The sequence below is a fragment of the Procambarus clarkii genome, chromosome 8 (genome assembly GCF_040958095.1).
Source record: "Procambarus clarkii isolate CNS0578487 chromosome 8, FALCON_Pclarkii_2.0, whole genome shotgun sequence".
NCBI lineage: Eukaryota > Metazoa > Arthropoda > Malacostraca > Decapoda > Cambaridae > Procambarus > Procambarus clarkii.
Window position 1 is genome coordinate 15,684,512 of NC_091157.1, and position 64,915 is coordinate 15,749,426.

A 64,915-nucleotide genomic window follows, 5' to 3' on the forward strand; every position below is an offset into this window, starting at 1 on the left:
ATCTTTATATTTACCTTAATTGAATCTTCTGATTGTTGTCTCTGTCACAAATCAGAAGACACAATTAACAATTTACTACAAAAACAAGAAAACGGCCAACTTACTCACGAAGAACTCTCCAGAAACTAAACAGAACGCCTTGAAAGAAACCAACGTCGTCTATGCCTTCACATGCTCACTTGGGGACTGACAGCCCCAAAGTTCTTATTATATAGGCAAGACAACAACGTCTCTTTCTTGGCGATTAACAATGCACAAACAACAGGGCTCCATCAAGGAGCAAATACCCTCCTCGCACAACCAGAGAAATCTTAACAAGAAACTCAGATATTATCGAGAGATACAACCTCACCTAAAAAAATTGGCAATGTAAAATTATCTTTGAAAATGTAAGAAGTGTCTTGCGAAAAGCTTCTAGTCGTCAGACCATTAATAAAATGTGAAATGAACTTTGGAGAGTTAATTGTTCAACTACCCTCAACAGCGAAGAAAACCATAAGAAATATTGAGAAGATTCGTGTTAGAATCATTAATCTTATCCTTTCTTATCCTTTCTTTCTTATCTTCTTTCTTCTATTCCCCCGCCCCTCATCTCAGTATCCTCTGAGACCCTGTTATCCACCTCACAGGTCCTTACACCCATGGAACAGCCTCCCCCACCAGCAGAACACTCACCAAGGAGGCGATTTGAGAGGGGACAGAAGAAAGTGAGCCTCAAAGCGATGTACACTAACATAGATGGAATTACAAATAAAGCAAATGAGCTTGGAGAACTGGTACTAGAGGAAAACCCAGACATAATAGCCCTCACAGAAACAAAGATCACGAAAACGATAACAAACGCAGTGTTCCCACAGGACTATTATGTTATGAGGAAAGAGAGGGAAGGAAGAGGTGGGGGTGGTGTAGCTCTGCTGATAAGAAAAGGCTGGGATTTTGAGGAGATGGATATTCAGGGCTCTGAAGGTTTCAGTGACTACATAGCAGGTACAGTAACAAATGGAGGGAAAAAAGTTATAGTCGTAGTCATATATAATCCACCACCAAATGACAGAAGACCTAGACAGGAATATGATAGAAACAACATGGCCACCATTAACATAATAGAAAGAGCAGCTTCTGTTGCTAGCAGGAATGGATCTGGACTACTAATTATGGGATACTTCAACCATGGGAAGATAGATTGGAAGAACAGAGACCCGCATGGATGACCAGAAACATGGAGAGCTAAGCTGCTGGACGTGGCAACAAGAAACTTTCTAAGCCAGCACATCAAAGAACCAACAAGAATGAGAGGAGAAGATGAACCAGCAATGCTTGATTTGATATTTACCCTAAATGAGTGGGATATAAGGGAAGTTAAGATGGAAGCGCCCTTGGGAATGAGTGACCACAGTGTATTGAACTTTGAGTACCTGGTAGAGCTAGGACTTATCTCCCCCCAAAAAGAACTAGGAATCAAAAGGCTGGCATACCGAAAGGGGAATTATGAACAGATGAGAAGTTTCCTAAGTTAAATACCTTGGGACACAGACCTCAGAGATAAGTCTGTACAGGATATGATGGACTATGTTACCCAAAAGTGTCAGAGGCAGTAAACAGGTTCATTCCGGCCCAAAGGGAAAAATCCGAGAAGCAACAGAAGAATCCATGGTATAATAGGGCATGTATGGAAGCGAAGAAACTGAACAAAAGGGCGTGGAGGAACTTCCGGAATAACAGAACACCAGAAAGCAGAGAGAGATACCAGAGAACCAGGAATGAGTACGTTAGGGTGAGAAGAGAAGCAGAGAAAAGTTTTGAAAATGATATAGCAAACAAAGCCAAGACCGAACCAAAGCTACTCCACAGTCACATCAGAAGGAAAACAACAGTGAAAGAACAGGTATTGAAACTTCGAACAGGCGAGGACAGGTATACAGAGATTGACAGAGAGGTGTGAGAAGAACTCAACAAGAGGTTCCAGGAGGTCTTCACAATAGAACAAGGTGAGGTCACTGAGCTAGGAGAAAGGGAGATAAACCAGGCGGCCTTGGAAGAGTTCGAAATTACGAGAGAGGAGGTCAAGAGACACCTGCTGGATCTGAATGTTAGAAAGGCTGTTGGTCCAGATGGGATCTCACCATGGGTACTGAAAGAGTGTGCAGAGGCACTTTGCTTGCCACTCTCCATAGTGTATGGTAAGTCACTGGAGACGGGAGACCTACCAGAAATATGGAAGACGGCAAATGTGGTCCCAATATACAAAAAGGGCGACAGGCAAGAGGCACTGAACTACTGGCCAGTGTCCTGGACTTGTATACCATGGAAGGTGATGGAGAAGATCGTGAGAAAAAACCTGGTAACACATCTGGAGAGAAGGGACTTCGTGACAAATCGCCAACATGGGTTCAGGGAGGGTGAATATTGCCTTACAGGCTTGATAGAATTTTACGATCAGGTGACAAGGATTAAGCAAGAAAGAGAGGGCTGGGCGGACTGCATTTTCTTGGATTGTCGGAAAGCCTTTGACACAGTACTGCATAAGAGGCTGGTACATAAGCTGGAGAGACAGGCAGGTGTAGCTGGTAAGGTGCTCCAGTGGATAAGGGAGTATCTAAGCAATAGGAAGCAGAGAGTTACGGTGAGGGGTGAGACCTCCGATTGGCGTGAAGTCACCAGTGGAGTCCCACAGGGCTCTGTACTCGGTCTTATCTTGTTTCTGATATATGTAAATGATCTCCCGGAGGGTATCGATTCATTTCTCTCAATGTTTGCGGACGATGCTAAAATTATGAGAAGGATTAAAACAGAAGAGGACTGTTTGAGGCTTCAAGAAGACCTAGACAAGCTGAAGGAATGGTCGAACAAATGGTTGTTAGAGTTTAACCCAACCAAATGTAATGTCATGAAGATAGGTGTAGGGAGCAGGAGGCCAGATACAAGGTATCATCTGGGAGAGGAAATTCTTCAGGAGTCAGAGAAGGAAAAAGACTTGGAGGTTGATATCACGCCTGACCTGTCTCCTGCAGCACATATCAAGCGGATAACATCAGCGGCATATGCCAGGTTGGCCAACATACGAACGGCATTCAGAAACTTGTGTAAAGAATCATTCAGAACTTTGTATACCACATATGTCAGGCCAATCCTGGAGTATGCAGCCCCAGTATGGAGTCCATATCTAGTCAAGGATAAAACTAAACTGGAAAAGGTTCAAAGGTTTGCCACCAGACTAGTACCCGAGCTGAGAGGTATGAGCTACGAGGAGAGACTACGGGAATTAAACCTAACTTCGCTGGAAGACAGAAGAGTTAGGGGGGACATGATCACCACGTTCAAGATTCTGAAGGGAATTGATAGGGTAGATAAAGACAGTCTATTTAACACAAGGGGAACACGCACAAGGGAACACAGGTGGAAACTGAGTGCCCAAATGAGCCACAGAGATATTAGAAAGAACTTTTTTAGTGTCAGAGTGGTTGACAAATGGAATGCATTAGGAAGTGATGTGGTGGAGGCTGACTCCATACACAGTTTCAAGTGTAGATATGATAGAGCCCGATAGGCTCAGGAATCTGTACACCTGTTGATTGACGGTTGAGAGGCGGGACCAAAGAGCCAGAGCTCAACCCCCGCTAACACAACTAGGTGAGAACTAGGTGAGTACACATACACACACATACACATACACACACACACATACACACACACACATACACACACACACACACACACACACACACACACACACACACACACACACACACACACACACACACACACACACACACACACACACACACACACACACATATATATATATATATATATATATATATATATATATATATATATATATATATATATATATATATATATGTGTGTGTGTGAGTGTGTATTCACCTAGTTGTGTTTGCGGGGTTTGAGCTTTGCTCTTTCGGCCCGCCTCTCAACTGTCAATCAACTGTTTACTAACTACTTTTTTTTCCCCCACACCACACACACACACCCCAGGAAGCAGCCCGTGACAGCTGACTAACTCCCAGGTACCTATTTACTTCTAGGTATCAGGGGCATTCAGGGTGAAAGAAACTTTGCCCATTTGTTTCTGCCTAGTGCGGGAATCGAACCCGCGCCACATAATTACGAATCCTGGTGCCAGATTCACGAAAGCACTTACGCAAGCACTTACGAACGTGTACATCTTTCCGCAATCTTTGACGACTTTGGTTACATTAAACAGTTTACAAACATGAGAACTTCCCAATTAACTGATGTTATTGTTATAAACATCCTCCTGGTGCTTCAGAGCTCATTAACTGCTTAATAATTGGAAACAAAGCCGCCAGAGATTAAGAAAAGATGGACAAGTTCGTAAGTGCTTTCGTGAATCTGGCCCCTGAGCGCTATCCACCAGGCTATGAGGCCCCTAGAAAATATTTGTGTGTGTGTGTGTGTGTGTGTGTGTGTGTGTGTGTGTGTGTGTGTGTGTGTGTGTGTGTTTGTGTGTGTGTGTGTGTGTGTGTGTGTAATTACCTAAGTGTAATTACCTAAGTGTAGTTACAGGATGAGAGCTACGCTCGTGGTGTCCAGTCTTCCCAGCACTCTTTGTCATATAACACTCTAAAACTACTGACGATCTTTGCCTCCACCACCTTCTCACTTAACTTGTTCCAACCGTCTACCACTCTGTTTGCGAAGGTGAATTTTCTTATATTTCTTCGGCATCTGTGTTTAGCTAGTTTAAATCTATGACCTCTTGTTCTTGAAGTTCCAGGTCTCAGGAAGTCTTCCCTGTCGATTTTATCAATTCCTGTTACTATTTTGTACGTAGTGATCATATCACGTGTGTGTGTGTGTGTGTGTGTGTGTGTACTCACCTAGTTGTACTCACCTAGTTGTGTTTGCGGGGGTTGAGCTCTGGCTCTTTGGTCCCGCCTCTCAACCGTCAATCAACAGGTGTACAGATTCCTGAGCCTATCGGGCTCTGTCATATCTACACTTGAAACTGTGTATGGAGTCAGCCTCCACCACATCACCCCCTAATGCATTCCATTTGTCAACCACTCTGACACTAAAAAAGTTCTTTCTAATATCTCTGTGGCTCATTTGGGCACTCAGTTTCCACCTGTGTCCCCTTGTGCGTGTTCCCCTTGTGTTAAATAGACTGTCTTTATCTACCCTATCAATCCCCTTCAGAATCTTGAATGTGGTGATCATGTCCCCCCTAACTCTTCTGTCTTCCAGCGAAGTGAGGTTTAATTCCCGTAGTCTCTCCTCGTAGCTCATACCTCTCAGCTCGGGTACTAGTCTGGTGGCAAACCTTTGAACCTTTTCCAGTTTAGTCTTATCCTTGACTAGATATGGACTCCATGCTGGGGCTGCATACTCCAGGATTGGCCTGACATATGTGGTATACAAAGTTCTGAATGATTCTTTACACAAGTTTCTGAATGCCGTTCGTATGTTGGCCAGCCTGGCATATGCCGCTGATGTTATCCGCTTGATATGTGCTGCAGGAGACAGGTCTGGCGTGATATCAACCCCCAAGTCTTTTTCCTTCTCTGACTCCTGAAGAATTTCCTCTCCCAGATGATACCTTGTATCTGGCCTCCTGCTCCCTACACCTATCTTCATTACATTACATTTGGTTGGGTTAAACTCTAACAACCATTTGTTCGACCATTCCTTCAGCTTGTCTAGGTCTTCTTGAAGCCTCAAACAGTCCTCTTCTGTTTTAATCCTTCTCATAATTTTAGCATCGTCTGCAAACATTGAGAGAAATGAATCGATACCCTCCGGGAGATCATTTACATATATCAGAAACAAGATAGGACCGAGTACAGAGCCCTGTGGGACTCCACTGGTGACTTCACGCCAATCGGAGGTCTCACCCCTCACCGTAACTCTCTGCTTCCTATTGCTTAGATACTCCCTTATCCACTGGAGCACCTTACCAGCTACACCTGCCTGTCTCTCCAGCTTATGTACCAGCCTCTTATGCGGTACTGTGTCAAAGGCTTTCCGACAATCCAAGAAAATGCAGTCCGCCCAGCCCTCTCTTTCTTGCTTAATCTGTGTGTGTGTGTGTGTGTGTGTGTGTGTGTGTGTGTGTGTGTGTGTGTGTGTGTGTGTGTGTGTGTGTGTGTGTGTGTGTGTGTGTGTGAGTGTGTGTGTGTGTGTAGGAATAGTCTACACAAGTTTACAATACATTATTTACCTAAGAGAATGTCAAAATAAAAATATAAAAATAATATTTTAAATATAAAGTGTATATTCAAGAATTACAGACCCATGTAAACACTAACTTTATCAATGATCTTGAAACAATCACAGCTTTCAAATTCAGAATAAGAAACTATTTTCATAATACCTTACACAGACCGTAGCAACACTGGCTGGACTAATCAGCCATCTAGAGGTTTTCTTGAGATGATTTCGGGGCTTAGCGTCCCCGCGGCCCGGTTCTCGACCAGGCCTCTATTTTGTTACAAACCCACCAGGAAGCAGCCCGTAGCAGCTGTCTAACTCCCAGGTACTTATTTACTGCTAGGTAACAGGAGCATCAGAGTGAAAGAAACATTTTGCCTATTTGTCTCCGCCTCCACCGGGGATCGGGACTCGGAACCTCAGGACTACGAATCCGAAGCGCTGTCCACTCAGATTTCAGGCGTCAGGTGAACATCACACTAAATCAAACTTAATATTTTGGCTTAAAGTAAGCCATATTTACCTTACAGTTTGAAAGATAATATAAATTGGAAAAAAGAAGTATAGCTACTACTGGAACAGTGACAAATATTTCCAAACTTTGCATAATATTTGTAGGTCGGTGAGAATATCTATCTCAAGACAAATATAAACTAGCCATTCATATACATTCTACAAAAAATGTTCGCACATTTAGTGCCATAGATCTCTGGGAATAAACTGTTAGCAGGTCTTGTTGAGTGCTCAGCATCTAGAACTGTATGCTAAGCTTCAGTAGGTCTTGTTGATTTCTCAGCATTTAGTACTGTACACTATGCTTCATTAGATCTTGTTGAGTGTTCAGCGATTAATACTCTATGCTTAGCTTCAATAAGGCTTGTTGAATGCTCAGCATCTATTATTATAAGCTAAGATTCTATAAGTCTTCATGAGGTATTGTAACAACTGTTTCTACCCTTGTAACGGTTGCTAATAATTTGTAACCTAAAGCTGTAATAACTGTATTTTATAACGCGATGAGAACTGCAGAGTCTCCCCTCACAGCGGAAACTGCTCATAGGAACACAGGTGATGTTCACAACTTAAGATCTATATCTCAGACATTAATTAAGGAAAGTATGAAAATACTCAGGTGACCAGTGTAAAGTAATCTTTAATGACGCAGATTAAATAACTCTAAGTTAGACTGACATCCTATTCCTTAGGAGACAATAGAATATATGCACTACCAATTGTGTGGGGAACTCAGACAGACATTATCTTTCCACTGCTCTCCTGAGCCGATGTTGTGGCCCCCTTGAAGGATCAACACACCCCTCCTGGTACTCCCAGTTCACACGCTGAAAAATGTTTTGCTCCTGCATCCTTCAAGGTGAAGTCTGGGGCTCCACCCCTAAAGGCACCTTGCCCTCAGAAGCTCCACCCCTTCCTAGGTCTAAAAGCAATCGTCTGAACTTGACCTAGAGTCTGGCACCTTCAACTTATAATAAGCTAAGTTTGGCCCTGGAGGACTCACTTGTCCAATGACAGTCCAGGTAGGCCTGCCTGTGGCACCTCACCAATGAGCAACCATCAATACTCCAGAGGTGGAGTCTTCCCACCAGCCTAGTGACCTGGATGTGACCCGTCTGTCATATATCCCGAGAGCAGAGGACTCCCATCCTCATGCGGAACAACTTCCCTCTTCTCCGTTGTAACCACAGAGAAAGGGAAGACCTGTGACCTATATTTTATGGATCCAGGTGGTTGTAACCTGAATGCCGCCAGCAGTCTAGACAAGGGACACAAGAAGTAATATTTATGGCTCCAATATCCACTAGCTGAGATCTGAGACGGACCAGGGAATGTAAGGAGGAGGAGAAGGGATGATCAGAGGGAAGAGGGAAGGAAGAGAGGGGACAGGCCAAATGTATACGCTCAGCATCAAGAACTGTACGCTAAGCTTCAGTAGGTCTTGTTGAGTGCTGTGCATCAAGAACTGAACGCAACGCTTCAGTGGGTCTTCAGTGCTCAACATCTTGAATTGTACTTTAGCATCCAGTTGGTCTTGTTGAATACTAAGCATCTAATATTGTATGCAAAGCTTTAGCAGGTCTCGTTGAGAGCTCTACATCTAGTATTGTATGATAAGCTTCCTTAGGTCTTATCGAGTACTCATCATTTAGTACTATACGCTAGGCTTCAGCAGGTCTTGTTGAGCACTGAGCATCGTATTGTACGCATAGCTTCAGTTCGTCTTGTTGAGTGCTCAGCATCTATTATTGTACCCTGGGCTTCACTAGACTTGTTGGGAACTCAACATCAGTAGTAGGATTGAAGCATCATATCGACCTCTTTTATGGTGGGCCCCGAGAAATAGAAGCATCATCAGTTCTTTTGGGTGAGAGGAAAATATAAGCATCAGCGACCTCTTTTTTTCGGGGGGGGGGGGGGGGGGGTGTCAGAAGATCAACAACTTAGCAACTTATTTCTTTTGGCCCCACTTGAAAATAGACAGCTTAGCACAAACTTTTTGTTTACCCTGGAAAATAGACCTCCGTAGCAGTAACTTTTGGTCTTGTTAAGGAAAATAGACACTGTAGCAGTAACTTTTGGTCTTGTTAAGGAAAATAGACACTGTAGCAGTAACTTTAGGTCTTGTTAAGGAAAATAGACACTATAGTAGTAACTTTTGGTCTTGTTAAGGAAAATAGACACTGTAGCAGTAACTTTTGGTCTTGTTAAGGAAAATAGACACTGTAGCAGTAACTTTAGGTCTTGTTAAGGAAAATAGACACTGTAGCAGTAACTTTAGGTCTTGTTAAGGAAAATAGACACTGTAGCAGTAACTTTAGGTCTTGTTAAGGAAAATAGACACTGTAGCAGTAACTTTAGGTCTTGTTAAGGAAAATAGACCCCCTAACGTTTGTTTTTTGTGTCCGGTTTAAGACTGAAATTTTTCAGGGTATAGTTTACGACCAAAATTTTTCAGAGACCAGTTTAAGTCCGAATATTTTCAGACTCCAGTTTAAGACCAATTTTTTTCAGTCTGGTTTAAGACCGATTTTTTTTAGAGTTTTAATCTTCACTATGGTTTTAAAGATCTTGTTATCTTGAGGTTATCTTGAGATGATTTCGGGGCTTTAGTGTCCCCGCGGCCCGGTCCTAGACCAGGCCTCCACCCCCAGGAAGCAGCCCGTGACAGCTGACTAACTCCCAGGTACCTTTTTACTGCTAGGTAACATGGGCATTCAGGGTGAAAGAAACTTTGTCCATTTGTTTCTGCCTCGTGCGGGAATCGAACCCGCGCCACAGAATTACGAGTCCTGCGCGCTATCCACCAGGCTACGAGGCCCCCAGTTCTTATCAATAAAAATAAACTCTTCTGACTTAAGCAGATATTTTTAAAAAGTTCATCTGACGTTAGTTCTTGGACCCACCTCTATTTATTTTTCAGTTTTACTTACACCTGCGGTCTTATAAAAAACTAATTGTAAAAATAAACTCTATGGACTTAGGTTCCCATTTAAAAAAAAGTAATTCAAAGTATCAGCAGTTAGTTCTTGGACCTGGCTCAATACTTTTATTAGTGTATTGAGTTTGTATCTCAAACTATATCATGTATATATCATATATGTTTGTATTAGTGTATTGAGTTTGTATTGTATCAGTTTCGCTACTAGTAGCCCAATTTTAGCCCAATATAAAGCAGCCATATATCAAATGTAGTAAGAAAAAGAAAATACAGTTACCGAGTTCTAGCTCCCGTCCTCCACCTTAGTGGACTCCCATGAATTCGCTACTATCAATCCAATTTCCCTGAAATTTAAAACCGCTGTATTTCTGACGTAATAAAATAGATTGAAGCAATTACCGAGCTCCAGGTCGTGTTCTCCACCTTACTTTACTCAGCTCCAGGTCGTGTTCTCCACCTTACTTTACTCAGCTCCAGGTCGTGTTCTCCACCTTACTTTACTCAGCTCCAGGTCGTGTTCTCCGCCTTACTTTACTCATACAACTCCGTTATTAACCGATCAACTTCCCTGAAATTTAATGCCACTGTATTTCTTATATAGTAAAACACAGCAATTTAGTTACCAAGCTCCAGCTCCTGTCCACCACCTTAATTCTCTCTCTCACAACTCCGCTATTATCCGATCAAATTCCTCGAGATTTAAAACATAATTATTTCAAACTGATTTACTTATCAGTAAATCAGATCAAGACAATAACCAAGCTCCAACTCTTGTCCCCTGCCTTACTTTACTCATGTAACTTCGTTAGTACATAACCAATTCTCCTGAAATTTAAAACCGCTGTATTTCGGACGTAGTAAAATAAATCAAAGCAATTACCAAGATCCAGCTTTTGTCCTCCGCCCTAGTTCATTCGTACAACTCTGCTATTAAACAATCAATTCCCCTCAAATTTAAAACAGCTGTATTTCAGACGTAGTAAAATTCAGCAATTTAGTTACCCAGCTCCAGTTCCTGTCCTCACCCTAGTTCGCTCTCAAAGGTTTGTTAATATCAGTTCAATTCCCGCAAAATTTTAAACAAACGTATTTCAGCCCATGTAAACTAAATTAATGCAATTACTGAGCTCCACCTCCTTTCCTCCGCCATAGTTCAACGTTCATCAAACTTAATTATTCCAGAACCTCAGACTCGCTCCAGCCTATCACCTTATCCCAGAACATCAGACTCGCTCCAGCCTATCACCTTATCCCAGAACATGAGACTCGCTCCAGCCTATCACCTTATCCCAGAACATGAGACTCGCTCCAGCCTATCACCTTATCCCAGAACATGAGATTCGCTCCAGCCTATCACCTTATCAAAGTACACAACCTCTCTTTCAATACTCTTGTTTAGTGGTCTGTGTAAATCAACACTCAACAGCATATTCTCTGCAAGTTCGATTCATATTTTTCACCTGTTTCTCAATGTTCTTCGCATTCTCTTTCATGTTCTTTACAAATTCCCCTCAATGCTTCAGTGGGTCTTGTTGAGTGCTCAGCCTCTAGAACTGTACCTTCGCGTCCAGTTCGTCTTGATGAATACTTAGCATCTAGTACTGTACGCAAAGCTTTAGCAGGTCTCGTTGAGTGCTCTGCATCTAGTATTGTACGATAAACTACAGTAGGTCTTGTTGAGTGCTCATCATCCAATACTATAAGCTAGGCATCAGTAGGTCTTGTTGAGTGCTCAGCATCGTATTGTATGCTAATACTCATTAGGTGTTTTTGAATGCTCAGCATATCTAATACTGTACGCTAACCTTTAGTAGGTCTTGTTAATTGCTCAGGATCTAGTATTGTACGATAAGCTTCAGTAGGACTTGAGTTGTGGGAACCGACCTGTGAGATTTATATTTATTTAATTTATATGAATTTATATTTACGTTAATTTATATACTTCGATAGCAATTTGTATAATGATAAGTGGACTGTATTTCTGCAATAATCTCATAATCTCACAAATCGATCCTCTACACATTAGGGGGGGTTATTAAATTAATATATATGCAGCCAATCAAACTACAGTAACTACATACATTGAAAAGGTTCCTTATCTTATAGTACAGCAGGTTAGTCCACCAGGTATAACTAGGGTGTAGACACCAAATTATCCTCTTTGAGGTAGCTTCCATCACCCAGTAACTGGTGCACAAACTCTTCCTCGTCTTGACCTGTCAAAAGTGCGCTAGCTGTGAAGCCAGAATCCTATATATGACAAGTATTTCAGAGAAAACTGTACATGGAACATGAAGACCTGGCTTAATTACCTTTAGTTTGAGGCTTCCACGTGATCTAACCGGATCACCCTATATCCTGACATTAATGGCCATAAATGAATGATAAACGGGTTTCGGATAGACACTTAACTTGATATGTAGACAGCGTGTTGAAAAATGGTACACCTTTGGTTTCCATAACACTACGTCCAAGTAAATTTAACAGGAGCCGAATTTGCTCCCGTGTGAGCCTCTGGTCTAGTATAAACAATGGCTGTTTAACACTCCATACTATTGACGTTACTGGCCGACATTGTCCAGATATGATAGGAGCTAAATTTGCTCCACACGTCTCGGAGGTGACACAACAATGGCTGCTTAACACTCCATACTATTGACGTTACTGGCCGACATTGTCCAGATATGATAGGAGCTAAATTTGCTCCACACGTCTCGGAGGTGACACAACAATGGCTGCCCTCCTTCCCCACTCTGACGCCTGGCTTACATTGTCCACATTTCAGAAAGTGATAGAAGGGTCACATTTACTCTACTTTAATATTGATAATTAAGTTAATTTATATAAGATGTTTTATGATGGTAAAGTCCAAAGACTAATGTATTTAAGAATAATTCCCACCATAATAGGTGGTGAATTATAATAGTATGTGGTGATGATATCCCGTTTTCTTTAGATGGTAATTCCACTACAAGTTACGTTTTCTATGGGTAACTTGTTTATACAACACAGCTCTTATCTGTCTGTATGATATTATTATTAAATGGTGTCGGATTTTCCGACATAATTCCCCAGGGGCTGCTCACGGGTCGAAGTCCTAATTAGAACAGACGAACACCGATACTCCTCCTTCGAATTATTAGATTAATTTGATGTTAGTAGTTAGTAATCACACATTTGTGTGTCTGTTCGTACAGGACGGATGTCCTGTACTAGAGTTGCAGGGGTTAGAAGTCTAATGCGATTTCATTTCCCTGTCAACTCTTGAAAGGCTAATATTCAAGCCTAATTACATATTATTTAACCCAGAAGACTGGATGTGATCAAGTACTACAGTCAAGTATGATTCAGGGACTGCAGTGAGATCAGTGACATTAGATATAACTTGAAGTTTGTTCAGGTAACTGGTCACTGATATATAAACACTGAGGCCCATGGAATACATCTTGATTAAATAATAAATGTATCAAATCAGTCATCAGATTTATTGGGGTTTAATTTAGTTAATTGATTCAGAGGATTGAATAGCTCATCATTAAAGTAAAGTATGGTTCTGAGACTGCAGTGGGTTCAGTGACATTGGTCGCAGTGACTTGTAGCTGTTTTAGGCTACTGTTCACTGATTTGCCACTGAGGCCTCATGAACTCATCTTCAGCTTTAAATGATGATACTAACATCAACCTCTGTTACTATAGTCAGCTGTAATCTCCTTAGTATAATGCTACTGGAGAAATATAATCAGCTGACAAATTTAGATCTCTACTGGTATTGTTTATCTGCAGGCATAGGTCTCCTCAGGCTTGATACTGGGCCTGAGAGTAATTTACCTCCTGCAGAGTTTAACATGGTTATACTCTGATATTTAGTAGGGCTACCGATGAATCGATGACAATAGTCTGTCCCAACAAGGAGACCGAAGTCGGTGAGGTGATCAGACTTAATATTATCTGCCAATTTTATTCCTCTATTTCTCAGGAATTTGGCTGTTGCTCTCAGACCTTGAACTTGTAGGTCTACTGGTATTTTGTCCACCACAATGGCTTGTACTCGACAGACGTACCTGCCTAAACGTACTGATGGTTGTACCACCTGGTAGACTTGAGGTCCTGCATCTGTTACAAACCCTGAGATGTTGAATGACGTCTGGGCTACAGGCCTTAATTGTAGTTCATCTGCCAGCTTTTTAGTGATATATGTTCTTTGGGATCCTTGGTCAAACAACCCACGAGTATGGACCTTGGCCCTCTTATTCAGGATGGTAATTTGGGCAGTAGGCAAAGTCGTATTACCTTTAGACTTTGCCGAATGGACACTCTTTGTTGGTTGCACCTTGCAGTACTGTACTGTGGTGGGAATGCTATCTTCCACCTTGGGGTTTGGAGACGTTGTTTTGGTGTCTCTGCATAATGCTGCATGGTGCTGACCTTTGTTACACCTATTACAGGTGTGTAATTGGGTATCACAGTCCTTGATGTTATGTTTCCTGAGGCACCTCGTGCAATGTTGCAAATCTTTGAGTCGCTCAACACGGGCGTCACTATCAGGAAAATTAGAGCAGTGGTACATTGAATGTTTCTCATTGCAGAACAAACATGTTCCATAGCTTCCTGTACCCTTTGGTGTCATGTTCTTGGGTGACACAGTAACTATAGGCTTGGAGGGTCCCACTGCATATACGCCCACACTGCCACTGTTCCACTTTGGTGTTGAATTATATTGTCTAGATTGATATGGTTTACTATTATTGGTTTCTGAAGGTTTACTTGGTGGTTTTAATTTGTCATGTGTTCGTAATTGATGAACTACTGACTTTAAACCTTCAGATATTTCATTCATGGATAAGATACTTTTATTGTAATGAGCACTCATTTGTCTCAATATGTCCCTAGGTATTTTCTCCTGGACAATTATTTTCAAGACCCACTCAGCCCCGTTTGCATCTGCTGTCAGGCTGAGGGCATTGATCAATGATTCTACCTCCAGCTTGAAGACTTGGAGTGAATCAGCTGAAGCCTCCGGTGGGGGTAAATGCAACAGCTCATGAACTAAATGTGATGTTCTTACTTCTGGATCAGCATAATTATCCTTGAGGAGTTTTACTGCCAGATCATAGCCATCATTAGTTAATCTCAGATGGGATACTACTGTTTTAGCCTCACCTGATAATTGACCTTGCAAATAAGAGAATTTACTACTCTTTGGTAAAGATTGTTTTGAGTCTACAAGGTCAACGAATTTGTTCCAAAATTCGTCCCAATCTTCCTCATCTTTTCCTGAGAAAGTGGGTAAATTAATTGGAGGGAGTCGAGCTTCTGCTTGACTCGTATTAGATGCAACTGTTGTTGTTGTTGCTGTTGCCTTGTTCTGGGCAATTAATTTGACATAAGGCTGTAACGTGGCCTGAGTGTGATCTTCATAATTCGCAAGATCAACCATAATGTCGTCTATTTCTGTTTCTGATAAATTAGTGTTGGCAAGTTCAGCCACATATGTTGCTATTTGACATTTGATTTGTTCAAATTTACCTGCAGCTGCTTGATAATAGCTTTCCAGGTCAGCATAATCAACTTGAGATTGTTGTGACAAATCGTCACATTTCTTGATCTGTCTTGTTAAGTGGCCTTTAAGACCTGCAAGGGTTCTTTTCATTCTCCCTGCATTATCCATACTGGCTCGTTGGTGAAGCCTTGTGGGACTTGTACTTGGGCTGCTCATAATACTGAACAAGCACTGATGATAGCCTAGGGTAAATTCTGCACTCACCAGGCAATAATCCTACCTCTACTAGAGGTTAGCACTTAAAATTAATACACATTATATATATATACAATCATACACACTAATGATTTGAGTGATAAACCAGTGTCACTGGAAGTACCTTTAGGTTAGCTCTTCAATATCACCCTAGGATGGTAGAGACACTAATTAATCACTCAAAGGTGTAATGATCATAAGTAAATTATTATATATACAACTCAATTCGAGTTGATAAAAATTACACCCAAAATAGGGTCTGGACCATGCATTAATGGTGTTAAGTTGTTGAATATAGTACAACTGACTATGGTAATAATGGGACTAGGATGAACGATAATAGTTCAACTAGTCATATCCTACCCTGTTGTGGGTTGGCAATTAGTAAATATTATACTGTGATCACTAGTGCAATATATATTAAATAATTCTCTATTTTGGAGAAATAATATACACAATTATTGATAATAGCCTCTTAATTAGCCTCTCTGAAACTTCTAATACTATCTAGAAGTATTAAATATTATTAGTGACCTCGCGAAATAAACTCCACAAAATTCGTAGATAATCTCTCGCGAAATGTAACACCACGAAATCCGTGAACAATCTTGCGAGGACACAGCCACTAATTTGGCTGGTTTCTATATTAGCGCTGTCATTTCACGAAATAACACGCCACCAAATTTCTGTGGGTGTGCATGAAACCGCTGACTAAGCTGAACTGGGCTGAGGGAGGCTCCTGAGCTCCCACGAGGCTTCGCCGCTGTCTTTGACTGGCTTTGTTTAAATCACACTGCACTAGTATATTTAATGAATCCACTGGTTAACTGGTTCATCCGGTACTAAGATGACCAAATGTGGGTTCAAAGGATCAAATAATCCGTCATCTGGTTCGAAGATGACCAAATAATGTGGGAACCGACCTGTGAGATTTATATTTATTTAATTTATATGAATTTATATTTACGTTAATTTATATACTTCGATAGCAATTTGTATAATGATAAGTGGACTGTATTTCTGCAATAATCTCATAATCTCACAAATCGATCCTCTACACATTAGGGGGGGTTATTAAATTAATATATATGCAGCCAATCAAACTACAGTAACTACATACATTGAAAAGGTTCCTTATCTTATAGTACAGCAGGTTAGTCCACCAGGTATAACTAGGGTGTAGACACCAAATTATCCTCTTTGAGGTAGCTTCCATCACCCAGTAACTGGTGCACAAACTCTTCCTCGTCTTGACCTGTCAAAAGTGCGCTAGCTGTGAAGCCAGAATCCTATATATGACAAGTATTTCAGAGAAAACTGTACATGGAACATGAAGACCTGGCTTAATTACCTTTAGTTTGAGGCTTCCACGTGATCTAACCGGAACACCCTATATCCTGACATTAATGGCCATAAATGAATGATAAACGGGTTTCGGATAGACACTTAACTTGATATGTAGACAGCGTGTTGAAAAATGGTACACCTTTGGTTTCCATAACACTACGTCCAAGTAAATTTAACAGGAGCCGAATTTGCTCCCGTGTGAGCCTCTGGTCTAGTATAAACAATGGCTGTTTAACACTCCATACTATTGACGTTACTGGCCGACATTGTCCAGATATGATAGGAGCTAAATTTGCTCCACACGTCTCGGAGGTGACACAACAATGGCTGCTTAACACTCCATACTATTGACGTTACTGGCCGACATTGTCCAGATATGATAGGAGCTAAATTTGCTCCACACGTCTCGGAGGTGACAACAATGGCTGCCCTCCTTCCCCACTCTGACGCCTGGCTTACATTGTCCACATTTCAGAAAGTGATAGAAGGGTCACATTTACTCTACTTTAATATTGATAATTAAGTTAATTTATATAAGATGTTTTATGATGGTAAAGTCCAAAGACTAATGTATTTAAGAATAATTCCCACCATAATAGGTGGTGAATTATAATAGTATGTGGTGATGATATCCCGTTTTCTTTAGATGGTAATTCCACTACAAGTTACGTTTTCTATGGGTAACTTGTTTATACAACACAGCTCTTATCTGTCTGTATGATATTATTATTAAATGGTGTCGGATTTTCCGACATGAGTGTTCAGCATCGTAATGTTCATAAAGCTTCAGATGGTCTTGTTGCTTACTCAGCATCTAGTACTGTACTTAGGCTTCAATAGGTGTTTTTAGTACTCATCATCTAGTACTGTACGCCAAGCTTCAGAAGGTCTTGTTGAGTGCTCAGTATCTAGTTCTGTATGCGAAGCTTTAGTATGTCTTGTTGAGTGCTCAGCATCTAGTATTGTAAGCTAAGCTTCAGTAGGACTTGCTTAGTGCTCACCATCTAGTGTTGCACGCTAAGCTTTCCCCTGACCTCCAGAAATCGGGGGAAGCCTCGGGAAATCCTCCGTCACCTGCGGGGCTCGGCTTAGTGAGGAATGTTGGTTTTCCGCCAATTTCTCTTGGCAGAGTCCCCAATTCCTGGCTACGCTGTCATTCGTTGAAGATGGATTATACCTCGGAGGTGGTCCATCTTCGGGAAATATGTGAATTTGGAGTGTATGATATATTCCTAAGTGTTGGATGCTATTTCTTGGACCCGGCTCTAGACGTTTAATACAGTAGTTTCTTTACTAACAACCCAATTTCCCCGATATTTAAAACTGACGTATTTCGGACATAGTAAGAAAATAAAACGGACTTGTTGGAATTCAGCTCCTGTCCTCCGCATTAGTTTACTCGTGTACTTTCATTACGGTCTGCTCAATTTTCCTGAAATTTAAAATCGTCGTATTTCGAGCGTAAGAACAAATGAGAGTTACCGAGTTTCAGCTCCTGTACTCCGCCTCAGTTCACTCGTGTAATTTCGTTATTAACAACCGATTTTTATGAGATTTAAAAATAAGTATTTATGATGTATAAAGAACAAATAAGTTAGTCACCGAACTCCTGCTCTTGTCCTCCGCCTTAGTGTATTTTCGTTATTAACTGTTAAATTTTTCCTAAAATTTAAAATATAGTTATTTCAGAAATATTAAGAACAAATAAGATAGTTACCGAGTTTCAGCTAATGACCATTAGCTGCCTCTCGTTATAAGTCGTAGTTCGTCTCTATAGTTTCGTATAGTTAAACATAATTCCTTGTATATCCTTTATGCATTTTATTCAAGCAGATCAACATTCAAACATTCTCTCCCTTCCCCCTTTTCCCCCCTCTCCTCCCCTCCCACTTCCCTCCAATGACCCCACCTACTGTAGAGTTCCCTCCACGTCTCTCCCCCTCCACCACTCTCACTACCTCCCTCCTCCACTTGCTTCCACCCCCACGTGCGCGCTGCCAGACGTCTAACTCTTGCTCCCCGCCCCTCCACCCATCTTCCCCTATCCCCCCACACTCACTATCCACCTCCTCCTCCTGCCTCCACCTTAAGCACGTCACCTCCGCCTCCACACACCCCCCTAACACCCTCCCCCAGCTCTACCCCACACACCCTAATCTTAATTCTCAGCTTTTACCTGGTAAATTTTAATTAGTTTTCACGTACCTCTCTTTTTTTACTGTGTTATTCTCATTTTACCCATTCTACATCTCACTCTGTAATGTTCTGTTGTTATCTGTTCCTTGCTTTTTGTGGCACCTGCTTGCACCTGTGAACCGTGTAGCGCACCGATAATCATCTTATCCACCTTACTTGTAGTTTTACTTGTATTTTGTCAATACTCAAGTGTATGTGTGCAACTTCCAAATGATGTTCCATGTTGAGATTCTGTCAGGCCCAATAGCCGTTGATACTTTCAGCTCCAATAGAATCCTTTAGACCTCATCACTGGTGAGGTCAAATTCCTCCAAGGTTGCTTTGGTTGCCTCCTCCTCATTTAGTGCAGGGGCTTCTCCTTGTTCTTTTGTGAAGACCTCGTGGAATCTCTTGTTGAGTTCTTCACACACCTTCTTGTCATTCTCTGTGTATCTGTTCTCCCCTTTTCTCAGTTTCATCACTAGTTCCTTCACTGCTGTTTTCCTCCTAATGTGGCTGTGGAGCAGTGTGGTTGGGTCTTGGCTTTACTCGCGATGTCATTTTCATACTGTCTCTCTGCTTCTTTCCTTACTCTGAGATACTCATTTCTGGCCCTCTGGTATCTCTCCCTGCTCTCCGGTGTTCTGTTATTTTTGTAGATTCTCCAAGTTCTTGTACTAAATTGCTTAGCTACCTTACATTCCTGATTGAACCATGGATTATTCTGTTGCTTTTAATATTTTTCCTTATGGTTCGGGATAAACCTGTCTGCAGCTTCCTGGTACTTCTGAGTGATGAAGTTCATCATATCTTTTATAGTCCTTTCTCTGAGTTCTGTTTCTCATGGTATTCCCATTTGGAAGTTCCTTATCTCGTCATATTTTCCTCTTTGATTAGTCGGCCTTTTTCTTTCCAATCCCTTCCTTGTGAAAGGTTATCCCCTACCTCCACCAGATACTCAAATACCAATATGCTGTGGTCACTCATTCCCACTGGGGCTTCAAATTTGACTTCCCATATGTGTGTAACTCGTTCAAGGTGAATATCAGGTCTAGTATAAGATGGCTCATCGTTACCTCTCAGTCTTGTGGGTCCCCTGACATGTTGGCTCAGAAAGGTTCTTATTGTCACGTCCAAGTGTTTTGCTCTCCATGCATCCACCCCTCCATGTGATTCCCCATTCTCTCAGTCTATATTTCTGTGGTTGAAGTCGCCCATGATTAGGAGTCTGGATCCATTCCTGCAGGCTCTCTCAATTATATTAATGGTTGCTATGATGTTTCTATCGAACTCCAGTCTGGGTCTTCCATCATTTAATGGAGGGTTGTAAAGGACTGCTACTATTATCTTAGATCCACCCATTGTCATAGTTCCTGTTAAGTAGTCTCTGAATCCTTCACTCTGAATTCGGGATATCCCTCTTTTCAAAATTCCAGTTGTTCCTTATCAGCAGGGCCACTCCTCCTCCTCCTCTCCCTTCCCTCTCTTTTCTTACCATATAGTAGTTATGTGGGAATACTGCATTTGTTATGATACCTGACAATTTCGTTTTGGAGAGTCTTATTACATCTGGATTTTCTTCCTGTGCCCTTTCGGCCAGTTCACTTGCTTTATTAATAGTCCCATCGATATTTGAGTACATTACCTTGAATGTACTTTTAAGGTAATGTAATTTCCTATATCCATTATCACACACACTCCCAACTGATGTAGGAGGCCGTTCCATAGGCAGGGTAACTTCGGAAGGCTCGTCCTCCGGTGGAGTAGTTACCAGGGGTTTAGGGAAAGTTTGGGTGAGGGATGGAGGGCGTAGATCTTACCTGGGACTGCTTGGGGTAGGAAGAAGGCCAGGTTGGTGCTCGGGGTGAAGGTGGAGGGAGGATTTGGATGGCACTGTGAAGTTGGAAAGGAGGGTTTGAGCTTGGGGTGGGGGGGGGGCTCCTATGGGATGACAGGTGGAGTTTTGTTTTTCTTTCTGGGGTTCCAGAATGGCTGGTTTGGATTTCCCCACTCCCCTCTGGGATTATTGGGTTGGAGGCTGAAGTTCCCTGGCTCCCTTCCCTCTTACTGTGTCTTTTCCTTGCATCTGCTGCCTGCCTTATCTCGTCCCTGGTCATGTCCCTCTGAAGGAATACCTCTCTGTATTTTATTATATTTTATTGTTTGTTCTTCGTTAATAGAATGTTTTAGTAAAACGTATAATTTTTACAGAGAAACAAAGTATCCTTTGTTGCGTGAGGGCATCCTGGAAAGTATCCTTGGTATATAAAGATGTCGCGGAGAGCTCTCTTTAATGCTTGAAGGTGTCTCCGAGAGTTTTCTTTAATGCTTGAAGACGACATGGAGAGTATTATTGTTGCATTAAATGATCTCGGAACGTATTATTGTTGCATAAAGATGTCTTTGAGAGATTCTTTTAATGCACGAAGATGTCTGGAAGAGCATATTTTGATGCTCGAAATTGTCCCTGACATTATCCTTGATGGCTCGAAGAGTATCCTTTGATATGTAAAGATGTCTCAGAGAGTAACTTTAGTTTAGAAATATTATGACGAAAGTTAGCCTTGACTATTTTCTTACTTCACGAAGAATAATGGTAGTTAAGAAACCTTATGAAAGATCCCCTTGACTTTCTTCTCATTGTATGTAGATTATCCATAGTTAAGAAGTGAGGCAAAGACGTTACCAGTGACAATTTACTTAGACGCACGAGGCATAATGATTGTATAGAAAAGTTAAGAAAAGATTGTCTTGGTAATTATGTTATTTCATAAAGAGTGTTACTAATTGAAAAAGTTACGAAGAAGTTGCCCTCGACTATTTTTCGGTTGAATGAAGAGTGACTTTAGAGTAGAAATGTTATGAAAAATGATTCCCTTTGACTATCTTTCAATGACGTGTATCCTTAGTTGAGAAATGATACAGAAAAGTAGTTATAGTACATTTGTTACTGCATGAAAATTAATTATTTCTATATGAACAGTGATAGTTAGAAATATTAAGTTGAAAGAGAAATACATTTACATAATTTACAAATAAGTATGTAAATGAGTAAAACTATTGCAAATTAAACTTACAAATAAATAAATACCTTTTGTTAGAAACTAAATAAATAAATAAATAATTAAATTTGTTGAGAAACAGTAATGCTGTTGATAAAACATAACAATGAACTAGTTACTGCGTAAAGTTGTAACTGAAATAATTGTACATTTTGGTTTAAAGAAATACAGAGAACATGTAAGAGCAAGCGAAGAACATAGAGAACATGCAGAGAACATGAACTGAATTTGCAGAGAACATTGGGAATACATGCTGAGAACATGAAAAACCTAAATAGAACATACAGGGTGCACGAAGATAAGGCAAAGAACGTATGAAGAACATGCGAAGAACGTAGAGAGAACATGTAAAAACTTGCAAGAACGTAAAGGGAACACGAAGAACGTGTTTCAAACATATATCAAGATGTGCAAAGAACATAGAGAACAAGCAGAGAACATGCTCCGAACATAAGAAAACATGCTGTGAACATTCGGAGAACATGCGAAGAGTATGCAAAGTACAATTGGAAAAAATGTAAGAACATGCAAATAACATGTGGAGAACATGAAAAGTACATTCGGATAACATGGAGAGAGCATAGGAAACAAGCGAAGAGTGTGCAAAGAACATATAAGAACATGCAAAGACCAAAGAAAAAATGTTAGAACGCATAACAAAATGTGCAGAGAACTTACTGTAAACATTCCTAGAACATACGAAGAACACAGATAACATGCGGAGAACACAGATAACATGCGGAGAACACAGATAACATGCGGAGAACATTATTTGTCATAGAGAAGTTGTGCACATATACACTTGAGTATTGACAAAATACAGGTAAAACTACAAGTTAGGGTCCTGACAGCTGAGTGGACAGCACGTCGGATTCGTAGTCCTGAGGTTCCGGGTTCGATCCCCGGTGGAGGCGGAAACAAATGGGCAGAGTTTCTTTCACCCTGATTGCCCTGTTACCTAACAGTAAATAGGTACCTGGGAGTTAGACAACTGCTACGGACTGCTTCTTGGAGGTGAGTAACAAAAAGGAGGCCTGGTCAAAGACCGGGCCGCGGGGACGCTAAGCCCCGAAATCATCTTAAGATAACCTCATGAGAGAGGATAAAATGATTAGCGGTGAGATGCTCGGTTCACAAGCTGGTTCACAAGCTGGTTCACAAGAAACATTGTTCCATGGAACAGATAATAACAGAACATAAAATAGATGTAGAACGGGTAAAAATAATAACATAATTATAACTCTTTATAACACAGTAAATAAGAGAGAGAAGTGAAAACAAATTAAAATCCACCCGGTAAAAGCTGAGAATTAAGATTTTGGTGTGTGGGAGGAGCTGGGGGAGGGGAGTGATGGGTGGGTGGAGGCGGGGGTGGCGTGCTTAAGGTGGAGGCAGGTGGAGGAGGTGGATAGTGAACGTGGGGGACAGGGGGAGAGGAGTGGAGGGGCGGGGAGCGAGTGGAGCAGGAGTTAGACGACTTATATTATTATTTAGACGACTGGCAGCGCGCACGTGGGGGTGGAAGCAAGTGGAGGAGGGAGGTAGTGAGAGTGGTGGAGGGGGAGAGACGTGGAGGGAACTCTACAGTAGGTGGGGTCATTGGAGGGAAGTGGGAGGGGAGGAGAGGGAAAAGGGGGAAGGGAGAGAATGTTTGAATGTTGATCTGCTTGCATAAAATGTATAAAAGATATACAAGGAATTATGTTTAAGTGTACGAAACTATAGAGACGAACTAGGACTTATAACAAGAGGCAGCTACTGGCTATTAGCTGAAATTCGGTAACTATCTTATTTGTTCTTAATATGTTTCAGGAAATTTCAGGAAAATTTAACTGTTAATAACGAAATTACACGAGTGAACTGAGGAGGAGTACAGGAGCTGAAACTTGGTAACTCTTAGTTATTCATAATGCATTTGAAATACGATGGGTTTAAATTTTTGGAAAATTGGGCTGACAGTAGCGAAAATACACGAGCGAACTAAAGCGGAGGACAGGAGCTGAAACCCTACAAGCCCGTTTTCTTTTCTTACACCTTTCAAAATACGTCTGTTTTGAATTGGGTTCGTAGTAACGAAACTACTATATAAACGTCTAGAGGCGGGTCCAAGAATTAACATCCAACATTTACAAATACATCATACACTCATATATAACATATCATCAGAAAATGGACCACCTCCGACGTATAATCTGCATTAAAGCGACTGACAGTACAGCGAGGCCGAAACTGTACTGGTATTGGCCGAAAACCACAATTCCTGGCTAAGCTGAGACATCCCCGCCACCAGAGGGTGGTGAGGGGAACTCCGTGACATCCCCGCCACCAGATGGTGGTGAGGGGAACTCTGACATCCCCGCCACCAGAGTGTGGTGAGGGGAACTTCGTGACATCCCCGCCACCAGAGTGTGGTGAGAGGAACTCTGTGACATCCCCGCCACCAGAGTGTGGTGAGGGGAACTCCGTGACATCCCCGCCACCAGAGGGTGGTGAGGGGAACTCCGTGACATCCCCGCCACCAGAGGGTGGTGAGGGGAACTCCGTGACATGCATTAAACTGTAGTAAAACACAGATGCGTTGCCAATGACCTCCACTAAAGGTCCAAGACAGGCTTCTTTTGCCTTTGCATCAAAATATTGATGCAAATGCATCAATATGCCACGATGCTAAGATACTTTCAGAGATCTCCTTTTTAAGACCTTAATACTCATTTGACTCGGCAATAAGACCACTCGTTCACTCTACATTGCACATATCGGAGGTGGAACTGCAACTCCTGCAACACAAAGCAGCAACAAACGCTCCAGTAACTAGCGAACACATCCTCTACCTACAGACAGTCCTCCTGCCTCAACAAAGGCCATCACAGCTCCACCACACACTGTCAACGAAGTCACTATTACCCAAGTGTTTGAGGATTATCATCCTGAAAACTTCAGCCTAGTGTAAACAGCTACCAAGACTTCCCTCTTGGAGTCTTGGTAGATGTTTACGCAACTTGGTAGACTGACTCCATCACCTAAAACATCCCCTACTGGCGCCACAATCTTTCTAATAACGATTGCGGAGTTTCCATGGAGCGTTAACTGGCCGTTTGGGTTGGCGACACTGATTGTTTTTATTATTATTATTTTCTACCACAGATTGATTGATAAAGATTAAGCCACCCAAGAGGTGGCACGGGCATGAATAGCCCGTAAACTCTCTCTCTACCACAGACTTGGCCACACGTTTAAAAGGCGACACTGATTGGCCGTCAAGTGAGGTGTTGCGAGCCCTCCCGGCCCACAGGCGCTCACATTACGTCATCCAGCTCCAGTGATGATTGACTGATATCTTACTTCTCGAGTGACCAAGGTCGGTTCTGAGCCTTCAAATCCTCTCTGCTGTCTCTCTTCATATTTTCTTTGTGTCCATCACCGCCCCCCTCCTCTACTGTGATAACCCCCCTTGCCCATCAGCGTCCCCCCTCCTCTACTGTGATAACCCCCCCTTACCCATCAGCGCCCTCGCCTCTACTGTGATAACCCCCCCCCCCTTACCCATCAGCGCCCCCCCTCCTCTACTGTGATAACCCCCCTTGCCCATCAGCGCCCCCCCTCCTCTACTGTGATAACCCCCCCTGCTCATCAGCGTCCCCCCTCCTCTACTGTGATAACCCCACCTGCTCATCAGCGTCCCCCCTCCTCTACTGTGATAACCCCCCTTGCCCATCACCGCCCCCCTCCTCTACTGTGATAACCCCCCTTGCCCATCAGCGCCCTCCTCCTCTACTGTGATAACCCCCCTTGCCCATCAGCGCCCCCCCCTCCTCTACTGTGATAACCCCCCCTGCTCATCAGCGTCCCCCCTCCTCTACTGTGATAACCCCCCCTGCTCATCAGCGTCCCCCCTCCTCTACTGTGATAACCCCCCTTGCCCATCAGCGTCCCCCCTCCTCTACTGTGATAACCCCCCTTGCCCATCAGCGTCCCCCCTCCTCTACTGTGATAACCCCCCTTACCCATCAGCGCCCTCTCCTCTACTGTGATAACCCCCCCTTGCCCATCAGCGCCCCCCTCCTCTACTGTGATAACCCCCCTTACACATCAGCGCCCTCTCCTCTACTGTGATAACCCCCCTTGCCCATCAGCGCCCTCTCCTCTACGGTGATAACCCCCCTTGCCCATCAGCGCCCCCTCATCCTCTACGGTGATAACCCCCCTTGCCCATCAGCGCCCCCTCATCCTCTACGGTGATAACCCCCCTTGCCCATCAGCGTCCCCTCATCCTCTACGGTGATAACTCTCCTTGCCCATCAGCGCCCTCTCCTCTACTGTGATAACCCCCCTTGCCCATCAGCGCCCTCTCCTCTACGGTGATAACCCCCCTTGCCCATCAGCGCCCCCTCATCCTCTACGGTGATAACCCCCCTTGCCCATCAGCGCCCCCTCATCCTCTACGGTGATAACCCCCCTTGCCCATCAGCGCCCCCTCATCCTCTACGGTGATAACCCCCCTTGCCCATCAGCGCCCCCTCATCCTCTACGGTGATAACCCCCCTTGCCCATTAGCACTCCCTTCCTCTACAGTGATAACCCCCCTTGCCCATCAGCGCCCCCTCCTCCTCTACAGTGATAACCCCCCCTGCCCATCAGTGCCCCCCTCCTCCTCTACAGTGATAACCCCCCTTGCCCATCAGTGCCCCCTCCTCCTCTACAGTGATAACCCCCCTTGCCCATCAGTGCCCCCTCCTCCTCTACAGTGATAACCCCCCTTGCCCATCAGCGCCCCCTCCTCCTCTACGGTGATAACCCCCCTTGCCCATCAGCGCCCCCTCCTCCTCCACTACACCGATAACCTCCCTTGAACGGAGTGAGTAGAGTTGTAGTCAATTAGGATCTATGATTTACACTCATAAGGTGTCGGTTCGACCAGCTTTAATTAGAAAGCGACGGTTTGCGTCTAGTTGCGTCCTTAATAATGGTGGTGCACTCTAATTTGTTTTCAAGGTGTTAACATATTACATTTTCACTGTAAAGTTGAGGAGTTTCTTCTAAAAATGTGTTTCCCTTTTTCCTTACGGGTGGGGGGGGGGGAGGAACATATTATATAGATAGTGATAAAATTTCTTAAAATGAGGAGGTATAATTTTATCTAAATAGATAGATAAAAAAATAAAATTTAGAGGGGGGGGGGCGCGAGCGCATGATTTCTTTATATATTACCTTACGTACATGACAAACAATAAATGTTGTATAAATAGAAAGCAATCTAATACTAAATTTCTCTCTATATCAGTTTTAAGGCTTCCAATCGGGGACAATATAAAAGAGAAGTAATTTTCGTCAGAAAAGAGTACACTTATCAGACATTTTTTCCTTAAGCTACGTTCTTGACATTTAGGCTTCAGTCTATTCTCTCTTTATGCTTTAAGATATCCAAATTAAAGCTTTTCTTTATAATATTGATATCCTGATAAATAAAAATAAGAAACAGAAGAACTTAGACGTTAGAATCTTAAGGAAATGAAAGAGGTAGCCCCGATCAGCGCCCCCCCCCCCCTCTCCTCTACGGTGATAACCCCCCTTGCCCATCAGCGCCCCCCTCTCCTCTACGGTGATAACCCCCCCTTGCCCATCAGCGCCCCCCTCTCCTCTACGGTGATAACCCCCCTTGCCCATCAGCGCCCCCCCCTCTCCTCTACGGTGATAACCCCCCCTTGCCCATCAGCGCCCCCCTCTCCTCTACGGTGATGACCCCCCTTGCCCATCAGCGCCCCCCTCTCCTCTACGGTGATAACCTCCCTTGCCAATCAGCGCCCCCCCCTCTCCTCTACGGTGATAACCCCCCTTGCCCATCAGAGCCCCCCCTCTCCTCTACGGTGATAACCCCCTTGCCCATCAGCGCCCCCCCCTCTCCTCTACGGTGATAACCCCCCTTGCCCATCAGCGCCCCCCTCTCTTCTACGGTGATAACCCCCCTTGCCCATCAGTGCCCCCCTCTCCTCTACGGTGATAACCCCCCTTGCCCATCAGCGCCCCCCTCTCCTCTACGGTGATAACCTCCCTTGCCCATCAGCGCCCCCCCTCTCCTCTACGGTGATAACCCCCCTTGCCCATCAGAGCCCCCCTCTCCTCTACGGTGATAACCCCCTTGCCCATCAGCGCCCCCCCTCTCCTCTACGGTGATAACCCCCCTTGCCCATCAGCGCCCCCCTCTCCTCTACGGTGATAACCCCCCTTGCCCATCAGCGCCCCCCTCTCCTCTACGGTGATAACCCCTCTTGCCCATCAGCGCCCCCCTCTCCTCTACGGTGATAACCCCCTTGCCCATCAGCGCCCCCCCTCTCCTCTACGGTGATAACCCCCCTTGCCCATCAGAGCCCCCCCTCTCCTCTACGGTGATAACCCCCTTGCCCATCAGCGCCACCCTCTCCTCTACGGTGATAACCCCCCTTGCCCATCAGCGCCCCCCTCTCCTCTACGGTGATAACCCCCTTGCCCATCAGCGCCCCCCTCTCCTCTACGGTGATAACCCCCCTTGCCCATCAGCGCCCCCCTCTCCTCTACGGTGATAACCCCCCCCCCCATGCCCTCCACCCCCTGCTTTTCTTTTCCTTGCTGCTACTGCTACATCATCAAATCCCGTCTCGAATACTGCTCAGTACTCACTTCCCCTTCAGAGCACTAGACAATGTTTAAATAGAGGGAGTACAGAGAACATATACGGCATACATAGACGCGATAAACCACCTAATTTATCAAGATCGTCTCAAAGCTCTCCAAATGCACTCACTTGAAAGGAGACAACAGAGATATCAAATAATATACACGTGGAAGATACTGGAGGCCAGGTCCCAAATCTACACAGTAAAATAACAATATACTGGAGTGAATGATATGGATAAAAATGCAGAAGAGAACCAGTGAAGAGCAGGGGTGCCATAGGCACAATCAGAGAACACTGTATAAACTTCAGAGGTCCACGGTTGTTCATCACCCTCCAAGCAAGTATAAGAAATATTGCCAGAACAACTGTGGACATCTTTAAGAGAAAACTAGATTGTTTACTCCAAGGAGTGCCGGACCAACCGGGCTGTGGTTGATAGGTGAGCCTGCGGGGCGCTTCAAGCAACAACCTAGTGGACCAAACTCTCACAAGTCAAGCCTGGCCTCGGGCCGGACTTGGGGAGTATAATAACTCAAAGAACACCATCAAGGAACAATCTCCTTACTGCCGGTATCCTCCGCTTCCGACATGATCCACCTCCCAGACGCTCCACCTCCCAGATGCTCCACCTCCCAGATGCTCCACCTCCCAGATGCTCTACCCCCAAGATGCTCCACCTCCCAGCTGCTCCACCTCCCAGATGCTCCACCCCCCAGATGCTCAACCTCCCAGATGCACCACCTCCCAGATGCTCCACCCCCAGATGCTCCACCTCCCAGATGCTCCACCTCCCAGATGCTCCACCTTCCAGATGCTCAGCCTCCCAGATGCTCCACCTCCCAAATGCTCCACCTTCCAGATGCTCCACCTCCCAGATGCTCTACCTCCCAGATGCTCCACCTTCCAGATGCTCAGCCTCCCAGATGCTCCACCTCCCAGATGCTCCACCTCCCAGATGCACCACCTCCCAAATGCTCAGCCTCCCAGATGCTCCACCTACCAGATGCTCCACCTCCCAGATGCTCCACCCCCTAGATGCTCCACCTTCCAGATGCTCCACCTCCCAGATAGTCAGCCTCCCAGATGCTCAGCCTTCCAGATGCTCAGCCTCCCAGATGCTCCACCTCCAAGATGCTCAGCCTCCCAGATGCTCAGCCTCCCAGATGCTCCACCTCCCAGATTATCCAAATCTCAGATGCTCCACCTCCCAGATGCTCCACCTCCCAGATGCTCCACCTCTCAGATGCTCAGCCTCCCAGATGCTCCATCTCCAAGATGCTCCACCACCCAGATGCTCCACCTTCCAGTACTCAGCCTCCCAGATGCTCCACCTCCCAGATACTCCACCTCCCAGATGCTCCACCTCCCAGATGCTCCACCTTCTAGATGTTCAGCCTCCCAGATGCTCCACCTCCCAGATGCTCCACCTCCTAGATGCTCAGCCTCCCAAATGCTCCACCTCCCAGATGCTCCACCTCCCAGATGCTCCACCTCCAAGATGCTCAGCCTCCTAGGTGCTCCACCTCCTAGATGCTCAGCCTCCTAGATGCTCAGCGGCCAAGATGCTCCAACACCCAGATGGTCCACCTCCCAGATGCTCCACCTCCCAGATGCTCCACCTCCAAGATGCTCAGCCTCCTAGGTGCTCCACCTCCTAGATGCTCAGCCTCCTAGATGCTCAGCGGCCCAGATGATCCAACTCCCAGATGCTCCACCTCCCAGATGCTCCACCTCCTAGATGCTCAGCCTCCCAGATGCTCAGCGGCCCAGATGCTCCAACTCCCAGATTCTCCACTTCCCAGATGCTCCACCTCCTAGATGCTCAGCCTCCCAGATGCTCCACCTCCCAGATGCTCCACCTCCCAGATGTTCAGCCTCCCAAATGCTCCACCTTCCAGATGCTCCAACTCCCAGATGCTCCACCTCCCAGATGCTCCACCCCCAGATGCTCCCCCTTCCAGATGCTCCACCTTCCAGATGCTCAGCCTCCCAGATGCTCCAACTCCCAGGTGTTCAGCCTCCCAAATGCTCCACCTTCCAGATGCTCCACCCCCTAGATGCTCCACCTTCTAAATGCTCAGCCTCCCAGATGCTCCACCTCCCAGATGCTCCACCCCCAGATGCTCCACCTTCCAGATGCTCAGCCTCCCAGATGCTCCACCTCCAAGATGTTCAGCCTACCAAATGCTCCACCTACCAGATGCTCTACCTCCCACATGCTCCACCTCCCAGATGCTCCACCCCCCCAGAGGCTCCACCTACCAGATGCTCCACCCTCAGATGTTCCACCTCCCAGATGCTCCACCCTTCCAGATGCTCCTCCCTCCAGATGCTCCACCTCCCAGGTACTCAGCCTCCCAGATGCTCCACCTCCCAGATGCTCCACCTCCCAGATGCTCAGCCTCCCAGATGCTCCACCTCCCAGATGCTCCACCTCCCAGATGCTCAGCCTCCCAGATGCTCCACCTCCCAGATGCTCCACTCCCAGATGCTCCACCTCCCAGATTCTTTGCCTCCCAAATGCTCCACCTCCCAGATGCTCCACCTCCCAGATGCTCAGCCTCGCAGATGCTCCACCTCCCAGATGCTCCACCTCCCAGATGCAGCACCTCCCAGATGCTCCACCTCCCAGATGCTCCACCTCCCAGATGCTCCACCTCCCAGATGCTCCACCTCCAAGATGCTCCACCTCCCAGATGCTCCACCTCCCAGATGCTCCACCTCCCAGATGCTCCACCTCCCAGATGCTCCACCTCCCAGATGCTCCACCTCCCAGATGCTCCACCTCCTAGATGCTCAGCTTCCCAGATGCTCAGCGGCCCAGATGCTCCAATTCCCATATGCTCCACCTCCTAGATGCTCAGCCTCCCAGATGCTCAGCGGCCCAGATGCTCCACCTCCTAGATGCTCCACCTCCCAGATGCTCAGCCTCCCAGAAGCACCACCTCCCAGATGCTCCACCTCCCAGATGCTCCACCTCCCAGATGCTCCACCTCCCAGATGCTCCACCTCCCAGATGCTCCACCTCCTAAATGCTCAGCCTCCCAGATGCTCAGCGGCCCAGATGCTCCAACTCCCATATGCTCCACCTCCCAGATGCTCCACCTCCCAGATGCTCAGCCTCCCAGATGTTCAGCGGCCCATATGCTCCAACTCCCAGATGCTCCAACTCCCAGATGCTCTACTTCCCAGATGCTCCACCTCCCAGATGCTCCATCTCCCAGATGCTCCACCTCCCAGATGCTCAGCCTCCCAGATGCTCAGCCTCCCAGATGCTCCACCTCCCAGATGCTCAGCTTCCCAGATGCTCCACCTCCCAGATGCTCCACCTCCCAGATGCTCAGCCTCCCAGATGCTCTACCTCCCAGATGCTCCACCTCCCAGATGCTCCACCTCCCAGATGCTCCACCTCCCAGATGCTTTACCTCCCAGATGCTCCACCTCCCAGATGCTCAGCCTCCCAGATGCTCAGCCTCCCAGATGCTCAGCCTCCCAGATGCTCAGCCTCCCAGATGCTCAGCCTCCCAGATGCTCAGCTTCCCAGATGCTCCACCTCCCAGATGCTCCACCTCCCAGATGCTCCACCTCCCTGATGCTTTACCTCCCAGATGCTCCACCTCCCAGATGCTCCACCTCCCAGATGCTGCACCTCCCAGATGCTGCACCTCCCAGATGCTCCACCTCCCAGATGCTCAGCCTCCCAGATGCTCAGCCTCCCAGATGCTCAGCCTCCCAGATGCTCAGCCTCCCAGATGCTCAGCCTCCCAGATGCTCCACCTCCCAGATGCTCAGCCTACCAGATGCTCTACCTCCCAGATGCTCCACCTCCCAGATGCTCCGCCTCCCAGATGCTCTACCTCCCAGATGCTCCACCTCCCAGATGCTGCACCTTCCAGATGCTCCACCTCCCAGATGCTCCACCTCCCAGATGCTCCACCTCCCAGATGCTCAGCCTCTCAGATGCTCCACCTCCCAGATGCTCCAACTCCCAGATGCTCCAAAGCTCGGATGCTCCACCTCCCAGATGCTCCACCTCCCTGATACTCCACCTCCCAGATGCTCCACCTCTCAGATGTTCCACCTCCCAAATGCTCCACCTCCCAGATGCCCAGTCTCCCAGTTGCTCCACCTCCCAGATGCTCCACCTCCCAGATGTTCCACCTCCCAGATGCTCCACCTCCCAGATGCTCCACCTCCCAGATGCTCTACCTCCCAGATGCTCCACCTCCCAGATGCTCCACCTCCCAGATGCTGCACCTCCCAGATGCTCCACCTCCCAGATGCTCCACCTCCCAGATGCTCAGCCTCCCAGATGCTCAGCCTCCCAGATGCTCAGCCTCCCAGATGCTCAGCCTCCCAGATGCTCAGCCTCCCAGATGCTCCACCTCCCATATGCTCAGCCTCCCAGATGCTCTACCTCCCAGATGCTCCACCTCCCAGATGCTCCACCTCCCAGATGCTCTACCTCCCAGATGCTCCACCTCCCAGATGCTCCACCTTCCAGATGCTCCACCTCCCAGATGCTCCACCTCCCAGATGCTCCACCTCCCAGATGCTCAGTCTCCCAGATGCTCAGCCTCCCAGATGCTCCACCTCCCAGATGCTCCAACTCCCAGATGCTCCAAATCTCGGATGCTCCACCTCCCAGATGCTCCACCTCCCTGATACTCCACCTCCCAGATGCTCCACCTCCCAGATGCTCCACCTCTCAGATGTTCCACCTCCTAAATGCTCCTCCTCCCAGATGCTCAGTCTCCCAGTTGCTCAACCTCCCAGATGCTCCACCTCCCAGATGTTCCACCTCCCAGATGCTCCACCTCCCAGATGCTCCACCTCCTAGATGCTCCACCTCCCAGATGCTCCACCTCCCAGATTCTCAGCCTCCCAGATGCTCCACCTCCCACATGCTCCACCTCCCAGATGCTCCACCCCTCAGATGCTCCACCTACCTGATGCTCCACCTCCCAGATGCTCCACCCCCCAGATGTTCCACCTCCCAGATGCTCCACCCCCCCCAGATGCTGATCCTTCCAGATGTTCCGCCTCCCAGATACTCAGCCTCCCAGATGCTCCACCTCCTAGATGCTCAGCCTCCCAGATGCTCAGCCTCTCAGATGCTCAGCCTCCCAGATGCTCCACCTCCCAGATGCTCCAACTCCCAGGGATGCTCCAAATCTCAGATGGTCCACCTCCCAGATGCTCCACCTCCCAGATGCTCCACCTCCTAGATGCTCCACCTCCCAGATGCTCCACCTTTCAGATGTTCCACCTCCCAAATGCTCCACCTCCCAGATGCTCAGCCTCCCAGATGCTCTACCTCCCAGATGCTCCATCTCCCAGATGCTCAGCCTCCCAGATGCTCCACCTCCCAGATGCTCCACCTCCCAGATGCTCCACCTCCCAGATGCTCCACCTCCCAAATGCTCCACCTCCCAGATGCTCAATCTCCCAGATGCTCAGCGTCCCAGATGCTCAGCCCACCCAGATGCTCTACCTCCCAAATGCTCCACCTCCCAGATGCTCCACCTCCCAGATGCTCCACCTCCCAGATGCTTTGCCTCCCAAATGCTCCACCTCCGAGATGCTCCACCTCTCTGATGCTCCACCTCCCAGATGCTCCACCTCCCAGATGCTCCACCTCCCAGATGCTCCACCTCCCAGATGCTCCACCTCCCAGATGCTCCACCTCCGAGATGCTCCACCTCCCAGATGCTCAGTCTCCCAGATGCTCCACCTCCCAGATGCTCCACTCCCAGATGCTCCACCTCCCAGATTCTTTGCCTCCCAAATGCTCCACCTCCCAGATGCTCCACCTCCCAGATGCTCAGCCTCCCAGATGCTCCACCTCCCAGATGCTCCACCTCCCAGATGCTCCACCTCCCAGATGCTCCACCTCCCAGATGCTCCACCTCCCAGATGCTCCACCTCCCAGATGCTCCACCCCCCAGATGCTGAAGCCCTTCCATCTCTACCTGACTCAAAGGCTCACTCCTCCTGCTCGTCCACTTATATATATATAACCATTTACAAATCATTGGCTATCAAGAAATCCTTGACCACTTACATGCTGACGACACTCCCCCCCCCACCCCCACCCTCTCCTGCTTCACAGTCCTCACCAGTACAATCATCCCTGCCCCACCACCCCCTCCCCCCCCTCGTGGTAGGGGTGTGACGTCATGCATCCTCGCCTCACAGTAGGTACACCTAGCAAGATCTCGACATGATATCTGTCTATCCCGGCTGGTCTAGGGACGTCTTGTGGACCACTTGGAACTTGGTCACTTGCCACAAGTACTCTCAGGTGTGGTTTGTCGATAATTTAGTGTGTACTCACATAGATGTACTCACCTAGTTGTGCTTGCAGGGGTTGAGCTTCGGCTCTTTGGCCCGCCTCTCAATTGTCAATCAACTGGTGTGCAGATTCTGTAACCTATTGGGGTCTATTAAATCTACATATGAAACTGTGTATGGAGTCAGCCTCCACCACATCACTGCCTAATGCATTACATTCGTTAACTACTCTGACACTGAAAAAATTCTTTCTAACGTCCCTGTGGCTCATTTGGGCACTAGGTTTCCACCCGTGTCCCCTTGTTCGTGTTCCACTCGTGCTAAATGATTTGTCTGTGTCCACTCTGTCAATTCCTCTGAGAATTTTGATTTTGTAAGTGGTGATCATGTCTCCCCTAACTCTTATGTCTTACAGGGACGTGAGGTTTAGCTCTCGTAATCTTTCCTCGTAGCACATACCTCTCAGTCCCGGGACGAGTCTGGTGGCATACCTCTGAATCTTCTCTAACTTTGTCTTGTGTTTAACTAGGTATGGATTCCAGAAACAGAAACAGAAAGGGACTCTGTACTAAACTTTCTGATTTACCACCTATTACACCCCCTTCAACCTGATTCCACCTATTACACAATTGCATAAAGCAATAAGCATGAAGGCAACTATTGAAAAAGCTATTGGTCCATTTCGAGCAGCTCCTATTTATATACACGTTAAAAACAATTATATACGTCAAACCAACACTTGAAACACTCAAGCAGGTAACTCCGTAGTAATCTAACTCTGTATTACAGGTACAATGTGCGTTGTTGTACGAGCTTGAGTCTCCAGCCTTACGAACAGACCGTAAATACTACATCAATAGCTTTCCGCCAGTCCGGGAAAACACTCTAAACCCATCCATGTCCCGGCCTTGGCTCGTAATCGAAGTACCCGTATTCAAATCTCGGGCGAGACACAAACGGTTAAGAATGTTTCCTTTCATCTGATGCTTCACTTCAGCTAGCAGTAAAGTAGCTACCAGGAGGTTTGGCAAATACTATGGGTGACATTCTTTGAATGGTCAGTAGTTACACCTAGCAAGATCTCGACAAGATATAAGGTACAGGCTTCCTGTCCCATACAACGGTAACTATAGAAACTACATTCAAGGAATCTTAACTGCTCAATTACGTATTGGATAATGTCTAAATAGTCCGTTATGGTTTTTTTCCAAAGTTTCATCGCCAATATTTTACAAGTGATAAGTCTTCTAGAGAATGGCTCTTAACCTTCTTTTAATGGCTTTAGGCCTTAATGGATTACCCAATATGTCCCCAAACCCTCGTCCCCATTGTCGAAGTTACCATCATCATCAGTTCAATTCGGTATCTGAGGAACCACAACCCGTCGGTACAGTGACAGTACTCCCCACAACCCGTCGGTACAGTGACAGTACTCCCCACAACCCGTCGGTACAGTGACAGTACTCCCCACAACCCGTCGGTACAGTGACAGTACTCCCCACAACCCGTCGGTACAGTGACAATACTCCCCACAACCCATCGGTACAGTGACAGTACTCCCCACAACCCGTCGGTACAGTGACAGTACTCCCCACAACCCGTCGGTACAGTGACAGTACTCCTCACAACCCGTCGGTACAGTGACAGTACTCCCCACAACCCGTCGGTACAGTGACAGTACTCCCCACAACCCGTCGGTACAGTGACAGTACTCCCCACAACCCGTCGGTACAGTGACAATACTCCCCACAACCCGTCGGTACAGTGACAGTACTCCCCACAACCCGTCGGTACAGTGACAATACTCCCCACAACCCGTCGGTACAGTGACAGTACTCCCCACAACCCGTCGGTACAGTGACAGTACTCCCCACAACCCGTCGGTACAGTGACAGTACTCCCCACAACCCGTCGGTACAGTGACAGTACTCCCCACAACCCGTCGGTACAGTGACAGTACTCCCCACAACCCGTCGGTACAGTGACAGTACTCCCCACAACCCGTCGGTACAGTGACAGTACTCCCCACAACCCGTCGGTACAGTGACAATACTCCCCACAACCCATCGGTACAGTGACAGTACTCCCCACAACCCGTCGGTACAGTGACAGTACTCCTCACAACCCATCGGTACAGTGACAGTACTCCCCACAACCCGTCGGTACAGTGACAGTACTCCCCACAACCCGTCGGTACAGTGACAGTACTCCCCACAACCCGTCGGTACAGTGACAGTACTCCCCACAACCCGTCGGTACAGTGACAGTACTCCCCACAACCCGTCGGTACAGTGACAGTACTCCCCACAACCCGTCGGTACAGTGACAGTACTCCTCACAACCCATCGATACAGTGACAGTACTCCCCACAACCCATCGATACAGTGACAGTACTCCCCACAACCCGTCAGCTACATCAAGTTAATTACTACACTTTGAGTTCAGTTGTAATAATGCAGAGAATGCTGTTGAAGAGAGATAAGGAGTTTTGAATAGAACCTAAATATGCATTGTTCTTGTCGTCTAACTCGAGTTAGATGCAATCTGCTCACACCAAAATTGCTTCACGTCCAGCCCAGACTCTTCGAAATCATGCTTTCTTTCTTGCGTCTTTTTGGGGAAATTAATGAAATCATCCTTTGTTAAAACGTTGTCAGTAACCGAAGATATATCAAATGTGAAAGGGTTCATGATCCAAACAGATTTCAAGCCAAGATTATTAATATCTGAGAAGTAGCCTTTAAAATTTGTACTTTAGTCTTTTAAATAGTTGATTTCTTGAAGCATTACAGGTGGGAATGTTTCACCATCTCCGCTTAGGATATCGTCAAGGCTTGGAAAGTTCGCCATGTTTCTGCTCTCAAAACCGCCTCACTAGGTTAGTAATTGCTATATATATGCTGTAAGTGCCTCCCCCCCCCTTCTTCCTGACTTACAATATACTCATCCTTTACCTGCCTCGACATGTTTCTATTGTCGAGACTAAAAATATTGGCCAAATATCACAGGCTTCAATAAAATGCTTATCTTCCAAATAATTTGTGAAGGGAATTGTTGATGCTTCAAGATTTGGATCATTTCAAGCAGACGTTCCACTGCACATGCGAACATGCTGCCACAAGGCAGCTAACGTACCTCTGGGTGGAACAGTTCCACAATGTTTCGCGCCAATATCATCTCAGAATGTTAAGAAAAAGCCGATGCATGTCCTCAAATCAGCCCGGTCGCCTAAGGTTCCCCAACATCAAGAAACTGTTGAACTAAAGTGCCCTTATCCTAACCCACCAGAGGACCCAAAACAGAAAACGGAACAGTACGCCATTTTCGCGAGTCGCTACCATTTTCTAGTACGACAATTTTTTATATTTGTCTAGTACGTCTGATGGTTCATCACGCAAAATACTGATTTTCGTAGGATTCTTTTTTTTAAATCTAGCTAACTTCTATTAATGTTTTCACACTCATGCCTTTAATTATTTGGTGTACATTGTTGTTGGACAAGGACGCCTGACTCAACAGCTTAGAGGCGTCCTCTCTCAATGTGCTTTTAGCCCAGGGCTCAGGGCTTCACAAGGCTTTCTCCAGTTGTCTGGGGCTTTTTATCTCTGCCAATTATGCACGCAACTTGAAAGAGGCTCCAGGAAGAGCTGGAGGCGCAAACCCATGTGATGGAAGAGTTCCTTCTGATCATAACGAGTTCAATTCAACTTCAATGCATCAGTCGAGGTCTCAGCATGATTAATGTGCATGATTTCGGGATGTTCTCTGAATACTGATAAAATTCTAATTGCCATGGCTCATTACCAAATTGTAAATCTTGCATTTAGAGATCTTTCAGTTTCATTTCTTTCTGGCTCACAGGTGAAGCCAAAACCAACATATATTCAACATTACACTTCCTCTTTCGAATGACAACATTTTGGAACATATCTTCACAAAACTTATTTTTTGTATTCTGAATCATTGGTATTCTGAATTATTAGTATTCTGAATTATTAGTATTCTGAATTATTAGTGTTCTGAATCATTAGTATTCTGAATCATTAGTGTTCTGAATTATTAGTGTTCTGAATCATTAGTATTCTGAATCGTTAGTATTCTGAATTATTAGTATTCTGAATTATTAGTATTCTGAATCATTAGTATTCTGAATTATTAGTATTCTGAATCATTAGTATTCTGAATCATTAGTGTTCTGAATCATTAGTATTCTGAATCATTAGTGTTCTGAATTATTAGTATTCTGAATCATTAGTATTCTGAATCATTAGTGTTCTGAATCATTAGTATTCTGAATCATTAGTATTCTGAATTATTAGTATTCTGAATCATTAGTATTCTGAATCATTAGTGTTCTGAATCATTTAATATTCTGAATCATTAGTATTCTGAATCATTAGTATTCTGAATCATTAGTATTCTGAATCATTAGTATTCTGAATCATTAGTATTCTGAATCATTAGTATTCTGAATCATTAGTATTCTGAATCATTAGTATTCTGAATCATTAGTATTCTGAATCATTAGTGTTCTGAATCATTAGTATTCTGAATCATTAGTATTCTGAATCATTAGTGTTCTGAATCATTAGTATTCTGAATCATTAGTATTCTGAATCATTAGTATTCTGAATCATTAGTATTCTGAATCATTAGTGTTCTGAATCATTAGTATTCTGAATCATTAGTGTTCTGAATCATTAGTATTCTGAATCATTAGTGTTCTGAATCATTAGTATTCTGAATCATTAGTATTCTGAATCATTAGTGTTCTGAATCATTAGTATTCTGAATCATTAGTGTTCTGAATCATTAGTATTCTGAATCATTAGTGTTCTGAATCATTAGTATTCTGAATCATTAGTGTTCTGAATCATTAGTATTCTGAATCATTAGTGTTCTGAATCATTAGTATTCTGAATCATTAGTGTTCTGAATCATTAGTATTCTGAATCATTAGTGTTCTGAATCATTAGTATTCTGAATCATTTAATATCTAATTGAACATTGTAATCCTAGTACATAAGATAAAAAATTATACTATATTTTATTGTTTGAAATTTGACCTTAAATGGATATTATTTCGAAATTAATATTATTCCAGCATCATGTTTGTCAGTATGTATCACGGGGGAGAATGTGTGTCACGGATCAGTATGTATCACGGGGGAGAATGTGTGTCACGGATCAGTATGTATCACGGGGGAGAATGTGTGTCACGGATCAGTATGTATCACGGGGGAGAATATGTGTCACGGATCAGTATGTATCACGGGGGAGAATGTGTGTCACGGATCAGTATGTATCACGGGGGAGAATGTGTGTCACGGATCAGTATGTATCACGAGGGAGAATGTGTGTCACGGATCAGTATGTATCACGGGGGAGAATGTGTGTCACGGATCAGTATGTATCACGGGGGAGAATGTGTGTCACGGATCAGTATGTATCACGAGGGAGAATGTGTGTCACGGATCAGTATGTATCACGAGGGAGAATATGTGTCACGGATCAGTATGTATCACGGGGGAGAATATGTGTCACGGATCAGTATGTATCACGGGGGAGAATATGTGTCACGGATCAGTATGTATCACGGGGGAGAATGTGTGTCACGGATCAGTATGTATCACGAGGGAGAATATGTGTCACGGATCAGTATGTCTCACGAGGGAGAATATGTGTCACGGATCAGTATGTCTCACGAGTCTGAATATGTATAACGGATCAGTATGTATTGTGTCAGTATGTGTAGCATATATCAGTATGGATCATGTTTGTCAATATCATGTGTGACAGTTTATATCATGTCTGTCAGTATGTATCGCGTGTGTGAGTATCACGGGTCAGTTTGTAGCATGTGTCACATGTATTAAGATGGAGTATGCTTGTCAGTATTACTTGTCATTATTTGTTATGTGTGAATATATACCCTGTGTCAGTATGTAATGAGAAGCATTATATATCAGCATGTATCAAATATCAGTAGGTACATATGTATCACATATTAGTATGTGAATATCAGCATGTATCACATATTAGTATGTGCATATCAGCATGTATCACATATTAGTATGTGCATATCAGCATGTATTACATATCAGTATGCATCGTGCGTGCATATGTATCACATATCACTAAGTATTATATGTGCATATGTATCACATATCAGTATGTATCACATGTGCAGATGCATCACACATCATGATTCAGCTGGTGTCAGTATTCCTCACTACCAGCGTGGACATGTTCAGGACATACGACTGACTAACGTAGGAGACAGTGGGAAGGAAGGTATTGAAGGAAGGGAGAATATAGCGGTTGTGTACCTGGTATTGATGATGCCATGAACACGTATTTGCATATTACTGCCAAAGTATGATAGGTAGAATTCCGTTTATATTTTTTTGAACATCAGTGCATATTTTTTACTATATGGATAGAAGGAAAAATTTTATTAATTTAGTTTTCAGAACGTTTCTATGGTTGTCCCAGAGTTGTCAGGAGGTTCATGTTTGATTGTTCGCCAGGATGTACTCGTTTCACTAGTGTCATGTTTGTCAGGAACTGGAAACCGGGAACTGGTAGTTTTGAGAGCCACAATAGCAATGTGGAAGGACATTGCATCAAGGTACACAACACCAACGGGAATATTGAAGAGCCAACTGGTAACATGAATAATGAGAGTAATATTGAAAAAAATGCAGAAATGACAAAAATAGTTACAAAAACACAGATGACCACGAAACAGAGGTGCCAATGCTCCACAGGTATAAACAACCGGAAAGAAATCCCAAATGAAAATATTTGCATATATTATGCAAAATTGAATGTGCAAATATAGGCTCAAAGGCACAAAATGCACATTCATGCATCTACGAAAAAAGTGGAAACATGTGGGGGAGTTGTACATGTCATTTTGGGACAGAGTACAGATACTTCTACCCTAAACTATGCAACCTTACAATTAACAAGAAAAATTATACAACCTTCAATGTCCAGATTTTCACGTGAGAGGTACACGGCGCTATAGACGAGAGGAGTTCCATTATAATAACTCTGCAAGTTTTTTTTAGAAATAGGCAGAAACAGATGTTGTTGTTATAGATTCAGCTACTCGGAAAAAGTTCCAAGTAGTACGGGCTATGGTGAGCCCGTAGCTTACCTGGCACAGGAGCGGTGCTGTGAAAACATACAAGGGAGAGAAACAGACAGACAGAAACATTGCAGAAGGAGATTGGAAAGGAGAAAGGCACAGTTCTGGACTACAATTCGTCATCAGGCCCACTTATACTACACTCTCCCCCCCCCCCGAATCCCACAGAAACTACTGCACTCTACAGCGCGGTACCACTACCAAAACTGGATGAACCAGCACATCCTGGATCAGGATGGAGAGGGAGAACTATCAAAACTCTCCAGAAATGACACACAATATGGAAAATCCTTCACATTTGCAAACATACAAGGCCTAAGTCAAAATCAAGAAATAAAGTTTTCATAAATGACCTTCTATTAGAATCGAATGCAATATTTGGGGCATTCACGGAAACTTATACGAAACATCACAGCGATAGTTAAAGCTGGATCTCAAATTATAATATATGTAGCTGTGATAGAGGAACTAGGTCAAATGGAGGAGTAGGTCTGTATAATAAAGAGGAAATGGCATACACAGAACTCCTGAACTTAACCAATGAGGTGGTAGAGGTACTTGGAATCAAGGTAGAAAAAATATATCTCATTATTATTCTAATACAAACTGCCAGATGCAACAGGTAAGGAATTCACAGAGCAGATGCACAAAATAGAGAATATCCTTGATAACCTAGCAAACCCAGTACTATATATTATCTTCCTTGGAAACTTCAGACTACCATGTTTAAGATGGAGAATGGCAAACAATAATATTAAAGCAGAGAACCAACTTGGAAATAATCAATCACAAGTCAGAGAACTAATGAGATTCTGTGACAAATTCTCACTCAGCCAACAAATTACAGAACCAACAAGGAACGAAATCACGATTAACCTAATCTTCACAAACAGTGAAGAACTAATCACAGACATTACAATCTCAGATACTACATATTCAGACCACAAGCTCATTGTAGTTCAAAAGAGGATCAACAATTGAGAAATAATGATTATTCAATCAATGCATTTCCAACAATAGGATCAACTGGGAAAATTATATAAATAAATAAATAAAAATTGCAAACTATCAATGGAAGACAGTCTTAAGCGACAAAGCTATCACTCAGGGAATAGCTCAACTGACAGCAGAAGCATACAAGATCTGCTGAAGCATGTGTCTGTGAGGAGGGTCAGAAAGAGGACCATTCTAGAAAGAGAACGCAGACGATTGTACAAGAGAAGGAGAAAAAAAATAAAAAAATACTTAAACAGACACAACTATCACACGAGAGGAAAAAAATCTAATCAGGGCGATCGATGAAATGGAGCAGACACTAAAGCGATCATACGAGTCTGAAGAAATGGAATTGGAACAGAAAGCTATATAAGAGATAAAGAAAAAGCCAGAATATTTTTTTACATGGGAAAAATCAAATTAAAAAAACTCCACCAGTATTGGACCTTTAATTACAACTGAAGGTTCGTACACATAGGACAACAAAGAAATTAGTGAAATCCTAAAAGGCCAGCAAAAGGTTATGTTTAGCACCCCAATAAACAACATGAAAGTTGAATGGCACTCAGCCTCTTGTCCTGACTCGTGGAATTAGATATTCATAAAGAAATGTAAATTACCAATAGTGCGAGCACTTAGTGTAATATAGAGAAAGAGCCTGTATACAGGGGCACCAGCAGCACTTAAATCTGCAGATATAGCTCCTCTGCACAAGGGAGGTAGTTAAACTTTGCTAAAAAATTATAGACCAGTTGCACTAACATCACACATAATAAAGTTTTTTAAAAAGAGTGATTAGGAATAAAATTTCCAGTTTTATGGAAAACAATGAACTTCACAACCCAGGACAACATGGATTTAGAGCGGGAAGATCCTGATAGTCACAGTTACTGAATCACTACGACAAAATCACAGAAGCCTTAGAAGAAAAACCAAATTCAGTTGTTGCATACACGGACTTTGTCAAGGGATTCAACGAATGTTGAATCCCTTGACATGAATGTTGAATGTTGAATTGTTAGGATGTCGTCCAGAACACCTGAGTCAATAAAATAGTTATACAGTTGGTGGTACAATAGGACAGGAGGTCTAAAGTCTTTTACGGTTTCATATTCAACAAAATAGTGTTCTAGTAAATGCATTAAAGATTTATCACAGAGTTTACAATCTGAGTAGTGGCTCAGCCTCACTAACCTGCCAGATGTGTCTATACCCAAGGCGAATTCGCGCAATGACTACCTCACATTGTCTGGTCCGGTTACTGTGCTGACCATACAAATACCTATTATTACAAAAAATTTCATAAATTTTAATACTGCAGCTTGCAACGGTGATAAGTTCCAGATACTTAGGTTTGGTGGAAACGAAGAACTTAAACGAAACACAGGGTACAAGACACAATCAGATCTACTCATAGAGGAAAGCGAAATGGAAAAGATCTGGAAATTATTATGTCTGACGACCTGACATTTAGTGAACATAGCTGAGCAAATATAGCGGCGGCCAGGAAAATGATAGGATAAATTATGAGAATGTCCAGATCTAGAGACCCCATAGCAATGTTAATACTATTTAAATCAGTGGTGCTGTCCCGTCTTGAGTATTGCTCGGTACTCAATTCCCATTTCAGAAAAGGAGAAATTGCTGAATTAGAGGGATTACAGAGAACCTATTCGACACGAATAGAAACGATACAGTACCTAAAGTATTGGGACTGTTTCTAAGCTCTCAAAATGTACTCTCTGGACAGGAGATGAGAAACATATGAAGTAATATATACATGGAAGATATTAGAAGGCCAGGTCCCAAATTTGCACAGTTGAATAACAACATACTGAAGCGAAAGATACGGAAGGAAAAGCAGAACAGAACCTGTGAGGAGTAGAGGTGTAATAGACACAATCAGAGAACACTGAACATCAGGGGCCACAGCTGTTCAATACCCTCCCAGCAAGTATTATAAATATTGCCTGAACAAAGATGGATGTCTTCAAGATGTACTTAGACAATTTTCATGCAAGAAGTGCCGGACCAAGAGGATTGTAATGAATATGTGGGCCTGCGGGAAGCTTCTAGCAACAACCTGTTGGACCAAGTTATCACAAATCGGGCCTGGCCTCATACCTGGCTCAGGGAGTAGAAAAACTCCTGAAACCCTCTCCAGGAAAGCCAGCCTCGACCCGATCATGTTTGATATGTACCCCAAGAGAAACTACTGTGATAATTTGGGAAAGGCTAACCCCAAGCATCTGATTTCCACCGTCAGACATTGTAATTGATATATATATATATATATATATATATATATATATATATATATATATATATATATATATATATATATATATATATATATATATATATATATATATATATATACGCATGCTTAGGTGTACCAGACAGAGGAGGCAAGACACTGGCCTCATCCGTCAATAAAGCAATTAGGGATTTTCCTAGGGCTGACAACCTAGTCCGCCTCCCCAAACACACCAAACACCGCCGAGGCAGACCAAGTACGACAATCAGCGACAACAGAAAATTAGGTACCCAAGTCAGCAAGAAAATTGAAGAGGGCAATACAGTCGGGGCACTCAGGTTGATCACAAGTGAGGACAAAATTTTGCCCAGGGATGAAACCACAGCCCAAGCACTGAGAGAAAAACACCCCCTCAGGGCCGTTGGTGGACCTCCCCCACAGGTCAGGGTCCCCCCTAACCAGAAACCTCTCGTCCTCTGGGAGTCAGAGGTTTATAAAGCTATCGTTTCATTTCCCCCGGGCTCCTCAGGAGGCTACACAGGGGTAAGACCTCAACATGTGAAGGAAATGGTGAACCCTGTTCTTGGCCCAACTGCAGAAGCGCTCCTGACAGAAATCACAACGTTTGTCAACAACTGCCTCGCCGGGTTAATCCCTGATGAAATCAAACCATTCTTCTTTGGTGCATCCCTATGTGCCCTGAAAAAGAAGGGGGGAGGGATCAGACCCATTGCCGTTGGTAATACCCTTCGCTGCCTAGTTGCAAGGGCTGCTGTCAGAAGTATCCGAATGGAAGCAGCCACCATGCTGCAACCCAACCAGCTGGGGTTTGGAGTCCCCCAAGGCTGTGAAGCAGCGGCCCATGCTGCACGAGCCTACATTAGCTCTCTTACTGAAGACCAGGCAGTAGTAAAATTAGATTTTAAAAACGCTTTCAACTCGGTCAAAAGGGAAGCAATCCTCACTGCAGTCCAGGAACATTGCCCAAGCATTCTCCCGTTTGAGTCAGCAGGCTACAGCAAAGACTCAACCCTCCTGTTTGGCAAACATGAAGTCACCTCAGCAGAGGGAATTCAACAGGGAGACCCACTTGCACCCTTCCTCTTTTGCATAGCGGTTCGAGAAATTACAACCAGACTGTCCAGTGAGCTCAACATCTGGTTCCTGGATGATGGCACTCTGGCAGGCACACAAGATTCCCTGCTGGAAGACCTACAGCTGGTGAAGACACGGGGGGAGTCCATGGGTCTCGTTCTTAACCCCTCCAAGTGCGAAATTATTGCATCCAGTGAAGTAATTATTAGAGCAGTGAAATCAGTTTTACCAGAAGCCTCAGTCATTAAACCCACCGACAGCACACTACTTGGAGCACCTCTGGGCCACAATGCCACTGCTGCAGTCCTTGACGAAAAGTTTAGAGACCTAAAGAGGATGGAAACGAGAATAGGGGACTTGGACTCCCACGATGCCCTCTACCTTCTCACAAAGTGCCTTACCTTGCCCAGGCTAACATACTTCTTAACGTGTGCACCCACTTTTGGCAACCCACTTCTAAATCAATATGATGAGCTCCTCAGGTCAATATTCAGGAAGGCACTCAACCTAGATTTAGATGACAGTCAGTGGGACCAAGCAACACTACCAGTGAGATATGGAGGGATAGGTACACGAAAGACAACTGAGGTAGCACTTCCAGCATTCTTATCCTCATGTACAGCAGCCAACGAATTGGTAGGGCAGATCCTACCAGAGCGTATGAGAGAGACAGCGGGAACTCATGATCAAACGTTCATCGAAGCAGCCAGACAATGGGACACCATTGCACACCCTCAACCCTGACCACAAGTCCCAAAAGACCACAAGCAGGCCCACTGGGATAGCCCCATAATGGAAAAGACTGTCACAGCAATGATTGACAACGCTGATGCTGAAAACGAAGCCCGCCTCCTAGCGGTAACAGCACCCCACGCCGGTGATTTTTTGTGTGCTGTGCCCAATGCAGCCCTGGGAACACACTCAGTCATGACGCTCTCCGCATTGGAGTTGCCCTTCGCCTTGCCGCGATGCAACTGCGATGGCAGACCAATATGGTCGTCATGGTCTGGTATGTCGTAAATCACAGGGTAAAATTGCAAGACATGAAGAAGTCAACGACATCATCAAGAGGAGCTTCGCCACAGCCCGCTGCCCGGCACAAAGAGAACCACACTTATCCAGACCTAACGACCCTCAGAAGCGCCCAGATGGGGTCACCTTGCTACCTTGAAAGGATGGTAAGCAAGTGGTATGGGACTACACGTGCGCTGCCACACTGGCCAGTACCTACCTCCACTACAGCACACGTGAAAGCGGTGGTGCTGCTTCTTTCAGGGAATCGCAGAAAATTATTAAATATAGAGGTCTGGTACACTGCTACAGCTTTGTTCTGATCGGCTTGGAGACCCTCGGTTCGTGGGGAAAATATGCATTGAAGTTCCTGAAGGAATTGGGGGACAAATTGATCAGCGCTACAAAAGACCAGAGAGCAAAAAGTTTCTTGTTCCAGCGCCTCAGTGTTGCGATTCAGAGGGGAAATGCCTGTTGTGTCTGGGGCACTAGTCCAACTTCAGAGGAATTCGAAGAAGTGTTTGACTTGCAACAATGATCGAACCCGTCTGTGACATTCATCAATGTTTCCCATTGTCGTGTTTTTCAAGAGATCCATAACCTTTAAGCACCTTTTTGCATTATTATTTTTGTATCAACCCATGTATATCTTGTAACCATCAAATACATAATAAAGCACAAAAAATAAAAAAGGAAGGGGTGGTAGGAGAAAAGCACACAGAAACTGTATTGGAGGGCATCTAAACATTCCCTCTAATGCGTTATGCGTGGTTTCCTCCGAGGCTATGGGTCCCCCTCTCTTCCAGCTAGAGGTGGTACATAAGGTAGAGGTCGACATAAGCGTTAACAACACTCCTCTTGTACCTGTCCGGGCAGTCACTGTTGGCATTCAGGCACATTCCTATGTTCGTTAGGAATGGTTGTTTGTTATAACCAACATAGGAATGTGCCTGAATGCCAACAGTTACTGCCCGGACAGATACAAGAGGAGTGTCGTTAACGCTTATGTCGACCGTGCCCTCAGCCACAGCTCAGAATGGAAGCAAGTCGATGAAGAACTCTGTAGGGTAAGGCAGGTCCTAGTCAACAACGGCTTCTCCAATGGTTTCGTGGAAGACATCATAAGAAGGAAAGTGAAACGCCATGCAACCTCTGAAGAGACAACTAACACAATACCTATACCCCCTATTAAACTATTTTACAGGAACTTCTTTTCCACAGCCCATAAAACGGAGGAAAGGGTCCTGAAAGATATTGTCAGTAGAAACGTAATCCCTACAGACAAAAATCAGAAGATACAACTGACAATTTACTATAAAACCAAAAAAACGGCCAGCCTACTCATGAGAAACTCTCCAGACTCAAAGCAGAACGTTTTAAAAAGAGACCAACGTCGTCTATGCCTTCAAATGCTCTCTTGGGGATTGTAAGCCTCAAAAAACTCAGTATGTAGGCAAGACAACAACATCTCTTTCCAGGCGTTTAACGATGCATAAGCAACAGGGCTCCATTAAGGAACATATAGCCTCTTCCCACAACCAAACCATCACCAGAGAAATCTTAGCAAACAACACAGAAATCATCGATAGATACGGCGATAGCAGGCGGCTCGACGTCTGCGAGGCACTACACATCAAGAAGTCAATACCAGCAATCAACAGCCAATTAATGCACAACTATATTCTCTTCACTATAACCCACTTCAAGACTCCGCTCTAATATAGAAGCATCAAGAAATACGGGCCAATAAAAATAGGCCTTCTGCAGTTACCTACTTTTAATACCTGTTTGTATTTCATTGTTTCGTGTTGTGTCTTGTGTTAAAAGTTTATTTTCACCTCATCCAAAACTATTGTAACATGTCACTTCACCCAAATGTAGGTATAAAAACTCGAAAGATGTTTAAGTTCTATTCAGTTAAAGTTGAGTGTGTTTGTGTAAACTAAAGTCTTTGAAAATGTAATAAGTTTTACGAAACGCTCACTCAAGTGTCGCGTCAGACTAGAAATAAAAATGAATTTTGGAGAATTGATCTTTGAATTACCATCAACAGTGAAAAGAAACGTAAGAAAGATCGAGAAAATTCGTGTTAGAATTATTAATCTTACTTTTTCGGTCATATTTAATAATATATGTCTACAGGAAAGACTGCTACCAAAATATACACACACACATATATATATATATATATATATATATATATATATATATATATATATATATATATATATATATATATATATATATATATATATATATATATATATTTATATATATATATATATATATATATATATATATATACATATATATATATATATATATGTATATATATATATATATATATATATATATATATATATATATATATATATATATATATATATATGTCGTACCTAATAGCCAGAACGCACTTCTCAGCCTACTATTCAAGGCCCGATTTGCCTAATAAGCCAAGTTTTCATGAATTAATGTTTTTTCGTCTACCTAACCTACCTAACCTAACCTAACCTAGCTTTTTTTGGCTACCTAACCTAACCTTGCCTATAAATATAGGTTAGGTTAGGTTAGGTAGGGTTGGTTAGGTTCGGTCATATATCTACGTTAATTTTAACTCAAATAAAAAAAAATTGACCTCATACATAGAGAAAAGGGTTGCTTTATCATTTCATAAGAAAAAAATTATAGTAAATATATTAATTCAGGAATACTTGGCTTATTAGGCAAATCGGGCCTTGAATAGTAGGCTGAGAAGTGAGTTCTGGCTACTAGGTACGACATATATATATATATATATATATATATATATATATATATATATATATATATATATATATATATATATATATATATATATATATATATTAGTATATTGGACTAATTGACATAAATTTCAATAAAATACATATCAAAATATAAGACAAATTAAAGAAATATTCCTTCAGCAATATGCGAGAATGTTATGCAAATCAAGGTTCACAGCAAAATTACTCACATCACTCTACAAGAAGCAGTACAGCGATATTTCAGACTTCCTGTATCAGAAATTGTTAATTGTGGTTGATGAGATGATTAGCTCTGGTAAGGTAGAAGTGGCGGTGTGGTTTGGGATCTGCTGGGTTGATTTTTTTTTTTGCAGGGATATTTTCCTGCGCGGGCCCCTAAGCCTCTGGCTGGCCCACTAAGTATTGCTTGTTTCTGTTTTACTTGGGCGGAGTATGAGTATTTATGACTCGTATGGTCGCTTCAGTAAGATTTTGTCCCATGTGCTTATCAACTTCTTCTGCTCTGTTGAATCTAAGTTAAAATCGTATTGGGCTTGTAACTGTGCACAGTGTTAAATAATGTTCCAGTACTCAGTTGTGGTTGTAACTGTGCACTGTGTTAGATAATGTTCCAGTGGTCTGTTGGGCATTTCTCCACATTGCTGACATTTCCTCTTATCTCCCGGAACCTGTAAGCCTATTTCCCATGCACATGGGTATCCAAGCCTGATGCGATGTAATTGTACTTCTGTTGCTCTACTGCTCCCTTTTATCAAACTGGTTTTGATTAGATGTAGTTCTAAATTAAAGACTTATGTGGTAGATAGCTTTCTTGTGGTGATGTGTGCGAGCAGTGTAGAGGATACACACCAGTTGTAACATGGTTGCTGCATTTTGTGTGGCACATAGGTTACACTTGGTGGTGTGGCACATAGGTTACACTTGGTAGTGTGGCACATAGGTTACACTTGGTAGTGTGGCACACAGGTCACACTTGGTGGTGTGGCACATAAGTCACACTTGGTGGTGTGGCACATAAGTCACACTTGGTGGTGTGGCACATAGGTAACACTTGGTAGTGTGGCACATAGGTTACACTTGGTGTGGCACACAGGTCACACTTGGTAGTGTGGCACACAGGTCACACTTGGTGGTGTGGCACATAAGTCACACTTGATGGTGTGGACCATAGGTCCCACTTGGTGGTGTGGCACATAGGTTACACTTGGTGGTGTGGCACACAGGTCACACTTGGTGGTGTGGTACATAGGTTACACTTGGTAGTGTGTCACATAGGTTACACTTGGTGGTGTGACACACAGGTTACACTTGGTAGTGTGGCACATAGGTTACACTTGGTGATGTGGCACATAGGTTACACTTGGTAGTGTGGCACATAGGTTACACTTGGTGGTGTGGTACATAGGTTACACTTGGTAGTGTGTCACATAGGTTACACTTGGTGGTGTGACACACAGGTTACACTTGGTAGTGTGGCACATAGGTTACACTTGGTGATGTGGCACATAGGTTACACTTGGTAGTGTGGCACATAGGTTACACTTGGTGATGTGGCACATAGGTTACACTTGGTAGTGTGGCACATAGGTTACACTTGGTGGTGTGGTACATAGGTTACACTTGGTAGTGTGTCACATAGGTTACACTTGGTGGTGTGGCACATAGGTCACACTTGGTGGTGTGGTACATAGGTTACACTTGGTAGTGTGTCACATAGGTCACACTTGGTGGTGTGGCACATAGGTCACACTTGGTGGTGTGGCACATAGGTTACATTTGGTAGTGTGGCACATAGGTTACACTTGGTGGTGTGGCACATAGGTCACACTTGGTGGTGTGGCACACAGGTTACACTTGGTAGTGTGGTACATAGGTTACACTTGGTGGTGTGGCACATAGGTCACACTTGGTAGTGTGGCACATAGGTCACACTTGGTGGTGTGGCACATAGGTCACACTTGGTAGTGTGGCCCACATGTTACACTTGGTCGTGTACCACATTGTAATGGTCAGACATGGCCTCTTCTCCTTCTTCCCGTCTCTTTTTTCGTCTTTATTATCCTTCTCTCTGTCTTCCCTTCTCTTACCCCTCCATTCCCCCCGCCTCTCTCTTTTTCCTTCCTCACCCTGTCCCTCCTCTGGACAGCGAGGGCGTAAGGTTTACTGCCGTGAATAATTACAATAGAGGCCTCTACGCCTTCCATCGGTATGCTTGGTGATATCCAGCTTTTCCTGGGACAACCACGCTTCTTGGATTTAAAACTTGTCATTGGCTGAGAGTGCCAGGATCTTAGGCCTGGTTTCAGCTGATTGGATATAAGCCTGAGAGAGGTGGAGCCACGACTCCACCTTGGAGCATACGAGACATAAATGTAGTCAGGGTGATGTTGAGAGTTCTGAGATGGAAGGGGGGTGGGTGATCAAACCAGGAGGCCACAGACACCGACTGAGAATGCAGTGTAAAGGTATTTGCCTGAGTTTCATATGCAATTTGAAGTCCATTATCCATGCCTCTAGGATAGAAAGTTACTAGCCTAGTGATTAATCTATTTTTACATTATTGAATAAAGTTACTCTAAATTATCTCCGGTGTATTTTATATTTTTTTCCCTTAATTAATTCTTAGTCATGATCTTGAATTGTTTTGGACATCACCTTACCTTGATGTTACCTTGAGGTGTTTTCGGGGCTTAGCGTCCCCGCGACCCGGTCGTCGACAGGGCCTTCTAGTTTCTGGACTGGTCGACCAGGCTGTTGGACGCGGCTGCTCGCAGCCTGACGTATGCGTCACAGCCTGGTTGATTAGGTATCCTTTGGAGGTGCTTGTCAAGATCTCTCTTAAACATTGAGGGGTCGGCAAGTTATGCCCCTTATGTGTAGTGGAAGCGTGTTGAACAGTCTTGGGCCTCTGATGTTGATAGAGTTCTCTCTCAGAGTACCTGTTGCACCTCAGCTTTTCAACGGGGGTATTCTGCACACCCTGACATGCCTCCAGGTGTCATATGGTGTTATTTCAGTGTCCAGGTTTCGGACCAGCCCCTCTAATATTTTCCACATGCAACATATTATGTATTACCGCCTGCGCTCAAGAGAATACAGATTTAGGCCTTTCAGTCGGTTCCAATAGTTTAGATGTTTTACTGAGTGGATTCTAGCAGTAAAGGATTTCTCCACCATCTCCTGATCAGCAGTTTCTCCAGCTTTGAAAGGGGCTGTCATTGTGCAGAAGTACTCCACTCTAGAGAGCACTAGCGTCTTGAAGAGTATCATCATTGGTAGAGCATCTGTAATGTGAAAAGTTCTTGTTATCCAACCTGTCATTTTTCTTGCAGTTGTGACGGCTACTTTATTGTGTTCTTTAAATGTAAGGTCTTCCGATATGAGTACACCCAGATCCTTTACATTGGTTTTTCGTTCTCTGTTATGATTTGACTGCGTTTTGTACGCGGTTTCTGCTTTTATATTTTCATTTTTTCCGTAGCGCATGAGCTGGAATTTATCTTCATTAAATACCATATTATTTTCTGTAGCTTATTGTAAGACTTGATTTATATCTGATTGGAGGTTTGCCGTGTCCTCTATGTTGTCTACTCTCATAAAAATCCTAGTGTCAGCTGCAAAGGATGATACAGTACTATAGGTTGTGTCCTTGTCTCTGTCCGTTATGAGGATGAGAAAAAAATACTGGAGCAAGCACAGTACCCTGGGGGACTGAGCTCTTCACGGTTGATGGTCCGGATTTGATTTTGTTTATTACACATTGGGTTCTGTTGGTCAGGAAATTGTAGATCCATCTGCCTATTTTTCTGGTAATTCCCTTTGAACGCATTTTGTGTGCAATAACACCGTGGTCACATTTGTCGAAGGCTTTCGCAAAATCTCTATTAATTACATCAGCGTTTTGCCTGTCTTCCATGGCATCTAAGGCCATGTTATAGTGGTCCAGCAACTGTGACAGGCAAAAGCGCCCTGTTTTGAAACCATGTTGCCCAGGGTTATGGAGGTGCTGTGATTCCATGTGTTTTGTGATCTTATTTCTTAGCACTCAAAGATGATGTGTGATGTTAGTGCTATGGGTCTGTAGTTTTTTGTCTGTGCCTTATTACATCCTTTATGGAGTGGTGCTAACTCTCTTGTTTTTAGCATGTCAGGGATGACGCCAGTATCTAGGCTTTGCCTCCAAGGAATGTGAAGGGCATGCGAATGTTTTTTTACAGTTCCTGTTGAATATGGAGTTCCAGGAATCATGGCCTGGTGCAGAGTGCATAGGCATACTGTATGTGGCTTCTTCAAAATTCAGTGGGGATAGGGTGACGTCTGATATACGGTTGGATGTTGGCATCATATCCATGGAAAATTAATTTGTGTAATAAATCTTTAATGTGTTTAGTAGCTCGCTGAAAACAGAGCCGTACTAATTCCTCATCAGATCCCCTGTGATCTGATGAATATTTCTATGAGTAAATATATTCTTCATTGTCATTTATGAAGTCAAATTAAAATGGAATTCCATTCACCCGGTAAATATTAACACATCAAAATTCCCTAACACTCAGTATTAGTTGACTGGTCTCCTCCCAAGTCAATTAGCCTAATTATCAAAGTTCCATGAGGAGTGGTGGCTGCATTAATTGTTAATGAGTAGCCTGATCTTTCATCTGGTCTGTAAGAATTGCAAAGATATTTTTAACATCTAGATCATTTCCCCCCACCTGCCCCTGATAACTGGTTTGAGCATTTTCTGTTGCGCGGGGGGACTCTTCCCAGATCTTTGGGGTTATATCAATGCAAATCATACAGGGTTACAAGTTATAGCAACCATTACAGTGTTACCATAGTTGTAAAATATTAGCAGTACTGGATCGCCATAAATGTTGCAGTTGTAGCGGCAGTGTTTGTGGCTAACGTTACAATGGCGACTTGTTGCTAGTGTTACAATGGTGGCATAGCGGCGATTCAGTAAATTTTTTCAAACTTACTAAAGGCTCGCGCATCTGTTCCACTCGGTCGTGTTAAGTGTGTTGATTAAGTGCCTAGTGGTGATAGTGAAGCTGACACTTAGGCTCCGCTTTGAGTTGGATGAACAGAGTATAATACTCGACTCCCTTCAAACGATTCAGAGATGCAGCGTATCATTATAATTCCCACCGGCAGTTCTTATGTTGAGCTGTCAAGGCAGGAATAACCGTTGGTCGCTACGGGTTATTTCTGAGGGCATTGTCAGGCAGCCCTGAGGACCTAGCACCTGAGGTAGTCTCGTGAAGGTGCAGAGACACTGAGGTACGAAGTATGTAGATCTTCAGCAAAGAGTTGACAGTAGTGGCACTAGCCAGTCGATTGAAAAAGTCTAGTTCAGAGCAATGATTTACTAGTTGCTGGTTGTACTGTTGGACTTCTAGAGTGGTTGAGGTCACCTAGAATTGAAAACAACTTTGGTGGATTATTAGGGACGGCAGTTGTTTTAAGATAACGAGTGATTTCCCCTTAAAATTAAGTGATCCCATTTAATTAAGGGATTCCCATTTAAAAAAAAGTGACCCCTTCAATTAAGTGATTCATCTTTATATAAGTTACCACGTTTAATTAAATGATATCTTTAATTAATAGTGATTCCTGTAACTATGTGTTCCCCTTAAAAATTAATCTGTGTCCCTTTAAATATAGTTCTGTGTTCCCTTAATTGTAGTTCAAGTCAGTTGTAAGTTAACTTAAATATAGGATAATTCTCTTTATTTCTTTTAATAATTATTTCTCAGGTTAGTAATTGAGTACGGTGATTACATACTCTTTCGTATATTCTGGACAATTGGGCAGCTGTAGAGTGCTCCCAACCGTCTCATGATAATGATTATATAAATTTGCGAAATGTGTTAAAGAATTTGGTGGAAAAAAACAATTCCTAAAATAATTTTCTGGTGTTGAAAGTTGTTAGAAGCGCTGCAGAGTTATTGCGACTATATTTTTAAAAACACATATTACACTGATTGTGAAAAATTGTGGTGTGTGGAAAATTGTGCGTCTTCAATTGATACCAGTGATTAATTAACAGTGATGCGTCAGAAAATGCGTCCAGTGTTAAAATATTGGGATTGGAAAATACAATTTCAGTGTTTAAGCGACTTAGCGGGACCTGCTCGTTCAGTGCAGTGGTCACTCAGCGCCGGTCTTGTAAGCGTTTTAAACTGTGTAAATATATCTAGTATACAAGCGACTAATACTTGTTTTATTATTTTAACAATTAAGTGTGCGCCACGAGAATATATATTTTATTATTTTGAAAAAGTGAATAACTTGGAAAATTAAGAAAAAGCTTTAGTTGTACTCACCTATTTGTGCTTGCGGGGGTTGAGCTCTGGCTCTTTGGTTACGCCTCCTGTTTCCACTGCTTAGTTTCATTACCTTACATTTGCTCGGGTTGAACTTTAATAGCCATTTATTGGACCATTCATTCAGTTTGTCTAGTTCATCTTGTAGTCTCATGCTATCTTCCTCCGTCTTAATCCTCCTCATAATTTTTGCATCATCAGCAAACGATGAGAGGAACGATTCTATACCCTCTGGGAGATCATTCGCATATATCAAAAAAATATAGGCCCAAGGACTGAACCCTGCGGGACTCCTCTGGTGACGCCTTGCCAATCTGAGGCCTCACCCCTCACAGTGACTCGCCGTCTTCTGTTACTTACGTACTCCCTTATCCAATGGAGTACCTTCCTTTCACTCCAACCTGCATCTCCAACTTTTGCACTAGTCTATTGTGTGGTACTGTGTCAAAGGCATTCTAGCAATCCAAGAATATGCAGTCTGTCCCCCCCCCTCTCTTTCTTGCCTGATTTTTGTTGCCTGATCGTGGAATTCAATTAATCCTGTGAGGCATGACTTGCCATCCCTGAGTTATAAATGTTGTGTCACAAAATTCCTTCACTCCAGATGTTCCACTAGCTTTTATCGCACTGTCTTCTCCATCAACTTGCATGGTATGCAAGTTAGGGACACTGGCCTGTAGTTCATTGCTTCCTGTCTATCCCCTACCTTGTATATTGGGACTACATTTGACTTCTTCCAAATTTTTGGCAGTTCACTTGTTACCAGTGATTTGTTATACACCATGGAGAGTGGCAGGCACAGAGCTTCTGTTCCTTCCTTTAGTATCCATGGTGATATGCCATCCGGGCCTGTAGCCTTTGTCACATCCAACTCTAGCAAAAGCTTCCTTACATCCCCACTGGTAATCCCAAACTCCTCTAGTGGTGCCTGGCTGACCATTCCTTCTCTTATCTCTGGAACGTCTCCTTGCTCTATATAGCATTATTTATATATCTGTAATTGCATTAAAAAATCTTGTGAGTACCGCAGTACAGTGTCATCCATCAGTAATTCTTACAGTTTACTACAGTTGTATGTAGAAGCTGGTGTAATTTTATTTTACATAAATTACCAGTAGCTAACGAAAATTAATAATTTAATTGAAAGTAATTTTTGTAATTAAATAAATTACAGAAGTTTGGTAAGTCACTGCGCGCACCGCCTATGTTGTCTGAACGATAAAACATTTTCTTTGAGTGTAACAAATGTGTCAGTGTTTTAGTTAATACATTTGTAAAGTGCACACAAAATACAAGTTAAATAAAAGAAAATTAGTATAATTAAAGGGAATTTGGGAAATTGTGTTCTTGTCATATTTCCTTTAAAAGTTTTGCAACAACGTTAAATACAAAATATATTGTGTACGTATTAAATTCAGTGTTGTTCCTTCTTGGAAAATTTCTAGTACAAGTTTATTGTGTATATTTTCAAACATAAGTGTTTAATTATTTCATTTTCGGTAAAATAAAACTTAACTTGAGTTTATCGGGGAGAAAATTATTCCTTTTAATTCTTATGAATAACAGAATATCAATCAACAGCGGGTGCTAATATTGGTATTATTCAAAAATTATTTATTGAGTTTATTCTAGTAAATTTTGTATGCTAGTTAAATTAAAGTAACGTTATATTCATTGCACACATTCTATCTTTTCCTCACGTTAATTATGAATGTAGGGCGAGAATAACAAGAGTGGAAGGCTTGGTCACTGGACGGCTTGGCAGCGTGGCGACCCATCTTCCGTGCCTGCCACCACCTTGTCAAACCGTGAGGAGATTTACGATTTCGCACTGGTCCCTGAAAATCTTTTAAGAAGTCATATAATTCTGTAGTACCAATATAGACGCACGGAAGATCTTCATGAAAAGTGTTGAGTTATCCTTTATGAGTTATTCACTGGTTATCATTTATGGAGACCTATGATGCGTTAAAATTTCACCTGGAACCGATGACTGGGTTCAAAGTTATAGAAAACTGGTGAAAATATTGAATTTCCATGAATACAATGGACGCCAGCCGTCCCACCCAACCCATCCCCGCCCTTCCCTCCCTTAATTCCTCTTTTTTTTTTTGGGGGGGGGGAGGGTAGTAAAGAAGAAGGAGAGGCATAGGTGAAGAGCTTTTTAGAAGTTGGAAATACAGTGAGAGGTATGAAAGCAGGCGGGCTGTCCGCCTTGCTGACACGATGTGTGGGTGTTGGCAGCTAAGCTAAGCCTGCTCCCTCTTGTCAGGGGGCTGTGAGAGGTTCTTCACATGTGTTTCACAATATATGGATGTCTATAGATGAATACTGTGTAGCATTCATATATATATATACTCCGATGCTTCCGCACATGTTTTGTTCAAGGCTATTTATTTTATTGTTATTATTTATTAATTTAGTCATACATACACATACATATATATGTATTTATATACATATGCATATACACATCTATACACATAAACACATACATACTCAATTTTTCTAATTATTGGGGGAAGGATTTCTGCTCAGTATTTCATCTGGAAATCCTAACATTGGGTCCTCTAACATTTCGATGGTGTTCCACACTCTGATAGCTTGGTGCTGCAGTCTGATGTTTAGTGGCTGTATGTTCAGGAGCTCATGGAGCTCCTAGATTGTCTGATCATATGTAGACGGTATTTTACTGCTCTCCTTAGTGCCTTATTTTGCACTGCTTGCAGTTTCTGCATGTTAGTTTTCTTTAAGGTGTGTAGTGGTACTGGGGGATACCCTAGATGCGGCCGAACTATATAGGTGTATCTGAATGATTGTACTGAGGCTTCGGAATCTCCTCAGTTTTCCTAAGGCTGCATTGACGTTGTTTAGTCGGTCCCTTACATGAATTTTTATCCCTGTTCAATTTATCATGAATTCCAGTATTCTGCCTACCTCCGCATATTGGATCGGATGGTTGTCAAGGATAATGGGGTCTGGGTTTCTTTTCGCAATGTGTATTATCTGAAGCTTTTGTTTGTTAGTGCTAATTTTCCATTGCTTCTTAAAGATGATTATGAGTTCAATTGCTGAATTGGTCTTGTCGGCTAGCAGCAGCTTTGATGGTCCCGGTTGGCATTATATTTGGGTGACATCGTCAGCGTATATGATGTACTCTCCATGTTTGGGTTGGGGCAGGTCAGCTGTATATATGTTGAATAGAGTGGGAGAGAGGCAGCTTCCATGTGGTACTACATTTTTCAGTTCTATTACGTCACCCAAGTAGTTACCGATATTAAGCCTAGTAGTTCTGTTGTCTATAAAGCTGCTGAGAGTAGCAGTAAATCTCTCAGGAAGTCCTAGCTCAGATATCTTATATTTTAGGCCTTTATGCCACACTTTGTCGAAGGCTTCCGAAACGTCTCTAAGGACTATATTACACTGATCTTTTTTGACACTGCATTGGCTATATGCTCGTAGATGAAGGCTATAACTGTATGGGCCCCTCTGCGGTTTCTAAACCCATGTTGCCTGGTGTTATACTTCTCTTCCTCTTCCATGTAATTCACAAGTCTGATCATTTTCTTTCGAATATATTGCCTGGTACTTCCAGGAGGGAAATTGGCCTGTAATTTTCCGTTTGGGTTGGGGGTTTACCTGGCTTGGGGATTACTCTTATTGTGGCTTTCTTGAAGTATGTGGGGAATAGTCCAGATGAAAGAGCTGCATTTACTATACATGTGTATTGAGGGAGTGCAATCACTGGTAGGTTGGATAATACCATCTTATTTATCTTGCTGTTGCCCAGCGCCTTGTTCTTGAAACCCATAATTGTTTTATGAACCTCTACAATGGTTAAGTGTTTCATAAGGTGGCATTCATTGTGAATGTTGTTAAGGTCTATTGTTTGCGTCGGGAGTAGTGCTTCAGCTCTGTTATCAACTTGAGTTGTGATTTCCGTTTCATTAATAGGGCAAAAGTTTAAATTTTCTTCTGGGTTTATCCTGAACTTTTTTCCCAGAACTTCCTGTATTCCTGTTCTTGTTCTTTCTCCTCATAGAGTTTATTTCCTGAGGCGTCTGAGATGTAGGGTGTTGCCTCAGAGGAGTTTCCCATCAGGGTTTTTACTTTCTTCCAGAACTTTCCTGAGTTTCTGTAGTCGACTTCGATTTTGCTTATTAAGTCATCCCATTTTTTGGTGTACTCTGTTTTATATAGATCTAACAGCTTGTCCTGTAGTTCCCTTTGTAGTCTTTTGCGCTCGTCCGTCCACCCACTTTGTGTTATGAGTTGTAGGAGGTTGTTATATCTTGTTTGCAGTGTCCTGAGTGTCTCAGTGGCTGGGGGGTGTGGGAGCGTTATATGGTGAGCTACGGGGATATGATCGTTCGTGCATATTTCTGTGGTGCTAATCTATGTATTTAACTCAGTGTTTATGCATGATGGAAATCTGTGACACTGATTTCCTGTGCACTGCTTTTGAACGCCTCCCAGTCAGTTTTAGTGTATTGAAGTCTTGGTGGTGAGGGTTTCTGAATAGGGTTAGTTGATAGCGTCATTATTATTGGTAGGTGGTCGCTTGTGCTCACAGGGCCCTTTTCAATGCGGGTGTTTAGGAAGTGGTGGTTGTTTGACAGTATTATATCTGGTTTACCACTGTGTCCTTGTCTGACATAAATTGACTGGGTTGACTAGGATAAGTTGACAGACTGATATAAGTCTGACATAAGTTCGGGCTGACTTGCCCGAAACGCTATGCGTACTAGTGGCTTTAGGTATTGTATGTACTACCTCTATCTTTAAATCAAACAGAATGTTTGTACTGTAACTCTGCAACTATGTATGTATTTTTCCTAAATAAATTATTATTATTATTATTATTATTATTATTATTATTATTATTATTATTATTATTATTATAGTTGGGAAATCTGGGCCGAGGTGGGTTAGATTTCCGTTCCTTATCATATTATGGATGGCATCTCCTGCCTGGTTGTTCCTTCTGTGTCCCAGGGTTCTGTGCTTGGCGTTCAGATCTCCTAGGAAGTAGCAGGTCTGTTCCTTCTGGTGAGTTTCATGATGTCGGCCAGGGGAAGGTAAGGTCGTTTTGGTGGTTGGTAACATGTTCCTATGAAGATTATACCTTTCGTAGTTTGGAGTTCAATTGCCAGGAAGTTTTCTTGAAAGTTATCTAGAATTTTGTGAGGAATATTTCTCCTTACACCAATTGCTGCTCCATCGTTGGCCTGGTCAGCTCTATTGACCTGGTAAAGTTTGTAATTGAAGATCTTTATCTTCTCACTTTCCTTTTTCCCATGGCTGTTAATGAGTATTATATCTGGGTCTATTTCTCTGTACGAGTTGCTGAGTTCCATTGTTCTGTACAGAGTCCCGTTTAGAACATTGTGTTGAATTATTTTTAATGACTAGATGGCTATGTTGAAACTGATGGGTTTCTGCCACCTGGTGGATTGTTTGAGATCAATGCATATCCGCTGTGCATTGCGTTAAACTTATCGCCGTTTTTCTGTTGAATAGTTATGGGGTTTTGGTTGAAAGTATGCTACATTATCTGGCTGTACACGTCACTCGTATTGACCTTGGGAATGTTGTGTTGGAACTTTATGTGCTGATTTTTTATACGTTCTCGGAGGGTCTTGAGGTTAACCATGTGGGTTGTAATTCTTGAGAAGAATTCGATTCAGTTAGGGATATTTTCTGAGTCCCGAGTGTCTGTGTCAGAGTGTGCAACATTGTGCGTTGGTGTGCGGTAAGCATTGATGCCCATTGCATGACCCTGACCCTGTGTATCCTGTGGAACTTGTATGGTTGTCATTAGTGGTGGTTGCTTGTGTTATTTCATCTTCCTCTGGCTTGTTGATGGTTGCTGCATTCGTGGGAGCTGGCACTTGTTGGGAGTTAGTCTCAGTTGGGGTGGTGCTGATTATTTTGCTGTCCACCAGGGTTTTTATGATTTTAAGGGAGGAGGGATTGTCTGGGAATTCCATTTCTGGGAAACCATTCCTCTTGTATGTTTCTTTAATTACGGATCCAAATAACCCTGAACTTGCTAGGTTTTCTAAGTGAGCAAAGATCATACTGCTCAGGATCTTGTTGGTAGGTCACCAATTACCTGTGAGGTCGTGTTTACTGGATTGTGCAAGGTAGGGTTTGCTAGATTGCGTGATACCTTATTTGACCAAGCATTGGTGGTAGTTATACCTGCATTGATATTATTGGCCATTGCTGTCTCTTTGCTGTGGCTTCGGCCCTTTTTTGGTTTAGGATGTCTTTCCTAGTGGGACAGATTGATGCCAGTGTGCGGTGGGAACCCTCACAGTTGAGACATTTGGAGTTCGTTTTAGTCGTGCAGTCGCTGAATATGTGTCCCTGCTCGCCACATTCTGAACATACTTTGACTGTTTGTAGGCAATCTGCGGCTGTGTGGTTGTACTTATAGCATGTCCAACAAGGGGTTATGTTATAGTATACTTCTTGCTCAAGGTGGTAGTAGTGGCAATGGATACCTTGGCTGAGGATTTTTTGTGCCATAGATATTTCTTTGAATCTTATTTTCATCATAGTAGACAAACCCGGCATGAGAATTACTTCTTCTGCCTTGGCCCAATCATTCCTTTCTTCTATGTCGCGTTTTATATTTTCAAGGTTATGTTTAGTAAGTGATGCATCAAGTCTCTTCATGACTATTGTCTTCCTGGCCTGCAGCTCTGGGGAAATAATGACCTGAAAATATTTATCCATCAACTTACGTATTTTTCTCCCTTGATGACTGAGTCAACATCTTCATCATGGTTGCAAAGTGATATGAATTAGGAGTCCTTTGTGGTTATTAATTTATAAAATCTTACCTTGAGAGTGGATAACAGAATGGCTAGTTCATTCTGTTTCTCAGAGCTTTCCCCCCCCCTCCCTACAAGGGGGCGGATTTTTACTCGGTGTCCTCTCATTGTCTCAGTTCCTGTTCATTCTATCTTGTTTTCTTGCTTTTCCTCTTCCTTTCCCTTCCTAAGAATAAGCTCTCCTTAGCTGAGGGCTAGGCACTCCTTCCTTCCACTTGATTGGTTGGGACTCGCAGAGGTTAGCCCTCAGTTACTTATTCTCCTATTTCCTATGTGTGGACAGAACTTTTCCTAAGACAGCCTAACCCTGCTAAAAGGGTGAACAGATGCCCACATCAAGTGGCCCGCCAGATTTTACAGGTAACCGCATGAGCCACTGGACCGTTCCACTTGACTTGTTGAAATTGTGAAGTGAGAAGAGTAAGAGAAAGTGGGGAAGATAAGTCTTATAACTAGGAATGCACAGGTGTTCTGTACAAAGCTGGCATCATTGTAATGTTGGTAGCTGTGTCACCCTCCTGTTAGGGAAGGGATAGTGGGATAGTGGAGACCGTTGGGTTAGTGCCCTGACCGTAAAGGGTCAGGGGCCCGTGGTGGTCAGGGGCCCGTGGGGGTCAGGGGCCCGTGGGGGTCAAGTTACGATCCCACCACTCTCCTTGCTGTAGTTGCTGCCTGAAGCTGGTGATTCCTTTAGGATATCTCTTCTTGTTAGAGAGTCTTACAGTGAGTCCCTAGTACTCTGTGTAGGTTATGTTGTGTTATTAGCACCAGCAATCATCAGACACTAATGTTTGGTAGTCTTCCCCTGGTAGGGAGCGGTGGTAGTCTTCCCCTGGTAGGGAGCGGTGGTAGTCTTCCCTTGGTAGGGAGCGGTGGTAGTCTTCCCCTGGTAGGGAGCGGTGGTAGTCTTCCCCTGGTAGGGAGCGGTGGTAGTCTTCCCCTGGTAGGGAGCGGTGGGGGCAGGCTAGCCGGCCTCGAAGCCTCAAGCACCTATTCCCAGTGTCCTCCCGCAACCCGTTCTCGCACTTTCGTATAGTCAATATTGACTTATTAAATACGTGCATATGTGACATACTAAACATACTAGTTTACCTTGAAAAGCTTCATAGAAAACACTGACCTTACCTAACCTTCTAAGTTTGTTAAGATAAGCATCTTATTGCTTCGTAATTACAATTATTACTTAACCTATTATAGGTATAGGTTAAGTAATAATTGTAATTACGAAGCAATAAGATGCTTACTTAACCTATTATAGGTATAGGTTAATTAATAATTGTAATTACGAAGCAATAATATGCTTATCTTAACATACTAAGAAGGTTAGGTAAGGTCGGTGTTTTCTATGAAGCTTTTCAAGGTAAACTAGTATGCTTAGTATGTCACATATGCACGTATTTAATAAGTCAATATTGACTAAAGAAAGCGCGAGAACGGGTTGCCGGGGTAGTCGTATACCGTTCACCATCTACAACGACTCTTGTGTAGGTTACAAAAACCTCTCAATTCCTCTCC

At 43.7% G+C, this 64,915-nt stretch overlaps 3 protein-coding genes across 3 annotated transcripts; all 3 read left to right on the plus strand.

Annotated features, from left to right (window-relative positions):
- The first annotated feature begins 29,289 nt into the window (after positions 1 to 29,289).
- On the plus strand, positions 29,290 to 30,183 carry LOC138359742 (uncharacterized). Its single transcript, XM_069319387.1, has one exon. It carries the CDS (start codon positions 29,290 to 29,292, stop codon positions 30,181 to 30,183), a length of 894 nt encoding a protein of 297 aa, XP_069175488.1.
- Positions 30,184 to 30,375: 192 nt separating this feature from the next.
- Positions 30,376 to 33,477, plus strand: LOC138359743 (mucin-4-like). The gene has a single exon (XM_069319391.1). It carries the CDS (start codon positions 30,376 to 30,378, stop codon positions 33,475 to 33,477), a length of 3,102 nt encoding a protein of 1,033 aa, XP_069175492.1.
- On the plus strand, positions 33,478 to 35,915 carry LOC138359744 (proline-rich protein 36-like). Its single transcript, XM_069319398.1, has 2 exons — positions 33,478 to 34,620; positions 35,721 to 35,915. Exons 1-2 carry the CDS (start codon positions 33,478 to 33,480, stop codon positions 35,913 to 35,915), a joined length of 1,338 nt encoding a protein of 445 aa, XP_069175499.1.
- Positions 35,916 to 64,915: the final 29,000 nt, after the last annotated feature.

What these genes read in the sequence shown, in the direction of transcription:
- LOC138359742 (XM_069319387.1), top strand. Translation starts at nt 29,290, where the DNA reads ATGCTCTACCCCCAAGATGCTCCACCTCCCAGCTGCTCCACCTCCCAG.
- LOC138359743 (XM_069319391.1), top strand. Translation starts at nt 30,376, where the DNA reads ATGCTCAGCCTCCCAGATGCTCAGCGGCCCAGATGCTCCAACTCCCAG.
- LOC138359744 (XM_069319398.1), top strand. Translation starts at nt 33,478, where the DNA reads ATGCTCCACCTCCCAGATGCTCCACCTCCCAGATTCTCAGCCTCCCAG. An exon ending in CATCTCTACCTGACTCAAAG is followed by an intron (nt 34,621 to 35,720) that starts GCTCACTCCTCC and finishes TCTGTATTACAG; the next exon opens with GTACAATGTGCGTTGTTGTA.